This window comes from Biomphalaria glabrata, chromosome 10, assembly GCF_947242115.1.
Source record: "Biomphalaria glabrata chromosome 10, xgBioGlab47.1, whole genome shotgun sequence".
Lineage (NCBI taxonomy): Eukaryota > Metazoa > Mollusca > Gastropoda > Planorbidae > Biomphalaria > Biomphalaria glabrata.
The window spans coordinates 33080792-33141739 of NC_074720.1; the positions used below are offsets into that span (position 1 = coordinate 33080792).

At 37.6% G+C, this 60948-nt stretch overlaps 2 protein-coding genes across 4 annotated transcripts in view; both read right to left on the minus strand.

Annotated features, from left to right (window-relative positions):
- LOC106076475 (uncharacterized) overlaps positions 1-9929 on the minus strand; it is a 20635-nt gene extending 10706 nt beyond the window's left edge. Inside the window, exons 1-9 of the mRNA XM_013237317.2 lie at positions 9841-9929; positions 9540-9624; positions 8622-8781; positions 7431-7548; positions 4960-5142; positions 3780-4005; positions 2866-3039; positions 1498-1605; positions 610-723 (exon numbers count right to left, since the gene is read on the minus strand). Of these exons, the coding sequence (XP_013092771.2) occupies positions 610-723; positions 1498-1605; positions 2866-3039; positions 3780-4005; positions 4960-5142; positions 7431-7548; positions 8622-8781; positions 9540-9609 (1153 nt within the window). The 5' untranslated portion in view covers positions 9610-9624; positions 9841-9929. The remainder of the gene's footprint in view (positions 1-609; positions 724-1497; positions 1606-2865; positions 3040-3779; positions 4006-4959; positions 5143-7430; positions 7549-8621; positions 8782-9539; positions 9625-9840) is intronic.
- Positions 9930-42383: 32454 nt separating this feature from the next.
- LOC106070615 (uncharacterized) lies at positions 42384-60514 on the minus strand. Of its 3 annotated transcripts, none has more exons than XM_056045238.1 (16): positions 60325-60514; positions 59280-59355; positions 58495-58663; positions 55486-55594; positions 54730-54909; positions 53002-53257; positions 51992-52165; positions 49820-49927; positions 49604-49711; positions 48701-48770; positions 47804-47931; positions 45346-45584; positions 44004-44177; positions 43487-43619; positions 42692-42768; positions 42384-42562 (listed from the first exon to the last, which is right to left on the minus strand). In XM_056045238.1, the coding sequence occupies exons 2-16, from the start codon at positions 59335-59337 to the stop codon at positions 42512-42514; spliced, it is 2034 nt and encodes a 677-aa protein (XP_055901213.1). In that variant the 5' UTR covers positions 59338-59355; positions 60325-60514; the 3' UTR covers positions 42384-42511. The 3 variants fall into 3 exon arrangements, with proteins under 3 accessions (XP_055901213.1, XP_055901212.1, XP_055901214.1); XM_056045237.1 differs by having other exon boundaries at positions 60329-60513; XM_056045239.1 differs by having other exon boundaries at positions 49607-49711; positions 60329-60511.
- Between the last annotated feature and the right edge of the window lie 434 nt (positions 60515-60948).

Genomic DNA, 60948 nt, shown 5'->3' on the forward strand with positions numbered 1-60948 from the left:
ACAGTTAACGAGGGTGTCATGTGGCCATCACAACGACCAACCGCGTTAACTTTCCCCAACTGATGTCAGGTAATACAGTTGGGTGAGGCTCCCTATAAATCCCCTAATTAAAAATCACTGTCTTCACCGGAAATCGGTTTCAGGACCTCTCGGTTCGGAAGCCAAGAGCTCTACCACTCAGCCACAATGCCGCCCCCGTCATTTAAAAATACACACACATCCAAGTGATTTCCCCTTCCGCCCCCCCCCCCGTTCTTTTTTTTTAGTTGTACTCTTCATTTTCACTTTCGCTTTATTTATCTGACACATCACCGCAAGGGCTCCCTCAGGATCTATTGGGCTGCTGCGACTGGGCTAACATTTCTTTGGTCTGTATTACACTGGAAATAAACTTAATGATCACTTAAGGCTATTCCTAGAATTATGTCTGAGATGTATGTTATGTTAACACATTTATACGAAGTCTGGGGACTCAGCGGAGTGTCAGAAGTTTAATTTGAAAGCAATAAACCATCGATGGTGTTTAGGAACTATATACCCACACTTGTCATAAAAAAAAAGCAGTCTGGTAAAGGGAAACAAAATCGTCCCCAACGCTGAAGATTATACCTTTATCTCCAATTACCCCAGGCACTTCACACCTGAATCTGCCAGTATTCTCACACACAGCTACAGTGTTCAATGTAGATCTACAACTTCTGATGTTCTCATCAAAGTATTCATCTGGGCATAAAACAACAAAGATAGCAATTTTATACCGAAACATACATAAAACATATAGAACATACAAAATACATATTTTATATCTGCATAGAGCACATACACCAGTCAGACTAGAAACTTACATGAGCGAAATGAGCGACCACCCGTGCAGTCAAACGTAAACTATGCATGCTTGAGAGCTTTTGTTTTTTATTCCACTATTTACGAGAATGTCTCTCCAGAAAAAGGAACTACACTACAGTATCAAGAAAAAGTGCTGTACTAGATGAGTCGTTCTACGACTGAAAGAGGCCAACCTACTTACTAAAAAATGTTTTTTTTTTTAAGGCACCATGTCTTTCTTGAGATTGTTTCAAATCTAAGTGCACACATAATGTTCTACTCAGAGGCGGCCCCCTCCGAATCCGCCCATTGGCAAAGAATATTGAAGCCATGGTCTTGTTTTGATTGTTGAAAGTAATAACATTTCAATGAATCATTTAGCGTTTGTTTTACTCTTTAAAAAAACTGGACAAGGTATTATCAATAATGAGACTCTTAGACCTATAGGCAAGAAAACTAAATGTTACATAAGTCAGAAGAGCGACTTCAAAGTTTGACGATTTTAAACTGAAAACAAATTTAACATCTGAATACATCGCTGTGACAACATACTCCACCAACTGACATGCCAGCACTTCGCCAAATGACATACATAGACCATTAAAAAACGTATCCACATAAACATTTAATACTGCTATAATTATAGTTATAAATAGCTTATACAAGACTCACCAAAGCGACATGCTTTTTCTTGAAGTTTACCGTTCAGACATTCAAAATATTTATTGCAACACCTGCCACTGGGATACTTTGCGTTCTCTAATATAGCGTTACATTGGGCTGTACAAAAGAAATAGATTACAGCATGTAAAAAAATCCGATTTTAACTAGAATAAAGCCATGTTATGGGAAGAGAATAATTCGACATTACTTTTTTTACAGCTAAAATAGAATAGCTTAGTTTTATTGTTTATTCTAAAAAGACCGTAATGATGCATACATGGTACATCTATAATGGGAGCACCGATGAAAATATTCTTAATGAAAGAGATGAGTGATTTAGACATGGCGAAATAATGGAGAGTCCTTATAAGGTCATGAATCACGGACCTTCCGACTCATTCACCAAGCAGCAACTCAGATCTTGCAAACAGAGCACTCGACCATCCAGAGCCCCCCCCCCCCCCCCCCCTAAAAAAAAAAGAATCTTAAATGAGAGTTTTAACAAAGACGACCCAAACATCAAGCCTCTGGACTTTTATTAGACAAAGACCCTATTGAAATGTTTATTTCTCAAGAGAACAACATAAATACATATATATATATATATATATATATAGCAATGTGCTAGAAACGTTTTTCTCTCCTGCAAAGTTAATGTAAAACATTAAGACGGAGCCCCAGATATTCAACAGTGGACATTTGGTTATGAAAGTGCAATGGACAATGTCTCAATAATGTTGCTCGTGTGAAACAGTCTTGCACTTCCCAAGAACCATTAAATTACTTGTCTTGTGTGTTGTTTGGTAATGTAAGTATAAATAATTCCTGAATAAAGATATGCAAAAATTAGAATATATACCATAATACCATCAAAAATTTCAGTGAGTAGGTAACTGTTATAGTTAAACTGTTACAATAATAAACTAGAATTTAAAAAGTTCAAAGTTTCCCATTCAGACCGTGTGGTCTATAGGGCAGATGATGTAAAAGTCATCCGTTTCTGTGGTTAACGAGGGTGTCATATGGCAAGCACAACGACCAACTGCCTTTACTTTTCCCTAACTAATTTCAGGTACCCATTAGAACTAGGTGGACTCAGAGGCGCCCAAGGACCCCGAAATTAAAATCCCAATCTTCACCAGGATTCGAACCTGGAACCCCGGTTCGGAAGCCAAGCGCTTTACCGCTCAGCCGCTGCGCCTCCTAAACTAGAACTAATAACATATTAATGAAATGCATGTAACAAGACAATCATCTTCATTGGAAATCCGAATTACTGTCACACCACACTTCTTTATAATAGAATAGTGAATCAAAGGCTAAAACGAATAGAAGATTAACTCAAGAGAACATCTGACCATAAACATTTAGCTTTACCTTTGGGGCACTGGACCTGGCTGATAAAGTTGCATATGTTCCCGTCCCAGAATGTTCCGGAGGGACATTGTTTTGGTATGGGCTCTGAATCTTTTATACACTGATAGAATGTATCACAGTACTTGGGGTCGTCGACGAAACTGAAGCCTCCTATGTACATGCAGTCATTGCAGACTGAAACAGAAGGGAACAGCAATGGTAAACCTTATGGAAAGTCATCAGAACAAATACATGAGCTGGCAAAGACGTCTATGGAGAATACATTGTTGGGGTTCTGAATCTCGGGTTCACAATTGGTGAACATTTAGTGTTATTTTTGTTCCATGCTGTTTACTTTCCGAGAGTATTTGCAAAGCTTATATTAACTTACGCTGTCTGTCTGGCAGGATGTTTTTGTACACATTGTAATATATATTTCCTAGTTAGCAACATTCATTTTTCAGTGGCGACCATGACAATTTTGTATTTTATCATTCCTCTTTTCAGGTTGCATACTCTTTAGCGGGTCAAAAACAAAAGGGTGAAACTTTGGTGGACACGGTACTCGAAAACGGCTCTAATGATTGTCCTAGAAAATTGACAGTTGAAGTATATCTTTGGTAAAAGAATTACTAGCTAAATGGCCAAACTAGGAAAACTCTAATTTGACCGTTATAATTTTTCAAAATAAATTATAACATTTTTAGAAATATTTTAATTTTTTCTCCTTTTATTTACGTACGTTACTTTCGTTAGATTTCAACTATATCGCCATCTTCACATCGCTTCTTCTTCTTTTTCTATGCTACAGAATTTGATCGCATAAGGAAGGTCAACATGATATTCAAATTAATACACCAACAAGAGGGAGACTATTGTGATTCACTTTTGGTGTGAAAATGATAAAAATCTTATTTTCTAAAGTTTATACTAACTGCCTGGTTGTGTTGGACGAGGTGTTGTTGTAGTGGTTGTAGTTGTAGTTGTCGTTGTTGTTGTTGATGTGATCACCAAAGGAGGGCAGAGCTCGTCAATAATTTCCGTGACCTTTCTGGACAGAAGTCTGTAGCTCTTCGGGATGACCAGGCCGTCGTAGATAGTTCTGTTGACATTGTTGGAGTCTATGAACAATAACTCGTCGTAGTCGATTGGGTTGTTTCCCTGCACGAAAACAAGCAGACGTTGCTAAAAATACGCAAATATGTTTGGTTGGGTTGTCTAGGGCAGACTAGGCTGTATTGGTTGGGTTGTCTAGGGCAGACTAGGTTGTATTGGTTGGGTTGTCTAGGGCAGACTAGGCTGTATTGGTTGGGTTGTCTAGGGCAGACTAGGCTGTATTGGTTGGGTTGTCTAGGGCAGACTAGGCTGTATTGGTTGGGTTGTCTAGGGCAGACTAGGCTGAATTATTATGTTATAATTCAGGGAAAGACTATATAAAATTCATGGTTCCTTGATCAAGGCAAGACGATGTTAAATTCATGTAAATTCATAAAATAATTTGTGCCATTATTTTTTGGTACATTTTAAACTAGTATTATCTTGTTATTTTTGTTCTAATTATTTTTAGGTTTAGTTTGGAATTTCTTGGTGTATCTTGATATTTCTAGGTATTTCTAAGTATATTACCACAACTTCTATAACGAAGATTCTCCAGCCCAAGCCTCGCACTCTGATAGCCTCTTGTCTGCTCAGATTGGTTGGGTTGTCTAGGGCAGACTAGGCTGTATTGGTTGGGTTGTCTAGGGCAGACTAGGCTGTATTGATTGGGTTGTCTAGGGCAGACTAGGCTGTATTGGTTGGGTTGTCTAGGGCAGACTAGGTTGTATTGGTTGGGTTGTCTAGGGCAGACTAGGCTGTATTGGTTGGGTTGTCTAGGGCAGACTAGGCTGAATTATTATGTTATAATTCAGGGAAAGACTATATAAAATTCATGGTTCCTTGATCAAGGCAAGACGATGTTAAATTCATGTAAATTCATAAAATAATTTGTGCCATTATTATTTTGGTACATTTTAAACAAGCATTATCTTGTAATTTTTGTTCTAATTATTTTTAGGTTTAGTTTGGAATTTCTTGGTGTATCTTGGTATTTCTAGGTATTTCTAAGTATATTACCACAACTTCAATAACGAAGATTCTCCAGCCCAAGCCTCGCACTCTGATAGCCTCTTGTCTGCTCAGATTTCTTCTTGTCACAGAACTGGAACCTTGCGATGACACCAATATGACGACTCCAGCGTTGGGGGAGTAAGGTCGACGAACAATAGTCTTCAATCCATTGTACGTCCAAGAACCTGACTGCAGTGCAGAAAGATATAGAGTTGGATGTAAAGCTTAATGACACTACGATTTACACTAAAATTTGTTGTAAACAGAGGCGAACTGGCCAGGGCAGGCATGCAAATGTCCGTTGGGCCGGTACCTAAATGGGCAACTTTGAATGAATGTTAACGTGTTTGGATTACCTTTTATACAAGTTGACTGTACTACTAGTCACATTTTCCATTATAATGGACTATACTGTCCTTCTGGTGAGTTTCAATAGGCTACTTTAAACAAACTAATACATACATATACAACACAAGGCCCATTATCCGTACTGACGTCTCGGTGTGAACATACTCGGGGAAATATATAAAGAGACCCTGGGCGTTTAAATTAGTAACGATATATGAGCTAGTATAATATACAGCAATCTATAAGTCACCTGTTGACAGAATTGACACATAGCGGATCCAGTTAGATCCCAGGATTATAACGGTACGACGTTATTCACTAAACAAAAATATCAACTTAAATATGTTAACACTGACAGGACCAAAAGATGCACATTATGGCAAGCAATTTGTGGGCCGGATTGTTGGTAATACCAGGGCCATTTTTAACACTCAGTCCGCCCCTGGTTGAAACTAATGTAGTACACATAAGATTATTATCATGTATTTGAAATGTCGTGATAAATAATGTTATAGAAATATTCAAATGTTCACAGATTTAAAGAGAAAAAATATTTGATTTGTTTCATGTATGTCAGTCAAACAAGATTAGCAACTAGAACAAGCGGGATTTGTGGCTGAGAGACATAAACCACTTGGTCATATATCAATGGGGCTGGAGTTCGAAACCCGAATCGAGCAGAGCTGTGTTTGCTGAGCAGCTTAAGGCAGCACGGAAACTTTCTCCAGATATCCCCCACGCCCCACTGGTCCACAAAAGAGATTGCGCAGAGAGCACTGAGGATGTTATAACCATGAAAGATGCGCTGTAGTGAAGTAATAAAAATAATTACTCTGGCTCCAGTTAATATGGACGGTGAATTGGTGGTTGTGATAGTAAGTGTATATGTTTTGTTTGTTTTCAACAGTAATGAGTGAGTTCCATTCGTTACTTAGACTTTGAGAGCCAATACTGCCGATGAAAAATGTTTCCTCAACGGAGTCATCTCGACCTTCTGACTTTACTATACTTACATGCTTTGATCTGCACACTGACGAGAAATGACCTTTTTTATGACACTTGTGACAGGTTTCCCCATAAGCTGGGCACTGACGTGGTCTGTGTTCCTTGCCACAATAGCTACAACTCACATTTCCTTTTGTTCTTTTAAAGCTATTGGTAGCTGAATCCACAAATTGTACCCCGCTTTCTTCATTCATGAGCTTAAGCTGCCATTCAGTTGCCTCAGCTGCCCGACATATATTTTCTGCCTTGTTAAGGTCTAGATCTGGTTCTCTCAAAAGTCTTGCTCGGGTGTTCTCATTCCTTATGCCACCAACTATCCTATCCTTTATTAGGGACTCTTTAAGCAAATAAAACTCACATGTCTTTGCCTTGACTTTGATGTCAGTGACAAAGCTGTCAAATGACTCTCCATCATGTTGAGATCGCTGGAAAAAACATGTCTTTCAATGGTAACATTTTTTCCTGGTAGACAGTACTTCTCGAACTTATTAAGAATGCAGCTAATCTCACATTCATTACACTCATTATCCGCCCATTGGAAAGTGTTATAGACCTGCACTGCTTCTTGGCCGATCACATGCAATAATGTCATAGACTGTACTTCTCTGCTTTTTGTATCCAGTCCACTTGCTATCGAATATATCTAAAAGGATTGTTTGAACTTTTTCCAATATTCTGCTACGTTGCCATTTCATTCCAGCGGTTGTGGCGGGTGGAGTCGGTCCATCTGACACCATGTAATAGACACACTAAAACATGAGCTTCACTAAACACAAATGATTTTATTCGTCTCTATTTATGGCCTTTACTCCAGCCACTTGTTCTCTAAACTGACCTCCTTTTACACACAGTCCTGACACACTGCTGTTCACTCAACCATGTACACTCAAGGTCCACTGGTCATTTCATACACAGGCACACACACTGCACTACCAGCCACTCAAAACACATACACTTACTATCACAGTGGTGATTTGGAATGAGCAAGGCGATACATGGAATAAAGGAGGAACGATTGTATCAACAGGATTGTATCAACAGGATTGTATCAACAGGATTGTATCAACAGGACGAACTATCTCTACATTCCTGAGCTACCCCATCCATTGTCATCTTATACTTACATTAGTTAAACTGCGAAGTTTGCTCAAGTATATTGAATTGTAAGCAGCATCGGTGGCAGACGTCATTTCCGGAACTATTTCCTTAGAGTCGTACCCACTGTATCCGTACACTCCAACCCTGTCAATTGAAATGCGTGTTTAAAGTAAGCCCTTGTGCTCATAGAACTAGACGAGACCTTTTCTTCATCTTATTTCTTTCTTTGTTTTAGCTTATCATCAAATCCATTTCTCAATAGACCTTAAGGAAAATGCAGCTTTAATATAATATAATATGATACTATCATGGTAAAACAGACAAAGAAAAATAAGCCCATCAAAAGAACATGTACAAATGAAAAGAAAGGTCAAATGGGCATTTGGACAGATTGGTCACTTTTAGCTAATTAGATGCGTATATCAAACAGCTTCGCTGATAATAAGGTTCCTAAGATAACTATATATTGTAACAATACACAAAAATATTTTTATATTTGAAAAGTTATTTAAAACAACAACAATTAAACCAACAACAATATCAAAAAGTGTAATAATTATTCAAATTTTAATTACTATTTCATTAACGAAAAGTTTGGGATAGTCTCAATTTCAAATTTTAAATATTTCTCTGAACACAATGACCTACACTATTTTCAATGAATTTTATATTCCAATGATAAGCATTTAGATCTAGACTTAAAAGACAATGCACACAATGTTCCTGAACATTAATGAATTTAACTCTTGAATCAATAACACTAACATAAGAAAATTCCCGAACGCGATAGACCTTTCAAGAACGGGATAGTCCTTTTAAAACCGATGCAGGATTTAGACCTAGATTTAGTCTCCAGCCAAATTCACATTTATTTATTTTTACTTTGAAAAATGATAACGGTCTAACTAGAGTTGTCCCCCATGTGGCCAACGAGCCAGTAATTCTTTTCTCAGCGGCATACATCAACTGTTAAATTTCTAGGAAAGTCGATAGAGCTGTTTTTGAGATCAGCTGTCAGCCCACTCTCCGTAAAGGCGTAACTTGAATAGAGGTATTATATAAAAATTACTTATTTTTGCGTGTAACAGATGACACCTATAGATATCAAGGTCTGAAAGGGGTACTTTACTTTTTACTTTAAGAGATCATGTTTATGATATCCAAAAGAAAGAAGGCAGATATTTTTTAGTGTTCGCAGACCTGTATGTTCTACTTACTTCACTACTGGATTATTCAGAGGCTGATAGCTTAAGATGGTTCTCATTTGGTTTTCCAGTATGTCAAACTTCGAGTTTGGGTTCTGGGGATCTTCTGAGGCAGCGTAACGTGCGTTCTCTGATTGGTCCAGAATGAAGTTCAGTTCCATGGGTGGGCATGCTGGGAAGACATAAAACAAAACAAAGATTTTTTTATTTCTTCGTTGTAATTGTTCTCATTAGTTTGACTCACAAGTTTCGGGCATTATTTGGAAAATTAAAATGAATGCGTCTTAGCTCAAGCATTCTTCAGGAATGAACTTAAAACTTGGAAGCAAAAAATATATAAGTAGTAAAAGCAGTGGCATAACTAGGGTAGAGAGCGGGGGGACCAAATTTGAAAATCCCCCCGGGCCCCCACTTGAGGGGGGCACCCAAATGAATGTCCGAAATGTGTTTTAACATTAAATATTAAGCCATTATCTCATGTCATGATGTCGAATGTCAAAATGCATGGGCTCTTAACGAGTTCAAGCTCCCCGGGCTCCAAAATCCCTAGCTACGCCACTGAGTAAAAGTGAGTTTCGTTTTAAACCTTGCATTCAATGGGGGCAGATGTGTAAAGCTTATCTTTTCTATGGCCAACGGTTAATGAGGGCATCACGTGACTAGCAATTAAAAAAAAAACGCTTTTAATTTACCCATCAGAGTTGGCTGGACTGGGATTCCTAAAAATGTGAAAGCTCAATCCTAGTTTTCATTTCAACTCGAGACCCCTCTCAGGCACATTATCACTCGTACACCACACAACAACAAAAATTTGATTCTTCAGAGCAAAATATAAAACTAATTTAAAAAAATGTAGAAAATAACTGCAAGACATGGGATCACTGAAATGAAAAAAAAATGTTTTCATAATTTTATGAGCTATGTACTTACTGTTCTGGCATGATACGTCTGAACACAGGAGTGCAATACATGCACAGATAGCTAAATAAAACAATGTCATCTTGTGCAATTTATCCTGTTAATTAAATGAAATATGCATGAACATCACAACCATAATTAAAAACATTGCATGAATTCACACGGGTAATACTACCAAAGACATACGAGTTATCCACACAGCATAAAACCAATGCTACATTGAAATTCTTATAAAGTGTTATTGAAGTAGTACAAATGCCTGAAATTTAATACAAAAACAAAATTAAATAAAAAAAAAATTCTGCATTGTTACCGGTCAATTTTTTTCCTAAATTTTGTTTGATCTATAACGTTACGCTGCAAACTATGGTTGAGACTACGATTGTTTTGCGTAACTACATCAGTTTATATAACTTTGATCTTTGACCCACCCAGGGAAATTCCTTTCCAATGTTTTTTTTTACGCATAGCGCCCCCTAGCATTGATGTTTCAATGAGTAATTCCATGAAGAAAAAAATGTACCTACGGACTACTTCTACTTCATGATGACATTTTTTTTTTTTTTTTTTGGCTCTTGAGCCTAAACACGCGCTCACACACACACACACACACACACACACAAGCTCCGCTATCACGATCAGATGATCAAAGTGAGGGATTTTTTGTTAACAAAGCCTTGGCAACATGGCGTCACCTGTAAGAAAAGTAGAGTAATTTTTTTATGAATATATTTAATTATTAGAAAATAATAACTCTTTCAAGAGGCGTAGTCACAACTGTCATTAAAGAGCGGTTGCAGTCTCCCCGGGGCACAAAAGTAGTATAAGTTTTAGGTATGGGTCACATAGGGATGTAATGAAAAAAATCCTGGCTACGCCCATGGGTCATATAGGGATGTAATGAAAAAAAAATCCTGGCTACGCCCATGGGTCATATAGGGATGTAATGAAAAAAATCCTGGCTACGCCCATGGGTCATATAGGGATGTAATGAAAGAAGAAATCGTGGGAGTAAGGTCGACAAACAATATCCTTCAATCCATTGTACGTCCTAGAACCTGACTGCAGTGCAGAAAGATATAGAGTTGGATATAAAGTTTAATGTAATGAACATAAGGACTACAGATTAGACTCTCACGCAGGATTATAATTACAAATGCATTTACTTAGGACTCAATTCCACGCTGTTCGTAGCATCAGTCTAACGTTTGAACTTTCGAAATATAAATAAAAATAAATATAAATATATATAAAATACATGTAAATAAAAATTATGTTTGTCTTAGATTCAAATGAGCACACCCACCTCCCACTAACCCCTCGACGTTCAGACTGCTCGATAAAAAAAAGTAAAGTTCCCATTTTAGACCTTGCGATCTATGGGGAAGATGATGTTAAGGCCATCTGTTTCTTTGGCCAACGGTTAACGAGCAGGGTGTCATGTGGCCTGCACAACTACCAACCGCTCTTACTTTCCCCAACTTAAATCCGTAAGTCAGGTTCCCATTAGAGTAGGGTGGACACAGAGGAGCCATAAAAATAACAGAATTCAAAATCCCAGTCTTCACCGAGATTCGAACCCAGGACCCCAGGTTCGGAAACCAAGCGCTTAACCACTCAGCCACCGCACCCCCATGTGTATAATATTATTCAGAGATTATTCATTAAAACATTTTGTGCGTTTATTTGAACCTCTCTTTTGGCGAATTCTCTTTTCTTTTCTCTTTAAAAAATTATAATTAGAAAGATGTCCTCGTCTAAAATGGCATCGCACCTTCTTAGAAGATATAAAATCTGGGCATTAGCTGTGAAGACGCGGTGGAGGTCGCCCCAATGGCGATCTCTGTGGAGAGACCTTTCCGCCCTAGGCTCCGAGCGAAGTGGGAGTTTCTTCTAAGTGTAAGTCTAAGTCTAATTAATTGGTATTTAGTTTTAATAACAACAACAAATTGAACCATGAATTTAATTGAAGTTCATAATCGTAATAGTTCTATATACACATATTTCAGTGATGGTCAACCTTTTTTCTTCTATGCGCCAATTTTTTGTTTCACTTCTAATTCAGATGCGCCACACAAACTTTTAATTTGGCGCAGGAGATTTGACCAGAATTCCAGATATGCCAAAATTTCATAATTTTCCACTGCATGAAGAAGATTCTGTGCACTGCTGCTAGTGTTCATTCTTTCAGATGTTGATTCAGAAAGTTTCTCCAACAACTTGATGATTTTGTCGAGATGCAAGGAAACTGCCGACGTAGCTTCTTTTCTTGCGGACCGTCTTGTATTACTCTCCTTTTTTAAACTTCAGGTTCCAGCTTCTTTCAGTTTGGCCCATCTCTGGGGTGAATTTGAAAAAAAAAGTTGAACAATTCATGTACAGTTTAAAAAAAGGTGATGTCAGGTATTTGTTGAATGTAATTATTGATTATTATCAATGTATCTAGATATTAAAGTAATTGAATTACAAATGTGTGTTTTATATTATAATTACTTGTAATATTTTAGGCCCAAATTTAGCCCGATAGTCACACCATACACACTCAGTTGTGCATAATACAATAAACGAGGTGTATGATGATTTAATGTAAAATATGAGTTTAATTTCATGATATTTGTACAATGGACTGATATATGAATAAAGATAATGATATGAATACCAATAAATATATATTGTGATATAGTATAATATTGTTATAAATCTGGTGGTGGCACAGATGGGGGTAGTGGTGTGTGTGTAGTCAGCCGACACGGATCGCCCCAGGCCAGCGCTAGACGAGCGGTCAACCGTGACGAGTTACGACTGTCAGCCGAGACGAGTGTCAACACGGCGGTTCGGGAAGGATCGACGGCGGTCCGGGAAGGATCGACGTCGTGAACAGAGCTCAGGAGCGTCACGAGAGTTGTAGTCATCTGACCACCTAGAAACGTCGAGCGGCGTTCTGTCCGGTTCGAGAAGGCCAGTAGGGACCCTATATAAGAGCGGAGGTGTCGCAGTCAAGACGGTTCACGGCAGGGGTTGAGAGCCCGGTTCACTACAGTCCGGTCGACTACAGCACAATTCAGCGGTGTGGTTCTGTACGGAGCATTACGACGGTTCAGTGCGGAGTACTATCAAGTACAGTTGAGACGAACGGCATCTTGATCTTGGTCTGTGATCGAGTCCGACACAACGAGCCCAAGTGTGTGAAGTCAGTCCTGAAGTGTTGAACCCAGTGCAAGTCCTTTAAGTTGGTGGTGTATGGTGCAGTTTGCAGAGAGCCTGGATAGTGAGATTCGTAACAATATAGTTCAATTCAATTACTTATGTATAACTTAATAGTATTTATATTAAATATAATATGATCACCTTAACTTATAAGGTTCAGTAATATTGTCCACACAATCTTTCAAGACAACGACTGGCAATACGGGCAGATCTATCCTCCAGCCAAGATGCTGCTAACCAACAATTAACATCAGAGTTCAAATAGTACCAAAAAGTTTAGAAACTCCCACTGTATCACCAGGTCTGGACACAGCAACCCGCAGTCTGGAATCTGGAACTTCAGACTTGTGAATCAAAACATCAGACAGAAAACCTCAGTCCTGTAGCTTAAAACTGAGACTGAAACTTGACACTGAGACCCCTAAACAGGGTCAAGATAATCCTTCAAGAATATCTACCAAGGAAAACGATAAGGAGAGAAATTCAATAGCTGAACAAAATATAGTCTGCTTCAGTCTATCAACATGGCGTGAATGCACCAGACGAGCTAAGACAATATACGTCATAAAAGACGAAGCGACAAGGGAAGATCACGTACTTCACAAAAACTAAATATCGCGAATTACGTCATCAAGAGTTGATGAAAGCGGCGCTTTAGGAATATGAACATATTAATGAACAACTAATTCAATAGGTGCGACAGGTGACATATGCTGGATCTATCTCAGCAAAATGAAGAGCTGCCAGGTTGAGAGAGGGATGATCACAGTTCAGAAATGTTGCCTTTGGATTTATGTCTAAGAGACAGATGGCCGCCACTCATTGTGACTGAGTTATCATAGGTTTGACCTCTGCACAGATCAAAGTCCAGTCCAATGTCTTTAAGAGTTTTCACAACAAGTTCTTCATAATTTTGTCCTTCAGGTTTCAAAATTTCAAAGTATTCAATGAATGATTCTTTTATTTCAAAATTATCAACATCCAAGTAACGAACTATTACGGATACCTGTTCTTGATGAGAAACATCTGGGGTGGAAACAAGCATCAGAGAAAAGGGACAAACTTGCTTGACTTTACCAACAATTGATTCCCTAACTTTATTACCCAACAATTTTATGAACTCATTTTGAATTTCTGGTGACAAATAATGTGTCTTCCGATATTCGATTCTTTGTAACTGGTGTTTCGTAATTTCATCAAATTCTGCAAGAAATTTCAAAGATGCTTGGAAGTTCCTAGGATTGGGGGATTCAGTTTTTCGTTGTGACCACGTAAGCTTCAGTTTGTTTTTGCTTAGTACTTAATAGCTGCTGCTACACGCTTCAGAGTATCTCTCCAATACTGCTGATTTCTCTAAATTTCTCCTATTTGAAGCCATCTAGTGAACCATGATGTCAAACTTTGTGATTTAATTTGAGTAAACTCTACTGGAAACAAATACCGTTTATCTTTGTTTTGGAAAAATAAGCTACCCTTTAACACAATCTTTGCTCGCAGTTCCTCAGATAAAATTTTAGGCTGGATATATCCGAAGTCTTAATTACAGCTTCTTCCACTTATGGAGAAAGTGATTTTGGAAAACCATCACTCGACTCATCAACTGTATCACTTACTTCAGATGTTTTCTCTGACTGTGATAAAAGGTATTCCCCTGGAATCTCTTCAGTACTATGCCTACTTCTCTCATCAAGAGACATTTTCACTTCTTCGACTGATGTATCCAGGGCCGGCCCTAGCAATTGCGGGGCCCTATGCGAAACGGATAACGCGGGGCCTAGTCTGGGTAGGGATAAGCATAATATAATGTCAAAATTAAGATTTATTTTATTAGAAAATACTTTCGTCTTTGCAATAATTTTGTATTAAATGAAAGCTCACAAAGCTGTTTCTATTTATTGGCACCCCAAAAATGACAAACATGTCCATTTTTTCAGGAGATTTTAATAATTTCAGATTTCCAGGACTTTTTCGTACATTTTGCCTTTTCGGGAGATTTCCTGAAAATCAGAAGGCCGAGGAAACCCTGTTATTATAATTTAAGTTATAATGGCTTAATTTAATAATTTACACTTATAATTAGCTCGGGGCCTGTGAAAGCGCGGGGCCCACTGCGACCACATAGGTTGCAGTGGCCTAAGGCCGGCCCTGGATGTATCTTAGTATGAATCATCTGAATAGTGATACTTTTCTTCGACACGTTCATGGTCTCCTTTGTTTTCAGTGCTCTTATCAGGTGTCTTCTTAAATGATAAGGATGATGAAATAAACTACCCTATATACCAAGTTACTTCCTGAGAGTAACACGGCACTAGTCAGAGCTATGGAAGTTGCTCCTTGAAATTGAGAGTAATCCCGCACGGAAAGAGTTAATAATCTGTGAGGAATACATGCAACAGGGTCACTGACTTATATAACAACGTGAAAAGCGGGACTACATGACAGAGACGTAATATTTAATTTATTTAAAAGCAAATTTCGGACACCTATTTGGGGGCCCCCCTCAAGTGGTGGCCCGGGGGGATTTTCAAATTCTTCCCCCTTCTCCCCCCACCCTAGTTGCGCCACTGATAGGTTGGCCACCCCTGACATTTCAATCATTTTGGTTGGGCAACTGCCATTTCAAAATAAGATAATTCCTTTTGTTCTTTTAGATAAATCAGTTCCTCTTTATTTATGTTCTTAATTAAGTAACTTTTATACTAAATGACAATAGATCAATATTCTCTACCAATTTCCCTCAAAATAAGTCATTTTAAATTAATAAGACTAATAGTTTGTGATTTAAGGTATGTTATTAATTGAACCAAAACTATATCGTTCTAGCTTACGCAATAAATAAAGTGTTCAATTTTCATTGTTGACATATAGGCTTTTGACCTTTTCAAATCTGGTAATAGATTTCATGAATATAATTTTTAGAGTCTAAGTGCAATACAAAAGAAGCGTTCTTATTTTACCAGTAGGATAGAACCCTTATCTTTGACTGTTTTCATGGTTTGGACATTGAAGGAAGAAAAAGATTCGGTGAGAGTTAGAGATCTCTAGTTAACTGTTAAACTCCAAGATGATTCAATGTTTGTTCGATGATGTCCCTTGTGTATTTAGCAGTTCTTCTTTTTTCTAAGAAAGGCCAAAGCAGTGTACAAATTATAAAGAGACCTCATTTTTTTTCGTCTGTAAGGTCATCTATAAATAGGTCTAAGTAGTTTTAAATTAGATACACATCACTTCCTTCCTCGCCTACACAGAGAGCTGGTTTAAGTTGAATGCATCGGGACATACGTTTAAAAATTTTAGCATGATGGTAATCTATACAAATGACTATGGTTAGGCCAATAATAGAATATGCATCCTCCGTTTGGGACCCCTCAACTCAAGAAAACATTAAGAAACTGGAACATACACAAAATAGAACAGTGAGATTCATAACAAATGAATATTCACATTTGACTAGAGTAACACCTTTAGTAAAATCACTAAATTTAGAAAGCCTTCAGGACAGAAGGCTCAAAAGTAAAGTAGCAATCATACATAAAACACTGAACCATAATCTTCAAATACAAAAACAAAATTTAATAAAATACTCTGAAAGACACAAAGATAAAGGCACATTCCTCGTCCCATATGCTAGGACAAATTTGTACAAATACTCCTTCTTCCCTAGTGCTATTAGAGCATGGAATGGGTTGCCTGAGATAGCCAGGAAAACCAGTGACTTGGCAGAATTTAAGTCATTGGTTAATATGCATGACTAAATGCATGACGCGTAGGACGTAATCATCTTCTTTTTTGAAGTAACGTCTGTATTATATAAGATATATTACAAAAAAAATTGTCATGGACCACATAAGTGCAAAACATAGCGAAGTCCAACGGAAGTTACACTGTACTCAAAAGGGGCTGGATAAGGCCAGCTGCCCTATCTGACTAATCACCAATTCTACCCTTTAAGGGGGACGAAAAAAAAAACGACTATTTAATCTATTATTACTTATAATGTACGAAAAAACAACTAAACCTTTTTCACAAAATAAAATATAATTTTTCGCAGTTTCGTCCCATTATGTTTTCATTATGTTAGACTTACAAATGTTATATAGCAAAAACATAATACTTCCTTTTTGTTTTGTTAGGCAATCATAAAGGCTGGTGCGTAACTTTCGATTCAGTTTTCATGTCATTTTCTTCTTTGTCCCCCCCCCCCCAATCTAAAAAAATGGTTTGTCTGTCCGTCCATCACGTTGAAAATCTGTTAAGCTCTGGAGTAAGTGAAATCTGAAATGTTTTATAAAATACTCAATTTTATAACTTTGTACTATGAATAATAAAACATGAGGCTGTCGTAGGTAAGGGAGATGGCTATTAATAATAAATATATTTAAATTTGGTTTGTAGAACAAAATATGCATTTCCATGGGTGGACTCTTTGGGGGCCGCCTATAAGTTTGTGTGGAAACAAAAACTCACTTTGTAACTTGTTTTGTTTTGTGCATGTTTTGTTCTCAAAGACTGCACTGTGTTTGTTTAAGGGACTTTAAAATAAATTAATTTTATTATTATTTATACATAAAGAACTTCATAAAAAAACAAAACAACCACACTGTCCTAAAAATAAAAATAGTAGGTGTTTGGTCTATTTATAGCCGGATAATGTCACTGCTGACGTCACTATTAATGGGCTTGTACCAAGAATTAAGGTTAATTAGATTACTTTGCAAATTCTTGGATTGCCTGTTAGTTTTATTCAGAGTTGGGCGTATTTTAAGTGCACTTTCAATGGGCCCGATTTGAGGAACATTTACACGGCACTCCATAGAACATCTCATTACACTCAGTAATTACTGCAACTCAATGAACAGGATATGAGGAGGGCTGTACCAAACCTGACACGAAGAAATAGAAGATCAAAAAATTCAGGGTCTTTCCTTTTTTTTATTTCGTTAGCAGGTTTAGCAGGTTTTCCCACTTCGAAACGTTACAAAACACTTGTCAGAATCTTAGATGTGGGATGTATGGTTGAGTGGTATACACTTCTCGGCTAACCAACAAAGGTGCTTGAGTTCGAATCACAGGGAACTAGAATCTTTCTGAGTTGTGTATGCTGAGCGCCAAAAGGCAACACAGCACCCCCCCCCCTCTTCCCACCCAAAAGATATTGGACCAGTGCGAACACAGCATACCGTAGCACGAGAGACTCACTATGCACAATGTTAGGGTCCATTATATCACCACCACATATCTTCATATGGTTTCGTCCTATTGTTCTCACTTACAGTATTTCAATGCATTTAAAACTTAATCGGGATGTTTACAATCAAATTACTTTAATTAGCTTTTAGTGAGAAAATGTCCAATACAGAGAAACAACAATGGTGGCTTTCATAAACTATTTTGTTTAATTGAACTTTCTTGCCTTTTTAAAGAATGCGAGTTCCAGAACAAAAAAGAACAAAGAAGATAACTTTATTGAAGAAACAACACGAGTGTCCTGGTGATATTGCTTCTATGGCACTGCCGTTAAGAAAATGTGGCTTATTTATCTTATCTTATAAAATACAGACGTTACGCGTCATGCATTTAGTCATGCATATTAACCAATGACCTAAATTCTGTTCTTGGCTGGCTCAGGCAACCCATTCCATGCTCTAATAGCACTAGGGAGGAAGAAGCATTTGTACAAATTTGTCCTAGCATATGGAACGAGATATGTGCCTTTATCTTTGTGTCTTTCTGAGTATTTTATTAAATTTTGTTTTTGTATTTGAAGATTATGGTTCAGTGTTTTATGTATAATTGCTACTTTACTTTTGAGCCTTCTGTCCTGAAGGCTTTCTAAATTTAGTGATTTTACTAAAGGTGTTACTCAAGTCAAATGTGAATATTCGTTTGTTATGAATCTCACTGTTCTATTTTGTGTCTGTTCTAGTTTCTTAATGTTTTCTTGAGTTGAGGGGTCCCAAACAGAGAATGCATATTCTATTTTTGGGCTAACCAAGGTTAAAATTATACATTCATGAATACGTACTTGTATGTATCTATGTGTATTTATATGTTTAATAGTACATTTTCAGACATAGCGGAATTTCTATAAATAGCAAGCTCTTTGGTGTATCCGGTGTAGAAAATAAAGGAAGATCTGAATAGCTTTGTCGTATGTGAATATTTTAACCTGATTTTAACAATGCAGAATCCATTTTTTAAGCTTTTCCGTTTGTAATATTTTTTAGTTGGCAACTTGGAAGTTAAATTTAGCGTCCTTGACATTATTTGCTTTGTTGTGAAAATCTCCAAAACTGGCAAAAAAAAATAAATAAATTCGGGAATGATTAAGAGTTATCATTAATCAATAAACATTTTCAGTATTTATTTTAACGTCTTTTTGGTTACGTGTTTCCTAATAAGTTATTTTTTCTTGTAGTTCTTAGTTTATGGGCGTCGTAGATTCATTGCTTACACGAAGCTGATGTACTGTGTACTGTCTGTTTACCTATTTCTCTTTCAGTCTATATGCTGCAGATAGTTCGAACAATGTTCTAAATATAATGTAGAAATATGATGCTAAAAGTACGATGCTAAAAGTACGATGCTAAATTCCTAAGTTGACCAAGCATCTACCTTATGGCAAGATATGCGAGCGTAGGCTTTTATCTACATAGGGATTAGCGGCTAATAAAATCTTGTACTGTGTAAGCTGACAAAGCATTGGTGAACTCTGTTTGGGTGGTTCTGTAGATAGAGCCTGCCTTGTGTGTACTTGAGTGAAACAACAAACTGATGAGGCTGTGCGAAATCCATGTCTAACTACCAGACTCGGCTGTCGTCTGCTCGCTATGCTCCTGTATTTGTTCAAGGATTTCAACCTTTTAGTCCTCGTTCAATAATTGTTCCGCCCCACGGATGTTGAACCAAGTATCAACAGTGGATGTTTAACTTTTAGTCAAGCTCACATAGAAGCAATCCTCATGCTCCTCTTGTTGATAGTACATTCCAAAGATACTCTCGTAACGAATACAGTTATAGTGTATGACACACAAACGATTAAAGAAATAAAATATTACATGAATACTTTTTTAAACCCCCCTTAGAATGAGTGAAATTACATCAATTATGTTGAATCCATCATAGATATTCACATTTTTGTGTAAGTTGCTAACAATCCAATTCAACATTGCTTCTTTTTAACCCTTTTTACTTGGGCAGAACTCAACTGTCTCCTCTTTTTCTCATCTTAGCAGTCCGTTTGTAACAAGTGACGAATTGTGCAAAGGTTGCGCACTTTAAGAGCCTGTTCCCGGCAGATTAACAATATACAAACACTTTACAAAGACATGAACACAATTTACCAACTATTACGTGGACTCCAGACTGATAGACTTACTTAACATTTACATATACGCATTTATATATGTATACTATATTGGGCTATGGTTCCGAAATAGAATGTTTGGAATATAAAGATATAAACAACATTTCGGAATTTTCTTTATTGATATAGATACATTTGGAGGAGCGGTGGCTGAGCGGTAAAGCGCTTGATTTCAGAACAGGGGTCCGGGGTTCGAATCCTGGTGAATACTGGGATTTTTAATTTCGGGATCTTCGGGCGACTCTCCACCCAGCTCTAATCAGTACCTGACATCAGTTGTGGAAAAGAAAATGCGGTTGGCCGTTGTGCTGGCCACGTGACACCCTCGTTAACCGTAGGCCACAGAATCAGATGACCTTCAAATCATCTCCCTTTAGACCACAAGGTCTGAAAGGGGAACTTTACTTACTTACTATAGATACATTTAAGAAAATGTGCTTGTCAATTATGCTCAGCCTACGGCCCGCGGGGTATACCATGTAACATATTGCAATCAAACTTCTGTTCATAATGTGTAATGAAGTCACTGAGGCTGGGTTCCATTGAAGTCAACTATTTGTTTCTTGTTAATGAGGCCCGTGACATGCGTGTTGAAACTGTAAATGGCCCTCAGGTGGAAGGAAATTTTAGGCGGCACTGCGCTAGAGGATAGGTTGATTGTTCGATCCCACCCTGTTGGTACATTCTAGATCTATAGTAGTGTCAACAGCCTTTTACTTGGTGGCAAGTAGGTACAAGTGGCCCTTCGGTGTGAAAGCAGAGCAGAGACACTCTTAGATCCCACCCAGAGCCTTTTAGTACGCACATGTCATGATTCAGGTGAGGCCCCTATTCACCGTCCCGCTCAACGCTCGTCTTAGGGGCGCTAAGAAAATAATCTACATTACATCTTTGTGAAAATAATAGGGAAGGGAAGGAGTAGACGTTCAGAGCTAGACAGGACATTTGAATTAGTATGGCGAGATATGCGAGCGTAGGCTTTTATCTACATAGGGATCAGCGGCTCATAAAATCTTTGCAATGTAATATTGAACGGAGGATTTATAATTCAATGAAAAATATGACCGGAGAAACGTAATCAATTAGTTAAACTTAATAGCCTACAAGTGCTTGCAATAAATTTCTTGTAGTCAAATGTTTACAGCTGTTTCACTTTATACTTTCAATCAATCATTTCTTTTCATCACATCGTTCAATCATTTTTTTCGAATTTTTGTCATTTTATTCAATCATTTATTTCAATCATTTCACTTCACAATGTGTTCCATTGATTTTTTTTGGAGGCAATTGGCTGAGCGGTAAAGCGGTTGGCTTCCGAACCGTGGGTCCTGGGCTTGAATCCCGGTGAAGAATGGGATTTTTAATTTCAGGATCTTTGGGTGCTTCTTAGTCCAGCCAGCTCTAATGGATAACTGACATTAGTTTGGGAAAAAGTAAAGACCGCTGGTCGTTGTGCTGGCCACGTGACACCCTTTTTAACTGTAGGACACACATCATGTGCTCTGTACTTGACTTTTTGTTAATCAAATTTCTTTTTGTCCTTTCTTTTATCGTTTATTTTAGCCATTTCTTTCCATCAACTTGTAAACTGAACTTGTAAAAGAAGCAGTGAATGAAAATCACGAGCTGTGTATATGTTTCACTATTTTTTTAATGATTTTGTTTGCCAAAAGTCATTTTACAATCACTGTCTCGTCTGTCTTATGACGTAGAATGTCGGCGTAACAGGGGCGTAGCTTGGGATTCGCCATCATTAAGGGGCCCCGGGGGCTTGACCTCTGTTGCGTAATATTTAATATTAAATGTAAAAAATACTCATCTGGGGGCACCCTCAAGTGGGGGCCCGGGGGAGGATATTTTCAAATTCTCCCCCCTTCTCCCCCGCCCTAGCTTAACGAATTTTGGTTGCTATAATTCGTTTCTTGAAAATAATTTCCTTCAATCTTTTCCTGTCCATCCTTACCACCTGTTCTCACTACCTGGTCGCTAGCAGACGTCACTTGAAGATCTTGACCTTGCTATTGACACAGTGGTCGACTTGAATCCTGACATCAATTTAGGACGGTGAATAAAAAATGAAAGTTTCAAGAAACTGATTAAGAAACAAGGAAGCTAAAGGTGTCCCGCCTTCCAGGGAACGCTAATTGGAGGATGTGTCTGATAAGTTGACTTGACATGGGTTTAAATAGATGTTCAACCGTGCGCTCTTTCCTTTAGAACACTTGACTACTGGACCTGAGAAAACAAACACATTTTGTTTAATTGGGATGAACAAGTACCATGTTCACTTTTTGGGGCATCTTAAAACTGGGCTAAAATGAAGCTTATTTTAAATCTTGAGAAAATGTTGTGTGCCTTATTAACATTAGGAAGTGTATTTAGCACTATGTTCAAAGTCACCAGTTGGTCTACGCATGGCTTACCATCCCAAGGATGAAGAACTGTTTTCATCTTATATTTTTAGATTGGAGATAATCATCGCATTGAAAGAAAATAATCGACTTTACTGACTAATTTAGAGCTTCTTATTAGCGTTAATTAATAAGTCACACAAAAAGTCTTTTTTTTATATTGATAATCTTGTTCATCAAATCATCTTTAAAATTTCAGTGTTCATAAACACAAGAATGATTAGCATATTTAAACTTTCAGAGTCTCCATTGAGATGGGTCACAAGCGATTATATCGACGATGAAGATACGACGCCGATGTTATCCGATGTTAGCCCTGTTTTCGGAACTTTGGAGCCCATGTCTTTGTGGTCTTCAGGAGGCGTAATATATAAAAAACACGTCCTTGATTAAAGAAAGTATTTTTTTTTTTTCAGAAAAAAAAAAGAGTTTCGTTTTCTGTTAGTTTGAGGACCTCCATCAATACCGCTACGTTCATAGACCGCATTTTTGTCGCCTAACGGGTGATGGACTTTTTTCCATTATACGTGTATTCCTTTCTTGCATTTTAACATCAATATTGCATTCCACTAAGATCAGTGGCTCCTAAATTGTTTGAGTTGTGTGCACTAGACTTCTCTAAACTATAGTGAGTTTAAGAGGCGACGCAATTAAGTTCTGTAAAATGGTAGAGCCTTGGCAAATGGGCTCCAGGAAAAACCGGAAGTGATCGACAGAGAATCGAACTAAAAAAAAAAGTCGAATAAGAATTTGAAGTCCAAACTTCGGCCCATGGGCCATATCCGGCACTTGTCACTGTAGTACCTCAAAATTTCTGCTCATTTTCAACAGAAGCAAGACTCAAATGTTCAATTTCTCTTGACACTAGAAATAATGCAGTCAGCGACACGTGGGTCTGAAATTCACCTGTCCCATCGCCCCGGGCAGAAAATGTGTGGGTACTACTGATTTACGATTACAACAGCAGCAATAATAAAAATCAGTCATAATCTTCTCTTTGTTAAGCGATCCTTTGTTAACATTGCAATATTTTTCTTTTGGCAACCACTATATTGCGACATCTGTAACGGCCTACGGTTATAGAGAGTGTGTGTGTGTGTGTGTGTGTGTCATAGACTCCTAGGAGACGATGATTAGAGGCCTTCTATTGGTCGAAAGCTATGCATTTAGGATGATGAAATTGATATAGTAATGCAAATGTAAGACGGCAGACTATATAGAGACATGAAAGAGTAAAAACGTATTTTTATTGTGCTAGATTTTCATTTAAAATACCAATTTATATTATTACTACAAGATTAATTTCATTTTTATCTGGAGTCAACCCTGAGGAAAAATCAGGAGCTGGCAACCCTAAGGCAGTTTGTAGCACCCAGTTCTACACTCTGGCAGAACCTGCGACGCCGCTGACCCCAAACTGTATCGGTACTGCCGTTCCTTTGGATACATCAGCTGCGTGGAGAGGGGGGAACTGATGTGTGGGCGACATCGTTCCGACCACAGCTAATGCCCAGGCATTCATCTCACCGAGATGATCCATAGTCGCTTCGCGACAAAAGGAGACCATAGACTATCTGAAATTGAAATTGTCTATATTATAATCAAAGTTATATACATTTCTTTTAAAATAGAAGTTGGTTTCAACTAAATAACATAATACATCGGTTTAGTTGTAGGAGCGGGACCATGAACACTAACTCAGCCTATTCTTGAGTTATCTGTACACAAGGGGAAGCAACTTTTCTTTTAATATTTTGTACGACATCGTCTTATATTGGTTATTGGTGGGCCGCAAGAGAGACGGGAGAAAAGTATCTTTCTATGCCCCCGACTAGTCGAGAACTGTGCCCCCTAGACCACGGATGTTATATCAGGACATACAAACCACGTGATTCACGAGGTTTCACAGTCAAGTGAGAATCTTTCTCTCTTTCATCGTCTAGTTTGAGACACGCGAGAAGCAGACTAATGACGTCATCGTTTCTTTCCCCCCCCCCTCCCCCCCAGACGGTACCTCAAGCAATCAAGTTAGTGCTTGCGACAAACTAAAACAAACCTACTTATAAATTTAAGCTTCTTTAGCTTTCCTTTGACAAAGCTTTATAACTTATAAGAAAAAAAAAATCGGTGTGTGTACATTAGTGATTGGAAGATAGAATGAAGCATGTGTATGTGTTTTTACATTAGTGAAAGGAAGGTAGATGTAGGTATATTTGTGTTTGAAAAATAGTGAAACAAGTTAGGATAAAGATGTTGAAGGTAAACATTTTTTTTTTACCAAAGATTGAATGGAAAACGAAATGGTACACCCTGACTGAGGACACTAGTTACATCTCTTTATGACAGAAGTAGTAGTACCTCTAACCATAACACTTACTTATTACAAAGCTTATAATCTATCTGTCTGTTTGTCTGGTAAAAAAGAGTCTGACCAGTGAACACATAATTCTTCACACACTTATTATCGGGTCAAGATGAAACTTTGCACATTTATTTATGGCGAAGACAATGCATGAGTCAATAACATAAATCAACCAATACGTCAATTAATTACTTTAACATAATTATTTCATTTGATACCAACAAAGTAATTAACCCTTCAGTATTCAAAGATATAGCTAAATATATGGGGTTTTGTCCCCTTAGATAATTGTACACGTTATTTCTTCCACACCTATTCACGGATAAAGTTGAAACTTTTAAAATTGTTTTATTAAGCCTAACAAAACTTAAGATAGTTAAAAAATTAACCAATTAGTCAATTATTTTGTTTTATATCGAAAAAGGAAAATAACTTCTACATTTATGATATACTAGCCTGACATTACCCGCGGCCTGCGGGTCTAAGTTTGTGTTTACTAATCTAGTGGATTGGATTTAGATGTATGTTAAACTTAGCTAATGATCCTTTCAAGTTTTTTTCTCTTTCGCTACGAAAATAAAATTAGTTTTGCGAAAATGGGTTCATCCGAAGCCAATACATTCATATCTATTAAAAACGAAAAGAGCGATAGCGATTATAAAGTGAACAATTAAACGAAATAATTTTTAGTACGCGATTCTAGATATATAGATCTAGGCCTATCTCAACCCGGCTTCGCAGCTTTCGTAAACGAATGTAGTCTATTAAAAATGCTTTAGAAAACCAAATTTGAATGTTTATTTGATCAAAATAGGAAATGAATGGACTATAATTAGTAGTATAGTATAAAACTATCTGTGCTAAGAGAAGTTTTATCCTCTTAGAGTTGAATTAGAGTTTTAGATCTAGGGATGGGATTATAAAGTAAACAATTAAACGAATTAATTTTTAGTAAGCGATTCATTACGATATTGTCTAATGAAAGAATGTTTGTCAGGAAATCTGCAGTCACAGATATAACGAATTAATTCAAAAAATGATTTTGAAACACAAAATTGAAGATTAATTTTATTATATAATAAATATTGTTACGAATGAACAGTGACAGGTAGAGGTCACTATGTGTGACCCCGGTGAGATGACACAGCACCGAGTGTTATCTGGAATCTATGCATGTAAACAAAGACAGGATGGGACGTGCCTCACGTGTTGTTCCAGAGGACGAACAGATTTACGAAGGGGGGCATTGTGACAAATGAACAGTGACAGTTAGAGGTCACTACGTGTGACCTCGGCGAGATGACACTGCAGCAGGCATCCTCTGGGATCGACATGTATAAACAACAACAGGATGTGATGTTTCCTCCCATGTTGTTCCAGAGGGTACTAGCAGTGTTTTTGCAACAATAGACAAGCGATTAGGGACTCTTTATAAACCAGAGATGTTCATGTGAAAAGAGTCAGTACAGTCGTCGATACTGTTCTCTACTGTGCGAGACAGTAGAAGAGAGTGGACTTGAGCCGTTACAGTCGATACAGTTGATGTAAGACGTATACGCTACATGTTACAGTGACGAATTGTTATAGTTATAATTCAATAAAGTTATTTAAAGCTGAAAGTTGAGTCGTCAAGTTCTTTGCAGTGTTTCTTTTATTTGTGTGCCTAGTACATTTAGCCAGAAAATCAGAAATACGTAACAATTGGTGTCAGAAGTGGGATGTTTTCTGGCTGAAATGTCTTCGAGGAAACTACTTAACCAGCTGTTGGTCAAAGAATTAAGGCAAGAACTTCGTGAGAGAGGTCTGCAGCTCAATGGTAACAAAGAAACACTAATAGAACGCCTAAGACAGGCCCTTATTGAGGAAGATCAAGATCCAGATGAATACATATTTGAACTAAACCCAGATATGACAGAGATCCTGAGTAACATGCAGGGCCAGATGGACTTAATGAAGGAGAGCCTCAAGAAAATAAACGCCATGAATGAAAAAGTAAATGAACAGATGAGCTCTATGAACGAGAAGATTGACCAGAGAGTCAACACTGTGGAAAAAGAAATGGAAGAGATAAGGACTCATGTCCAAGAACAACTGAGTAAGGAACGGGGTACTAGAACAAAAACATTAGTGCCCGAAATCTCTGGGAAGATAAAGCCGCCTGTGTTTGATGGATCCATCTCATGGACTGTTTACAAAAGACAGTTTGAGGCAGCGGCCAAGGTTAATAACTGGAACACTGAAGAAGAGAAAGCGACTGCTCTGGTGTTAGCTTTAAGAGGGAAGGCAGCAGAACTGCTTCAGTCAATAACAAATCAACAAGATTACGCTGCCATTGTTAAGGCTATGGAGCTCCGTTACGGAGACGAACATTTACAAGAAGTTTATAGAGTTCAGTTGAAAACCCGACAACAACGCTCCGGTGAAACCTTGCAAGAGCTAGAGGCGGACATAGAACGTCTTGCTCATTTGGCATATCCAACAGCAGCACAAGACTTTCTGGACGTCATTATCACTGATGCATTCATTGATGCTATTCGAGATCCAGAACTGAAGAAGGCAATAAGAATCAGTGGTAAGCGCAAATCCAGCGAAGCTCTGGTCTACGCCCTCTCCTATGAAGCCGCCAAAGACGCCTCTAAGAATATCCATCATGGGCGTATGCTGGAAGTCCAAGAAGAAGATCTTACACAACTTCTCAGAAGGGTAACTGAAGTGCTAGAAGAACGCAGACCAAATAAGAAGCAAGAAGGACAGAATAGAACCAGTGTACGTTGTTGGAATTGTGGAGAACCTGGCCATCTACAAAGGAACTGCACGAGAAGATTTCCCCGACAAACAGAGTATCAGCACAGACCGGAGACAGATGCAAGGTCAGGTGCTCATGTCTACCAGGGAAACTAACTTTCGCCGGTTTTATGGGGCAAAAATCGGCGATCAAGAACATGACAGCCCCTGCAACTATAATTCCAGTCGCTGTGTTAGGGAAGAATAAAAGTCTGTACATCAATGGTAGAATTGGATCTCGAAATTACCGTTTTCTTCTAGATACTGGTGCCTCACGTTCAGTCATTCGTCCAGACATTGTCAAAAAGAACGAAATCAAGAGAGTGAACTCTTACTCCTTGAAGACGGCCAGTGGAGAGATGATGCCTATACATGGACTGACAAATATAAACTTTGAGCTCGGGCATCAGTCATTTATACATGAATTTCTGATCGCTAACATTACGGATGACTGTATTATTGGGCTCGATTTTATGCAGAAATGTGAATTCTCTCTGAACATCGGAGGTGGTACTTTGAAATGTGGTGATGTTGAGATTCCCTTGCTCGGGGATGAAGATGAAGAGAATGGTCAAATAAGAAGAATCCTTTTAACAGAAGATACAAGTTTGCCAGCTCAGTCTGAAGCAATTATCTGGGGAAAGTTAGAGCATGGTCAAACTGCAACGATGACGGCGATAGTGGAAGGCATTGAAAATGACAACAGCGGAATGGCAGTAGGAAAAACATTGGTCCTTGTCGGAAAAGATCAAAAGGTGCCCGTCAGAATCATGAACCTCGGCCTACAGGAGAGACATCTAGAGAAAGACAGCCCCATCGCAATATGTAATACTCTTGACCTGATAAGAAACTGTAATAATGATATCACGATCGTTAATTCCACCAAACCTGTCAATCCACAAATTACCAAGCTCCTGACAGAAATGAAAGTGAATTTATCAGATGAGCAGTTCAGCAAAGCGGAACAGTTGATCATTGAGTTTGAAGATATTCTGCCATCTGATGAAACAGACTGCGGACGGACAAACATGGTACAACATCGAATAGACACTGGAAACACCAGACCGATTCGACAGCCACCACGTCGCTTGCCGCTAGCAAAGCAACAAGAAGCTATGGACATGATAGAGGGCATGACGCAGCAAGGAATCATTGAGCCCTCAAATAGTCCTTGGTGTTCGCCTATTGTCTTAGTAAAGAAGAAGGATGGATCTATGCGATTTTGTGTAGATTACAGAGCTCTGAATGAAGTCACACATAAAGATAGTTATCCACTTCCTAGAATCGACGATACTTTGGACACGCTTGCAGGGTCCCAGGTATTTTCTACTCTCGACCTAAAGAGTGGGTATTGGCAAGTTGAAATGCATCCCAATGATAGAGAGAAAACCGCCTTCTCTGCTGGCAATGGCCTCTGGCAATTTACTGTGATGCCATTCGGTCTCTGCAACGCACCAGCCACCTTTGAACGATTGATGGAGAGGGTTTTACGAGGACTTCATTGGACTACATGCCTTGTTTACCTTGATGACATTATTGTCATTGGCAAAACGTTTGAAGAGCACCTTGCAAATCTGAAGGAAGTATTTCAACGGATAAGAAGTGCGGGAATGAGACTCAGCCCAAAGAAGTGTTCCTTATTCAGGAAAAACGTTAAGTACCTTGGTCACATTGTGTCAAATGACGGAGTCAGCACTGACCCTGACAAAGTTGAGGCAGTGAAACGATGGCCTACGCCAAGTAATATCCATGAGCTGAGAAGTTTCTTGGGACTCTGTACATACTACCGACGTTTCGTGCCAAATTTCTCAAACATCTGTAAGGTCCTTCATCAACTGACAGAGCAAAAGAGGCCATTTATTTGGACATCTGAATGTCAAGAAGCTTTCGAGAGGCTGAAAAACACACTATCCTCATCACCAGTATTGGCCTACCCCATTCCAGGGAAGACATTCATACTCGACACAGATGCAAGCAACACTGGAATAGGCGCAGTCTTGTCCCAAAAGGTGGATGAAACTGAACGAGTCATCGCATACTTCAGTCGAAGCCTATCGAGAGCTGAAAGGAACTACTGTGTGACGAGACGTGAATTGCTGGCTGCTGTGGATGCAATAAAACATTTCCACAAGTACCTATACGGGCAGAAATTTATCTTAAGGTCAGATCACGCAGCTCTGCAATGGTTGCTTTCGTTTAAGAGCCCTGAAGGTCAGGTGGCAAGGTGGATCGAACGTCTTCAAACCTATGAATTTGAAACTAAGCACCGAAAAGGGCAAATTCACCAAAATGCTGATGCACTGTCTCGACGACCCTGCAAAGCAGAATGTAAGCACTGCAAGAGGGCTGAAGAAAAGGAGGTAGCTGTCAATTGTCTTCGGCTCGGAGTAGATGTTTCCGGACCCTGGTGTGATAAAAGGATTCGAGAGGACCAAATGCAAGATGAAGATCTGGCTCCCATTCTTCTATGGAAAGAAGATGGACAACGGCCAGATTGGAAAGACATCTCTGAGAAGGGGGTAGCCACCAAGGCGTACTGGGCTCAGTGGGACTCGCTGACGGTGGTCAATGGTGTCATCAAAAGAGTTTGGGAATCTGCTGATGGAACATCCAATCGCCTTCAGCTGATGTTACCGAAGGTGAGAGTTGCTGAAGTACTGAAAGAGATGCATAATGGCGCTAGCGGATCTCATCTTGGTGTCAATAAGACTCTGGAAAAGGTTCGTCAGCGGTTCTACTGGTTCAGATATAGAGAGGATGTAGAGGAATGGTGTCGAAGGTGCGACATATGTGCGGCAGCAAAAGGCCCTCGACGCAAAACTAGGGGTCTTTTGCAACAGTATAATGTTGGTGTTCCATTCGAGAGGATCGCAATAGATGTAGCAGGCCCATTTCCTGAAACCAAGAAAGGAAACAAATACATCTTGGTAGTCATGGACTATTTCAGCAAATGGCCAGAAGCTTATGCCATACCAAATCAAGAAGCTATCACAGTGGCCGAAACACTCGTGGATAACTGGATCAGTCGCTTTGGTGTACCTAATGAGTTGCACTCTGACCAGGGCAGGAACTTCGAGTCCAAAGTTTTCCAGGAGATGTGCAAGACACTTGGCATCGAAAAGACTCACACGACAGCTCTCCATCCGCAATCTGATGGGATGGTGGAGCGATTCAACAGAACCCTAGAACAACATCTGTCTAAGGTTACTGATGACCGACAAGACGACTGGGACAGCCATATCCCCATGTTCCTCATGTCATACAGAGGATCCGTTCATAGCACCACAGGATATACCCCAGCGAAGATGTTATTTGGTCGTGAGCTTCGTCTACCATGTGACCTGTTATTTGGGATTCCGAGAGATACGCCAGTGTCTTCAACTGAATATGTCACCAATCTCCGAAGACGATTGGAGAATGCTCATGTATTGGCCCGCAGAAACATCAAGACCAACAGTGACCTGATGAAAACGAGGTATGACAAACGGGCCAATACGTCGGGGTTCCATGAGAATGATCTAGTGTGGCTCTATAACCCACAGAGACGAAAAGGCAGATCCCCGAAACTCCAAAGAGACTGGGAAGGTCCATACCGTGTCGTAAAAAGAATAAACGACGTGGTCTACCGGATACAGAAAAGTCCACGGTCCAAGCTGAAGGTTGTCCACGTTGACCGACTCCATCAGTACCGTGGTGAAATAGAATCTGTTCGGGACGAACAGATCTAAGAAGGGGGCAGTGTTACGAATGAACAGTGACAGGTAGAGGTCACTATGTGTGACCCCGGTGAGATGACACAGCACCGAGTGTTATCTGGAATCTATGCATGTAAACAAAGACAGGATGGGACGTGCCTCACGTGTTGTTCCAGAGGACGAACAGATTTACGAAGGGGGGCATTGTGACAAATGAACAGTGACAGTTAGAGGTCACTACGTGTGACCTCGGCGAGATGACACTGCAGCAGGCATCCTCTGGGATCGACATGTATAAACAACAACAGGATGTGATGTTTCCTCCCATGTTGTTCCAGAGGGTACTAGCAGTGTTTTTGCAACAATAGACAAGCGATTAGGGACTCTTTATAAACCAGAGATGTTCATGTGAAAAGAGTCAGTACAGTCGTCGATACTGTTCTCTACTGTGCGAGACAGTAGAAGAGAGTGGACTTGAGCCGTTACAGTCGATACAGTTGATGTAAGACGTATACGCTACATGTTACAGTGACGAATTGTTATAGTTATAATTCAATAAAGTTATTTAAAGCTGAAAGTTGAGTCGTCAAGTTCTTTGCAGTGTTTCTTTTATTTGTGTGCCTAGTACATTTAGCCAGAAAATCAGAAATACGTAACAATATAATAAAATCAATGGATCTTCTTTTGTATTTTCATGTGTCAAAGTAAAAAACTATCTGCGCAAAGTGTATTTCTAAAAGTTAGATCTAGGTCTAAATCCTTTCGATCTTTTCTATGTCAACATTGTAGACATGGCCTAGATCCATAAAATACTATAGCTGTAATAGAATTGGACAACTTTTTTTTTTTTAGGGTCTTAAGTTTGTTTTAGGGCTACAATACATACACTAAGGTCTAAGTTGGTACCTAAGAAACATTCCTGCCAAGTTTTATCAAGATTGGTCAAGCGGTTTTGATGTCTATAAGTAACATACATACATACACCTCACATTCTACTTTATAGTATAGATAGTTGTAAATGAGGATTTATTCCCCTTGGATAAGCCTTTTTAAACGTAATTTTGTATTTTGTTGGTTTATTTCTTTCCCCCGATCCGTTTGGCACAAAGCAGGGGCGGACTGGCTATATGGGCATTCGGGCAAATGCCCGGTGGGTCGTTACCCTAAAGGGTCAGTAGGGCCACCTAAAGGGCCTAATGAATGCCACTATAGAAAGTATTAAATTGTTAAAGGTTTTATGGTATTCTGTTGTAAAAGGGGCCTCTGAGCGTCGTGTTAAAGAAACAAATAACCTTTAACAGACTCTACAGTGTAATGCTAATTTAATCTATCTCATTTTACGAAGTAATGTAATAGCCTACACCTGTAGACAGTGCTACTAGTAGGCTTCATCCTTTAAGGGACTACACACTTAGCGATTAAAAAGCAGCATGAGGCCTGTATTTCTTATTAAGCTATAGAGTTCACTGTATGCATGCGTAAAGTTATTATACACACTTAGCGATTAAAAAGCAGCATGAGGCCTGTATTTCTTATTAAGCTATAGAATTCACTGTATGCATGCGTAAAGTTATTGATACATTATCAAATCAAACATCGATACATTATCAAATCAAACATCGATACATTATCAAATCAAACATTGATACATTATCAAATCAAACATCGATACATTATCAAATCAAACATTGATACATTATCAAATCAAACATCGATACATTATCAAATCAAACATCGATATATTATCAAATTTAACAAAATGATTTTTAGGACAGGTAGAACTAGAATTGGATGCCCATCATATGATATAGAAGTTATGGGCCGAATGGTATAAAAGCTTGGGCCGATTTTGACACCCAGACAAAGGGCAACAAGTCTTCACAGTGATCGTTCCCCGATGATGTTTATAGCCTTATCCCAACTGGTGCCTCTACTTTGAGCCTCTCTCTATAATGGTGCGAGGACGGCCCTGTTTGCGTTTTGTTTCGGTCTCAGCCTCCACGTTATTGCTGTCTCAGGCGAACGTGTTGCACTGTGTCTTAAGTTGTGCAAAGTCATTCGACTTTCGGTCAACACTGACAGGATTTCTCTGCTGGTAACATGGTCTCTTTGACCGTATTTTAAACATTTGTACTTTAGTTCAGTACACTGCTTCACAAAATTGTGTATACGCAGGTTATTAATAAATACTAAGTGAACCTAATAGAACCTAATAGTTTTCATTTCTGAGGGAATGTCCCAAAATTGTAATAAAAAAATTAAATACATAAATAAAAAAATATGTATAAAAAAATGTCCGGTGGAAAAGTAGATCTTTCTTGTTTTTTTCTAAGCAAGGGAAGATATTCTTTGAAAACAAACTATTTAACGTTTAAGTCTTATTCCCTCCCTTATATCTTCACAACCCTCCGAGACTAGCGGAAGGGACACAATGTTGAGTGCTACCAAAGACGACGACATTCCGAACAAAACAGGACTAAATAATGCAGGTACTCTTTGTTTTTCATGGTGCAAACCGTGATTAATTCAAAGATATATCAGAAAATTTTGTAGTAAATTATCTCCCAGATTCTGTCACGGTGACCTCTGTTGTACATCTCTCTATATATGTACTCTCCATGCAATATTAACTGTAGACATTCGTAGGTCAGGGGAAATAATAGGATGACATGTCATCGTGTTGGTTATGACTTTAACTTCCTCAGCAGATTTTGTGCCCGTTTTCAAATTATTTTTTTATAAAGTTTCTCAGCCCTCATTTCCAAAGCGCCCTTAACACCATTGATTAAGAGGTCTCTCTTATTAATGTATCAAATTTCTGTATGCTGTTAAAATTATGGAAGTGGCTATATTTTTTTTTAAATTGATGCCAGTGCTTCCTATATATATGGACATATATTTAAATAAAAAAACGCGAGACTATTTTCTTCATCATTTATTTTGAAATCCCTGTGATGTAGCCCTACCGCGAAAGTTGGATCTGCGAAAGTCAAGGGACAACTGTAGCTTCTATCGCACATCTTGTTCTTAATGAAAATCAGTTTGGCTTCGGCATTCGGACCGCGCATCGGGAGAGAAGACACATAAGATTAGAGTTAGTGCGAAGCGACACGCCAGGAAATTTCCATGGTTGAACCCATCTGTGGCCTTCTAAACAATTATTTGGTTATTGCAAGTGTTCCAGTTCTCCGCCGTAATTGCAAGTTACTTTCCGACTCCAGCGTGCTTAGCAAAAAAATGGTATAATCTAGTTAATTGATTTTTCATGCAAAATGTTTCTGAATCATTAGTTACTTTTATTAACCTTAAAAGGTGAAATTTTTCATGCAGAATAATTACAACACAGTATGTAATTAGTGAAAGGCCAATAGTACAGTACCTACGTGAGGTACTTTGTTTAGTAGTAAAATAAAGCCTACAGTGTTAGAGGCGGACCAGCGCGTTAGCATGATATAGGCTCAGGGTCCTGCATATGACACTCGCCCAGGGCCCCGCGTTTTGCTAAAACCGCCTCTGTATGTGTGTGTTTTTCTGTTTGTGTGTGCGTGCTTTTGTTTACATGTATGAGTGTGTTTGCACTAGAAGTAAATTGTTTCATAAATATATTACAAACTAGCGCTGCTGAGAAAGTCTTGTGGTCAGAACTAGTTTTAGACTTACGACGACTTTATTGCTGAAGTTGACTGTATCTTATCCTTGAGATAATGTCTTTGCGTTGTGCGCTATACACACCAATACAGAGCACAAATTATAAAGAGTACTCTAAATCCATTCAGGTTTTAGTGTAAAGAGAAATGAAACTATTAGTAATTTAAATATTTTTCTACATAATTTTAAGAAATTCTGTGACACCAAAAAATTGTGGATCTCGCAAAGTGAGACACCGGTGTATCCAGTACATACAAATATATATATTTTTTTAAAATCATTTAGATGAAATAGTAATCGTTCAAAATAGCGTCCCCGACATTTTTTATGTTAAAATCTCCCCTCAACTTCTTCTTTTCATTTTCTTACGCTTTTCATAGATTCCATTACATCGCCCCAATATGTCTCCATATTGCTTGCTCTTGATTCTGTCTCTTACTGTTGTTTTTATTACTTTAGGAACGTCAATCAGAATAAATCAGAACATTTATAATTAGAACAGGCTAAGTCTGCTGTTATTAGCTTTAGCATGAATATCCTTTAAACCTGTAGTATTAAAACTGACATAGAATAATAATAATAATAATAATAATAATAATAATAATAATAATCTTTATTATCCGTAAGGAAATTTGTCTTACAATTTGTGCATTACCCCAAACAAAAAACATTATAACTATAAGAAACCAAAGTGTACATTCACACCAGACTCACTCATAATTTACATGTGACAAAGTTTATACCAGATTGTTCTTATTTAATGATTTCATTGCCAGGGGAACAAAAGAGTATGTGTCTGTTTGTCTTTGCTATCGATGTCTTGTATCTCTTTTGTGATGGTAAAATCACAAAATCCTGACACAAAGGGAGATTCTTTATTTCGAGGATCTTGTTAGCTTTTTTAGAGATGTTTGTCTCAAACAACTGCCCAAATGGGGTTTGTTTTTTGCCAATGATTTTGCCAGCAGCATTCAGGATTCTATAAAGTTTATTTTTATTTTTAATGCTCAGATTGCCATACCAGGCAGTGATATTGAAACTTAAAATATTGCAGATGTGAGCGTGATAAAACATAGCCAAGGCCTTTTCGCTAACATTAAACGAGGACAGTTTTCTTAGTAATCGTAATCTTTGCTGCCCTTTTTTGCTGATATAATCAGTATTTGCAGTAAAATTTAGTTTATTGTCTAGGATAGTACCAAGGTATTTAAAGGTTTCAATAGTCTCTCCAGCTACAGAAACAATATCATTTTCCTTCTTGTCCCTACGAAAATCGATTATCATTTCTTTGTTGTTTTTTTTACATTTAATAATAAAAAATTATCTTGACAGTATTTTTCAATATGTTCTATTTCTTTGAAATACTCATTTACGTCTGAGCTCTCTGAGAGCAGGGCAAGAAGGAGCAACAAGAACTATTGGATTGAAAATCATTGGTGTACATAATGAACCACAATGGCGATGTCACAGCCGCCTGGGGCGCCCCTGTGTTAACTATGCGTTCATTAGATATAACATTGTTTACCCTAACCCTCTGAGCTCTCTGGGTCAAAAATTCATTAGCCCCTAGTATTATGTATGTGTGGTGGAATAAGTCCGCCGATCGGTTCGTTTGCACTTCCCGATGGGGACGATGGCCTGCGACTCCTAGGGGTAAAGTCTTAGTGCCACAACGTGGTAAATATTTGGTTGATGTTATATAGGCACATAGACAGGCACAAGCAAAACACAAAGCTTATTGGTTTTGTGGAAGAACAAGTATTTAATAAAGATAAATTAAGAAGAAATACAATCAGTGAGTGAGGGGGGATGTACAGGAAGATTTAGGATTTTATGATAACGTTTAAGATAATATCATCACTGGGATATTGCTCATAAAGATTCGTGTATGGTTTGCTTATTCGGCTGTCTCTCACTTATCTGTTATGCAAGGTTCTCCTTCGGGGTGGGGTAAGCTGAAGCTCTGTTGTGCTGTAGCCAATTATTGGTGCCCTGCAGGTAGGCAGGCACTAGTGTGATGAATATGAGGATGCCACGCGGTGGGCTTACTCCTGTGGTAGTTGCAGACCGGTCCTGGGACGTCAGCCTGGAATGCCTTCGGTTCGGGTCGAGGGTGATGAGTGACTCACCCTCAACGGAAATGTGTGGAGAGCTGCTGAGGTCTGCCTTCAGGCAACAAAACACGCCAGACCTGGTGTAGGAGGCCGCTTTGCCTTACACGAGTTCCCAAATGAATCATTGACTTGAGAGTCTTCTGACTTCTCAGTGATTCTGATCTAGAATGGCATTAACCTGAAACTTTCGTCTCCGGCTTTTATAGGTTCCCGAACGGTATGTTAAGAGTAGTGACGATCCAATGGCCAGCGAGTCTTTTGAGTTTAGAATTGTTAAATTGGACCAATCTTTTCATTTGGAGCTCATTCACCTGACTTCTTTAACCCGCAACCCGGGGGGGGGGGGGACGAAGGAGGATGAAAGCGGAAACATACCATAATTATCAGGCTGGACCATCGCTCGACGGTACAGCGGACGGAAACGATTTGAATAGCCCTTGGCGTTAGGAGTGTCGACTCAAAGGGATGTACGTGGACACCAAATTTTAATGTCCCTGGACTTTACGGTTGCGTGCTTTTGTTTCGGCGTTTGGGGCGTAACATTCAATTTTAATGTTCCTGAACTTAACGGCTGCGTACGTTTGTTTCGACGTCTGGGTGTAACTTGGGATGTGTGTTTATGGCCTATAATTTGGGGGTTGGATCTAACCTTGGTGTAGTAGATTGTTTGTGTTCTACCCTGGTCAGTTTAGTGTAAAAGGGGCTATACAATGCCAACTAGTGGTTAAGAGGGGGGGGGTTAGTTCCGCACTGGTCAGTTCTGTATTGAGAAGGGACGCGTTTCGTCACAGTATGGACTAATCTGCAACGCTTTCATCTTTTCAATGAGTAAATGAAGTTGTATAGTGTTAAAAGCTGACGAGAAATCAATAAAGAACAATCTTACATAAGTGTTCGGTAAGTCCAGATGTTTGTAGACACAGTTTAAAATATTTAGGATGGCATCGTCTACAGTCGTCTAACTTATTACAAAGATCATTCAGAAGAAACATTTTAACCACTTTTTCTAAACATTTAGACACAATGGAAGTAAGTATATGTATTAAAGATCTATTTCTGAAAAAAAATAAAAGAAGACATTTTTAGTAATACAACTTAAAAGTGACTGAAATAAAAACTTCGAAGTTTCTTTATCAAATATTTGACCAAGGAAACCTTATCAAACGAATGCTCAGGAGTCTTCAGTTTCTGATTTGGCTTTGGGTATCCAGACGGTTTCAAAGTGACCCCAGTGTTGAAAAGCTCGCAGGGTACATTGATGAAGGAAGCCTCCTGCAGGTTAGCTGTGTGTACACAAGATCATTTTGAGCTTATTCAACGGGAGGAGGGGGGGCATCTGTCACATATTTGTTGTATTTAGATAGAGACGACCAAGATATGGAAGCAGGACTCGTATTGACACAATCATTATCACAGCCCACTTTTAGTTACCGAGTTTCAGCCAAAAGGGGGGAGCATGAAATCCTGTAAAACAAGTTTGTAGCGTCTCAATGACAAATCTGCAGCACTTAGGAGGAATGTTCCACATTTTATGACTTTTATTCGGCGCATCTCTTTCATGTTATAAGTCATGATCTATTTACTTGTATTTCTGCTCACATGTGAACTCGTGTCTGTGTATCAGTAAAAAGACATTTTGTTTGTCAACTAATTTCTTTTTATGAACTCCACTCTCCTAAAAAAAATGCTATCATCAAAATTTTCGCAAGCTACCGCTTCTTCCACACAATTCTCTTAGTGCTGGATTTGCTACTGTCACAGAGGAATGCAAATGTTCTCTTTGTGCTGCCTGGTATGTTTTGTGCAGTCCATTGAGTTGTCAGGTTTAAATATCGAAAAGTCAAATCGCTATTGAAAACAAATCTGATTTCACTACCGCTTAAAATAGTTGTGACATCTCCTTTTGGTCTTCCGAAAGTGAAATGCTTTGTCTTTAAAATGACTTATTATAAGCCGTTATTTCATTCACGTTCAACATCACAAAGAATAATAATTCTTATATAGTAATTACAACCGTGTAGCAGTTGACCCGTAACGGAAGACGAAATGAACTGTAAAATATTTGGCATTCATCACGTGAATATCATTAGTATGTTTAAGATAGGCTACAGAGTTTTCCATCTGTCTGATAATACCTTTGTCTGATAATACCTCTGTCTGATAATACCTCTGTCTGATAATACCTCTGTCTGATAATATCTCTGTCTGATAATACATATCAGTTTTCACCTTCTCTTTATTTGGTCGTTTCTTTAAACACGTAGTGAAAATACAACTTGATACAGACATGTGCATACCGGAACAAGAACATCAAACCCATAGCATAGAGAACAAAAAAAAACAACAACAACATTAGAAAGAACTTTTATGTAATAAGAATATATCTCCTTTATAAATTTTACAGAGTGATTATTTTGCTCTTCATAACTGGTATCTAATGAATGTTAGATTTAAAAACAAAAGGGGGCATTTTTTACCCCGCCTTAATATCCCTACCATCCTGAGAAAAATCCTGGTTAAAGCTTATGTATAAATCTACTCAACTTTATACTTATGTTCCTGAACATTGACGTATTAAACTCTCCAATGACTAGGCCCTACATACCCGCAGACGTATAGCCTGTTCTAGATAAGCAGTTTCTAGTCCCCTTACTAATGTAAATGTTTTTTTTAATACTTTGAACAATTAAAATGGTGAAACCAGACTTTTCCCAGTGTGGCCAACGAGCTAGTAATTCTTTTACCAACGATATTCAGCAACTGTCAATTTTCTAGGAAAATCGTTTGAGCCGTTTTCGAAAAACGTGCCCACACACACACTGGTTTCGCCCACCCAATGTCTGCCCACCCATTCGAAATGTTCGCCTTGAATATAGGTTTTGTAAAGAGAGAGAGAGAGAAAACAAACATAACAAGAGAAAAAGAGAGAGAAAGCAGGAGAATGAGAGAAAAAAATTTTAGCGTGAGATACAACAAGAACAAGAGAGAGAGAGATACAGACAAATAGACATATAGACTGGCGGACAGTGAGAGAGAGAGAGAGAGAGAGAGAGAGAGAGAGAGAAGATCTTCAGAAAGAGATTTAATATTTAAATGAAATTCCCAGTACTTTGATAGCAAATTTAGATAACGAAAGACGCTATGTCTACTATTTGGACGAGTTAGAGATGTGGTTGAAGAAATAAGAACATCTCTAAGTGCCCAATAAGAACTTCCAGATTGAACTACAAATAAACAGGAGAAAAAACGACTACATTAGTAGCATGAGTGCACAAGATTTTTGGCACCGCAGTTGGTAGCAAGAGACTGAAACAGTAGTTTTAAAATAAAGTAGACATTTCTAGTTTACATTTAAGTCCCTCCTTATTTGATTCAATTTATAAAATTATTTCAAAATAGAAAGATGGTTAATGGCTGTAATGCTCATTTGAAGATTACCCTCGTTACTGTTGAGCAGTCTACTACCTTCACATTCACATTGCTAAATGTTTTACATTCGATGTCATTTAATTTTTTGTTTAACAAGTATTTGACCATAACTCAAATGTAAATCAAACAGAGAACCAGCTCCCTAGTTATTAAATTATGTTTGACTAAATTTGTATAATTTTATATTGATTTAGGACAACGCCCTCAACATATTAGAGATGGGGAGGGGGGCTTATCTGCTGAGAATATAATACAGATGACAGGGCCTATTCATTAAAATATAATACAGATGACAGGGCCTATTCATTCAAATGTCTGCTTACAAAAGTGTCCATGCAGAGATCATTAAATATTTGCACTCTCTCAGAAGTCCCTTACAACTCAAGACTCGCTGTCAGGGTAATAGGGTTAAAGTAGAAAGAAGTGGGTTAAGGATAGGGGGAATTGGAAGAACTGGTGAAAAAAAAAACCACTTCTAGATACAATTCCCAATGTAAGGTAGAATATATGTCTATGGTTGATGGAAAAGTAACGAGACATTTTATTGTTTTATTTCTACTTTCTTTTGATTACAAAAGATACTTTTATTCAATCTATCAATGAATAATGATAGATATTGTCACGTCCCCAGGGACACCTCATTGTTTACAAAATGAGGACATTGTATCTATCTCAAATCAGGTCAGCGTACCCACGCTTAAATGCCAGAAAGATGCCGATTAAAACTTAGCTCAAGACTACAGCAGGGAAGCAAAATTAGCATAGCTTAAATTACAAAAACAGTTCCTAGTGACACCTCATTGTTCACAAAATGAGGACATTGTACCTATCTCAAATCAGGTCAGCTCATTCACGCTTTAATGCCAGAAAGACGCCGATTAAAGCTTAGTTCAAGGCTACAGCAGGGAAACATAATTAACCTAGGTTAAATTACAAAAACAATTAAAAGGAAAATTAAATGTAAACGGGTCAAGGAGTCAAGGATGGGTATTGAGATGTCACGGTTCTTTATCCTAAAGAAAGATATAACAGGCGGAGTGTTAGCTTGAGACGAGAGAGAGCTAGAAAGTTAGACTTAGAAGTCGCTAGTTTTTAAAGTAAATATTTACTCATTTTATTGATCATTTTCACTGAATCCTGTATCTGTTTTATATATCTTTGTACATACATTTATTGTTTTAAGTTCAAGTTTTAAATAATTAAAACTCAAGAAAACATATCATCACTTTGTTACTTAATTGATTATAAAAGTGTTTGAACTATTATCAAGGCACCTCCGAATCCACATATGTCACAAGTTTACAACATCAAGATCTTCAAGTCAAATAAACATAATACACACGTGACATAAATTGACACCTCCGACGGCTGTATGTACAACGAATTTATTCATCAACGTGATACCACAGGATCAATACTTTCATCTGGCAACCTTTGACGTCTGCCACGATAACCAACCTGCAACCATCGAAACAACTCTTTGACAGTTGTGTTGCAACAAACTAGAACTACAGACGATAGTTCTACGTCACTACTCAGCCTCTCACTACGAAGAAAACTTCACGTTTAAGTCAAGGGGACTCAAGGTTCGACACCCGCCTTGAGCAGAATTGTGTTTGATGAGCACCTAAAGGCATCACGCAAGCCCTTCTCCTAGATACTCCCTCCCCCAATTGTCCATAAATAAGATTGGACCAAAGCGCTCTGAGCATGATATAATATTAATTAAATTGTGCTATATAAAACAGGCTATTAAAAATATAGTCAAATGTGAATCATTCGCAGTAGGCATTAAGAGCGCTATATAGAAACTATTTCAAAATAAAGTCAAGACTATATAACAGGTTTTATAGAGACTGAATATTTATTTTATATAGTTGCTGACATTATATTTCCCCCTTTACTTTCAGTCTTCATCGTCACTAGAACATTTGATGTTTCAATTTTTGATGAATTATTTAGTTCCGTTTAAATCCTGAAGGCTTCATCAATGTTTTTACACTGCTCATACACTGCAAACTGGGGAAAGACAAGACAAGAAGAACAAAGAATAGAGTAAATGTAAAAACAATAGGGAGACGAGTCGTTAGTGGAAACACTAAGTGTAGCTCGTTGTAGAACTATTTAAAACATTTAAAACTAACTTACTTCATCTATTAGTCCAACGAAATGGTAAGAGGGACCCCTTCCAAGCTGAAGACCACATTTATTGGTAGCAATGCGAACTAGAGGAATATTGCAAACACAATAGAAATGATCGTTCATATATAAGATGATTTTGTTGGTCCAAATAAATGGGAATTTAGTTTGACTACAATTATCCGTCTTAGCAATACTACTATAACGATAACAAAATAGATGCAAACACTGAACAGCATTCACTTATGCCGCATACGCACACACACACACACACAAAACACACACACACACAAAACATACACACACAAACACTCACACACGCACACACATATACACACTAAACACACACAAACACACACACAACAGCAGCTTTATGAATTAGGCTTCCTTATAGGTCTGGTAGACGAAATCAAACATTTCATATAACTTTACACACAGTGGCGTAGTGAGAGGGGGGCAAGGTGGCACGATGCCCCGGGCGCCCACCTTTAGGGGGGGGGCTCCACAAACAGCCTTTATTTTTATGTGATGATTATGGAAAATAGGAGGTTGGGGGGGGGAGCGCCCATAGTGTACCTTACCCCATGGGGCACGTTTTGCTCACTACGCCTCTGTCTACATATAAGTTAAAAATTAAATCTCTCTGTCTGTCTCTACATTTTTATAACTCTTTATTTACCTCTACCTATAACATTACATATAACATATAACATAACCCTATAAATACGTTTACGTACAAAACTACAAGTGGCTCTCTCAACAACTCTACATAAATGTTAACATAAATTCTGCATATAACATTACCTCCAGCTGTTTTGGACACTGTGGCAAAGTTGACAGTTCTTACGACTACAAGGCTGCTGTTGAGCTCGTAGAGCCGACCATAGACAGATCTATCTCCATATACTACGGTCACCTCAAGAAAGTTGTTAGGACTCTGATTTATAAATACAAAATTTAATTAAAGGAAAAAAATGTTTAAAAAGGATTAGAATGAATGATATGATTGAGTTTTGATTATATGCCAGTAAAGCATGCAAAAGTTTGCCTGAATCAGACATGAAAACGAACGACTTAGCAAAGTTTAAGCCCCTAATTAACATAGATACATTTAAGACGTATTTATATTTTAAAGGACCGTCTGTAATGTATAAGAAAGATAGGATAAGACTGTCCAATCATATGGTGATGTAGTTAGTATATATAAATATATATATATTTAGACACGGATTATTTTTTTCTTGCTTTGTTTTGTAGATGGAAGAACGCGCATTAAAGTAAACTCATTTAAAAACACACAAACAACAAACATTGCACCTACCACGTTGGCTATCACTGCACTTGTTTGCACTGCCAGTCCCTCTGTGGTCACGAAGGAGGCCGAGACGACGAAGCTGGTAGTGGTCAGCTGGGTCACTGTGAATCTGATTGTGTCTGGACACACGGAGCAGTAGCTGTTGGACAGGAGGTCATATGTGGTACCGTTGACACCATTCTGAGGAGCAATGAGCAAGATCAAGATTTTATTACAGTGCTATAGGGGAATTGGAAGAACTGGTGAAAATAAATTGCACACTTTCTGTTAAAAACGAGTTATTAATTTAATAACTGGTCGTTGGTTTGCAGGTCAAAATAACAATCATTCTGTCATTAGGGCTTCAAATCTATTTTTCTGTATTTCTTTCATCTATAAATCTTAAATAGAGCGCAGAAATGGAAAGAATATAATAGCCAAAACTGGTCTACTTTTGCTTTGCATTTCGTGGATAGCAGTTCGGCATCATTGGGCGCCTCTGAGTCCACCAAGGTACTTAGTTTGGGAAAAGTAAAGGCGGTTGGTCGGTGTGCTGCCCACATGACACCCTCGTTAACCGTATGCCACAGAAAAAGATGACCTTTACATTATCTGCCCTATAGACCACAAGGTCTGAAATTGAAATATTACTTTTTTTTTATTGAATAACTGACCCCCCCCCCCCCCCGAAAAACAACAACAACAACAAACAAACAAGCAATAAAAAAAGAACATTAAAAAAACAACAAAGCTTATCTAAGGTAAAGAACCGCTAATTGCTGCCATTATGATATTAATTTTATTTGATATATTTCAATTACAGTCTGTTTTTCAGTAGTTTTTTTTTTCCTAAAGTACTTTTGGGCCTCTAATGCTCATAATCTTGCTAGCAGTGATGCGATTCGGTAAAATGAAAGACTTGATTCCTAAATTGCTTTGTTTAAGACGCTAGTACTCGTCTCTTTTCATAGAAGGTCTGAATTTAGCATGACCTGATCCATCTTCTTCGAGGCGTAGTTAATCATTAAAACTAACGTATCAGCAAGCTAAGTTGAACTATAACCTTTATCTCCATTCTTCTTAATCCCTGGCCCTTATAAATCTTACTACTGAACTGCAGTCTTAATAGCACTTGTGGTGCCTACAGAATACTCACCTACAGTCTAAATAGCCCTTGTGGTGATATACAGACTACTCACCTGCAGTCTAAATAGCCCTTGTGGTGATATACAGACTACTCACCTGCAGTCTAAATAGCCCTTGTGGTGATATACAGACTACTCACCTGCAGTCTAAATAGCCCTTCTGGTGCCTACAGACTACTCACCTGCAGTCTAAATAACCCTTCTGGTGCTTACAAACTACTCACCTGTACTCTAAATCTGACCCTGAACGCTGAGTTCAGAACGAAGTCCCTATTGGCAAAGAAGTAGTAGTAGAAATATGGGCTGACCATTGAGGCGTCATAGGTCAGGGCGTTGTTGGCGAGGAGCACCTCTTGCAGTGTGGCGTAAATGTTCATGTAGCTGTTGGCCCTCTCGCTGAACACAGCTTTAGAACCGTCGTTGTAGGTAGCCAAAAAGTTGGCATTACACGTAGAGTTGGTAGCTGAAATTGTAAACCCATAAGAAATTTGTATTATCAAATGTACTATGACGATATATATTCCATTTCCAGATGACTACAATGTCTTGATATCAAAATGTGATTGTGTTAATCACACAATGCGTTTCTAATGTTAAAATTTCGCAGAGACATCGCCTTTAGACCAATTCTTAATTCTCAAGCGATATTGTGATGCCGGAGATACTACACGAAACTGAAATCTTCTTTTAAATAGATACAAAGCTTTAGTCCTAGAGCTAGGCCTCACTTTAATAATATACACACTACACAAATGTACACTACAATTCAATTTAAATTATTTTACTCTAGTCGTCGCTCTTCTTCGAAACTGAATCTGCATGTCTTTAAATACTACCCTTTACCCCCTTTCTAGCAACATCAAAACTACTTTTAGAGCCTATGGAAAAAAACGTCATCCTTTTAAATAAACTTGTCATTACAACATATAACTTTAACATTGCGCTGCAAATAATCTAAAAATAAACTTAATGAATTGGCTGCTGCACGTTACGTAACATGTACAGTAATTATAACATGTGACAGTAACACAAGTAATTGTGAATGCGAGTGTGAAAAGAAAGGGGACGGCTTTTAGCCAGATTGTGTAACCAGGTGACCCTGGATGGCAACAGAAGTCAAGATAACTGTCCTAACTTAGAAGGCTTTATTTTTAAAAAGAAAATGACGGTTAAGTCACGTGAGCTTAGTGATTGTTTCGCTTCTCGGAAATGCTACTAAGTACAAATTCCGTGGTTCGTGACCCCCTCTCTGTTTATGTACGTTCAATAATAAATTGTACAGCTTCTGTTAAAAACAAGTTCTTATTACTTTAATACCTGGTCGTTGGTTTGCATGTCAAAATAATTGGTACAATTAAACCGATGGAGGCGTCTTCAATTCTTAATGTAGAGCTTAAACGACAAATGAAATGATCACTTCAACAAGATACAAGTCAATAAAAATACACACCATTTCTGACTCACGTCTCTCCTTCCACCTCTCGCACTTCTGTTACGACAGACCCACTGAACTCCCTTTAGTAACAATCTACGTGCTGAGATTATTTCCTAAGTCGTTTAAGTCCGCGTGAAAGAAAGTGTGTTTTTAATTGTTCATGTCCCCGCAAAAGAGTGGCCCGATCCCGAGCATGTACTAGATCTCTCAAATATTTTTGGCCACCATCGTGCAAAACGTGACGTTTACGAGAATGCGATCTCCTGTTTTGTGGTTCTGCCTACAGTCCAAGCACGGTGTAGTCTTTTATGCCAGTTTGGATTGTGGTTGATAATATAATTAAAGAGGTCTTGATATTACTTGAGTTCTTGTACTACTTTTAATCTCCTAAGTTATCTACTAATAGCACAGCACCACAGATATTTAAATTGTGCACAAAGTCTCTGAATAGCAGACGTTTCTTTTATGACCCATAAGATAAGATACACATAAGACTGGCAAATCCCTCCATGTAGAAATACATTTCATGTCACATACATCCAATGAAATAGTCTAAGTACACAACTGATACTGTATTAATAAATCAACTACATACAACGTCAATCCAGCTCAAAGACATGTCTATTACTGCCTCTTTCCCATGTGGTCAGCTCTAATCATGTGACCAATATCCCATAATTCAATTGTCAACTCTTGTTGTTCTCGTACTGCACCATTATTTGTTTTACTCAGTGTTTCTCAATAGTTCCCAACCCATACGTCACAGTATCAAATGGTGGTCTGACACATCGTGAAACATAATTCCCTTGAGTTCGTCCAACCTACGCACCTATTCGGCAATGAAAGATTCTCAACTGGGCTAGGGTGGACTGTTCTTAACGTTTGAGAGAATCCACCACGTATCTTTTGGTTCATTTTTTTACCTGCTTCATACCTCTCTGCCCTTGTCTGACCTGACCCAGCTATCAAGTACTTTCGAAGAAGAGCCTTTCTTCACATAAAAGTTCCATAAGCTAAACGGAATTCGTTTTACGATCGGCTCGTTCGTTGCAGGCCAAACCGTCTTGGGCCGGTATCCAAAAAAAAAAAATACATCTACCTAAACATAATACGTGGGTACTATGCGCACGCCAGTAAAATTTCTAGATGTTTAGGCCATGCTTCCTGCCTTTTGCAGGCCTCATAAGTTACTTGTGCACATTTAAGCATATTTTACGTTTGGCGGCATACAATCGAAGTGTGATTACCTTCAAAAGCTCTGGAGTTGATGGCAGATGTGCTGCAGGAGTTGAGACTATCCATCACTAAAGAACAAGCACTTTGGCTCCAGACTGTTCCTGGCGCAGTTCTAAATGTATAGCCACCATACGTGTAACTGAATATATGATATAAAAATCAACCATATAAAGACCAGACTAACGTATGAAGTAAACTGTTACTTCTTATTGGTGATAGATGGTAATATTAACAAAAATATTTGTATATCAAAAACTACAACTGAAATTAATAAGTTTATGAGAAGGACCCACAAGGCTCAGAATGATATGTTCTAATTCAATACAAAATGATTTATAGCAAATAATTATACACGGTACTCATACCAAATAATATATTAGTATTTAGAGTATTGTAGTTAACCCATTCGGGGCTTGCAAAGACCATCCTTCGGGGAACAGCACCAGAAAAAAGAAGAAGAAGCAGACAGAGAAAGCAATGTGAAGACAACATAAAAGAATGTACTGGTACGCTGTTAAAAGAGGCTCTATCCAAGGCAAAAGACAGAAAATAATGGAGTAAGACGGTCGACAATTCTTGTGTGATGCCCCCAACGGTCTAACAGACTAGGAATAGGTGAATGTGAAGAGTAACCCATTTGCTATTGAAAGGCTTACACAAATAATCTGACGTGAAAAACTCTTCTGCAAATGACAGTTGTATCTGGAAGATCAGTTAGACTTACTATTTACATGTAGTATTCAGCAGACATTTCTTTCGCATTTTGTTTTTCCCATAAGACAAAGTTGGATAGAAACTTAATGAATGAGGCGGTGCTTATAGCCTGTCAAACTAAGACGACTTTAAGGAAGTCCAATAAAGCAAGAATGATTTAGTATAATTAAAAAACAAAAAACTTGTTGACTAACCTGCATGGGTTACCTGTAGGATCTGCAGAGTAGCCGTAACATCTTGGTAGGCTTGGTGCAACAGTCGTAGCTAGTTAAAATTTAAAAAATCGATTCTTTAGCATTTAATTTTTGTAAAAATATTGGAATAAAATTAAAACATTTAGAAAATCAGAAATTTTTAATGTATTTGTGGTCACAGTCTCAGTTAATGTATACCCTCTTGTTAGTTTTGCAACAAATCATCATTCAGTTTTATTAGGATCCAAGTTAAAACAACAACATTTTTTACACGTAATTGTCAACAAGGAATTTTCTCAAGACCTTAGTTAAAGTCTCAGGCGAGGTGGTAAAGCGCTTAGCTTCCGAAATAGAGGTCCCGGGGTTCGAATCTCGGTGAGAACTGGTATTTTTACTTTCGAGATTTTAGGGCGCCTCTGAGTCCACCCAGCTTTAATGGGTACCTGACAGTTGGGGAAAAGTAAAGGAGGTGGGTCGTTGTGCTGGCAACATGACACCTTCGTTAACCGTGGGCCACAGAGATGAACTTTACATCATCTGCCCCAAAGATCACATGGTTTGAAAGGGGGAACTTTACTTAGTAAGGTCAGCTCGTATATTTTACTCCAAAGGAATGTATTCCTTCAGTTTTATTGTCTCTTACAGATACACGTTGATTGACGGTTAAAATATAAATGAACTCATTGTTTCTGTCCGTCTTACAACACTCTAGTAAACCCTAACCTATACAACCAGGTACATCTTCACTTCAGTCCTCGCCGACTTTTATTTGAATATGAGTTTCACTTGTAAAATCTAAAGTCACGAAGCTCACTTGAATAGAATGCAAGAAAAGTGTCACTATGATGGTCCAACATCAAAAGAACGTTTCAAAACTGATAAAATCGTATATATCAATACAACTACCTGGTGTTCTGACAACATCACATTCAAATCTACCAACAGCCTCACATATTTCAAATTTGTTGCTTGATCTCTGACAGTTTCTCGTTGCCGAGTCGTAAAAGAAATCTGACGGGAAAAAAAATAATGCAAAATATATTTGAAATTCTTTTTGTTTTTAGGCATTGTACTTGTATCAGTAGTGCAATGGTATGAATATTGGCAACTACTTCTTACCAATGGGGCACATCCTTTCATACAATCTGCCATTGTAACATTGGTAATACTTGTTACAACACCTTCCGCTGGGGTAAGTTGCATTCTGGGTGGTACCATCACATGCAGCTGGAAAGAATGATATAAGTTACGTATGTATAGGACCTAAGGAAATGTAATTAACTTTGAGGATCAGAGATGTTTTGTGTACTCGATACAAATTGAATCAACCTTTTAAAAGCTTTCTTACAAGGCACAGTACCAGGCTGATGACGAAAGGAGGTTGAATGACATTAAGGTCGATATTTGTTAGCTAAAGAGGCGAGAAATCAGCGATGAAGTTATGAAAGCTTGACATGAGTGTCCCAATGACTCTCCCAGTTAAACGGAGAAATAGATTCAGACTGGAAAAAGTCGTGTAGTATAGTTGGACTTATGTGGTGTGGTTGGACTTTTTTTGGTGTGGTTGGACTTTCTGTGGTGTGCAAACCACATGCACGTGTACCCATTGTGTTTTTAACTTTAAGGTATGAAATGCTATTTTTTGTTTCCAAAATACTTTTTTCTGTGTGGTCTTTGTAAGGAGTTACTAGAGTAAAAAAAGTGATGATTGATTTTGATGAAAATTTTAATATTTCAGTATATATATATATATATATATATATATATATATATATATATATATATATATATATATATATATATATATATATATATATATATATATATATATATATATATATATATATATATATATATATATATATATATATATATAAATATATATATATATATTTGTAATTACTTACTAATTACACAGACTAATAATTTTTTTTATACATTGGCCAAACAGCTTTTTTTTTTTGCTTGGTAGTTATTCTTGTCATAGAGGCCAATACGAGGAAAGCGCAAACAGGGACGTCATCTTATAACTTGGCGCCACACTTTCATGGAGGACCTCAGAACCGTGAACACCAGGTGGGGGGGGGGAGGCTTCAGACATTGCCAGTGACAGATCTTAGTGGAGAAAGCTTGCCGCCCAATGCGCCAACTGGCGAGGCAGGACCTCAGCAACTAAAGTAAGTTATTATTGACAATGGAAAATGGGAACTGGTTTAAAACCACAGAGTGAAACAAGGCAGCCTGCTTTCATCAACACTTGTCTGCATCTTCATTGGGAAAATAATAAAGATGCTCTTGAAGGTTACGAATGTATTGTAAGCGATGTTAAAAGAAGAATTACAAGCTTTCGCTTTGCGGGTGACATAGTCTGGCAGAGGCAGGCGAAGAGTTAACTGACTTGGTGATGTCCAGACGCTATGACAATCCATTCCGAAAAAACAACAACACATTTATGACTAATACCAACACATAGACATCAGTTTTGAAGCGCAAAAACTGGCAAGTGCCAGTAGTTTTTAATAACTCGGAGCTATTGTTTCAGACGAAGAAACCAAACCTGAACTTCAAGTCTATAGCAGCAAAGTTAAAAACAATATGGAAAGACAAAGGCATGGCTCTAAGCACAAATTTCAGACTGATTCACATCATTCACTCATTGGCCATGGTCACATTCCTGTACGCTTACAAGTTTTGGACTGCAGCACTATAGAAGGATCCTAACAATGGAATTAAGATGATCTAGAAGGTTATTGGTTATCATTTATTTACAAAGCTCGAATCACAAATAAGGAGAGTCTAAACAGAATCTCAATGGCCAATGGGCTCCACGATGACCACTGAAAAAAATAAGCAAATAATTTTTTTGGCATATCAAAAGATCCTTAGGGTTCGTTAAGACATCCCAACATGGAACAGTACCAGGGAAAAGAAGAAGAGTCAGACAGTGAAAACGATGGAAGACAATATCCAAGAATGGACAGGGCCCTCACTCAGAGAGCTTCTATTCAAGGCCAAAGACAGAGGAATAGAGAAAGGCGATCGACAGATCGACAGATAGGGATAGGAGAAGGTAAAAGAACATTTTACAGATTTTTAAAAATGTTCGAAATATTATTTTTTTTAAATCAATCTCACAGTTATTTCTCGTCTATTGTTGTAAAAGTCATATAAAGAAAAAATAAAATGCTGGATAATTGTTTTGATAGATTGTAAATGTTTCTATCAGAGTACAAGTCCTAACCACATTATTCACAAAAACATTACTTTTACTTTCGCAATGATTTTACTTACCTTTAGAGCACCTAGCCATATCTATGTGGTTACACTGTGAGCCGTCCCAGAAGGTACCAGCTGGGCAGAGCTTTCTGATTGGTTGGCTATTTGGTACACATTGGTAGAACGTGTCACAGTATTGAGGGTCACTGTCGTAGTTGTAACCAATCTCATACAGGCATTGACTGCACACTGGGGACACATTGTCAGTAGTTAGATGTGACTGTGTCTCTGCTGTCTGGTAATGCTGTCGTGTCTATTTGGCCAGTCTATTCTAAATTGTTTTCTTCGTTCTAATATATTCTTTTTTACTATTCCTCTAATTAGCTTGCAAACTTTTATTGAGTGGGTGGACAAGAATTTCGAAAACAGCTCTAACGAATAGCCTAGAAATTTAAAAGTTTATGTATATCTTTGGGGAAAAAAACTTCTAGACAATTGGCCACACGGTGAAAATTCTAGTTCAACCGTTATAATTTTTCATAATATAAGCATCATTGGCTATAATAAACAGTAGAAAACCTGGGAACAGATCAACGGGCGTAGCCGATGTGTTTGTAAAATGTTTTACATGTTTCGGATGTTCCTTCAGAGTTGAAGATAGTTTACTTCCTAGTCCAAACCTCCCGCAGGACGATGGGGGATGGGAGCGGGCAGGATTTGAACCCTCGACCATCGATAAATCTGAACGACAGTCCAGCGAGCAAACCTCACGACCAGGCAGCCATGCTGGTGTGTAATGCTAGTACTCTTATATTAAAAAAAAAAAGTATAAACTATTTATAAAGCTTAATAAACAACGGAGATTTAAAAAAACGACACTACAGTTGTGTAACAATGAATGAATTGAGTCCATTAGCTCACCGTACTACAGGTCAATAAAAGATAAGTCTAATGATAGTTATTTTTTTGTGGGGGGAGGAGGAGCTCATTGGGGTGACACCCTGAGCCAACCTCTTCGGGTGACACCACCCTAGTGACGCCACTGCTTGTAAGTCTAGCTATTATCAGCATAAATTTCTAATTACATCCAGTACTCTTGGTTGTGGTCGATGTCGTGGTTGTCCTGGTGGTCGGCGTGGTAGTCGTGGTTGTTGTGGTTGTAGTGGTTGTCGTTGTAGTGGTTGAGGCACTGGGGCTATCCGGCAAGTTGCACGTGCTGTTGATTATTCGAATGACCTCCCTCGCCAGACCGTAATAGCTTGTAGGCTGGTCAGCAATGACAGAATAATTTTGAGGGTTGCTGATGTACGCTAGCTCAGTCAAATCGAATGGATTATCACTCTAGAAAAGACAAACAAACCAAATATGAAAAATTATTTAAAAAACAACAACAACAAAGCTTATACAGGGGAAAACACCCAATTACTGCCATATATCTAAATACTGCTCGATTTTCACCCCTTTTTCTAAATAAAGCAAAATTAAATAATTGCCACTAATTATTTAACTAACTGGTTAATTTTTTTTAAATTGATTAATGTGTTACAATTATGCAAAGTTTCAACTTGATTCGATACTTGTTAGTGGGTGAAATAAAGTGTTGAAGATTTATACCAGCCAGACTTATATACAAAGTATATATGTCTTTGTCTTGTAAAAGTAAGAAATACCGTTGAATAAAATAAAATTCATTATCAAATAAATAGGCTTACATTTTCTGAATACTGTTTCATTTATAATTATTAAATCTACAATACATATAAAACCTAAAAAGCTCAAGACTCTGGTTCTCAGAGAAATAGAACTATACTGATAAACGAAGGCTTACATTTGCTAAAATTTGCGTATCGCTTCGGTGCATAACTTGGTATTTAATGCAGCATAATGTAATAATTAAAGACTAAGAGTGTGCCTGAATCTATGATATCTTCTCTGTTGGTTAGCTTTTTGATGGGCTGAGAAAAGCAGATGAACGCCCTAGATACGACCGGTAATTATATTTCCAATTGTAATAAATAAATTGGTAATAAATTATGGTTCCTAACCGAAATGTATACTTTGTACAATGTGGGCCCGTACTTGGCTTGGAGCCAGAAAAAGGCTTGAATGGTTTCTTGTCATTCATTTTTGTCTTATACTAAGAGAGTGAAACAATAGAAAGAATAAATAGGGTTTCTATAGGCAGTTTTGTACTGGACCCTAAAAGACTCAGCAGTCAAAGGTCTAGAAAAGTTCAAGCAACTAATACAATATTAAAGAAATGCACAAATGGATGGCTGCCTTGTCAGGAGGCTGTCTGGTCGTGCGGTGTGCGCGCTGGACTGTCGTTCAGTCGTCTCGATTGTCCCGGTTCGCTGCCATCCCCCTTGGATCTAGGAAGTAGATTGCCCTCAACTCTAAAGCAACACCCTAAACATGTCAAACATTTTACAAATATTATACACACATTTTACAAACACTATAATTGAGTTGTGAAAATCTTTCAAAAATAAAACATAAACCAAATAGTATGTAAGAGTGCAGGATTCTAGGTTATCTGTTAACTACTTATTGAGTCTTGCTCGGCATGACAGAAGTTGAGACATTGCCAGTGTCTGGCAGGGATGTTTTCTTTTAGACTTGCATGCACATCTTCGTGTAGTAATGAGGCTCATATGTACCGATAAATCTATAAGCCACTGTTCTCGTAAGAGGTATTCATCTTTCTACTTCCAAAGTAAGTTGCTACAAATGATTTTCTTTGTATCAGAAACAGCTTGCTGACGTTCGTAATTGTTTTTCTGTAGAAAAGAAAGCCAATAACTACATCATACCTGCATTACTAAAAGTGTTATAGTCCAACCCAAGCGCTTGAGTCTATCGACTTCATTATAGGTCGACAATCTTCTTGAATTCGAACCAGACCCTTGGGAAGTCACCAAGAAGAGGAAGCTGTTGGCGTACCTTGGCCCTAGCACAACATTCCTTAAGCCAGCGTAAGTCCAGGAACCAGACTTAACAGAAATAAGAGAAAGTTCTAAATTACTATACTATACTATATACATATATACGCATACTTATTGAACTTTGTTATGCTAAATTAAAGGTCAATGTCGCCAACTAAAAATAACTGATTTTAAATTCAAAGTGTAGTTTCGGTATAAAATACATAAGAATATAATTTTAAAAAAAATCACAATTATGTCCTGGTTTTAAGCCAATGTGATTGAGTGAAAGTCTAACAATTCCTTCATATTGAAGATTGTGAAAGGAATAAGTATTTCTATTAGATAAGATGTACAACAGACTGCACAATCTTTACTAACTTTGGAATCTATAAACACAGTTTTTGTTAACAATACGTTTTATATTAATCCATTGAACATCAATATAACTTCCTGGAATCGCAATATCTTATCGTATTTAAATACGTTTTTAAGAACCTTACAAATAGCTACTTCTATAAACATTCAAATAAAAAAATTACATATTTTGCATTTACAAACTTTAATTGTCTTCTACACAAATACGTAGAACGACAAATACAATTATATATTTAAAGCAATACCATGTCTTTATAATGTTCTTACAGGGGGAAGGAGACGTAGAGTCCTCAAAAAAATGCCCGCCTTGTCAGGAGATGTCCAGTATGGAATAATTTCTTGAGAATCATTGGCACTGTAACCGTAGGCTCCGATACTAGGCAAAACAAAAAAAAAAGTTAAAACATTTTAGAAATCTTTTAAAAAGATATTTTGATCTTAATCTATTAAAACCTTTTTAATACCGACTAATGCGTTTGGTGGTCATGGCCACATCCTTAAAAGCTTAGGAGTCTCTGATGCTGACTGGAGAACTACAGATGGGAACCCTAGCAATTGAATTGAGATGCTACAGAAAGACCCTAGAAATCGCATTAAAAAAAACACCACAAACAAAGAGTTTGAGCTGATAACTACTGTCAAAATACGCGAACTAAAACATTATCAGGTCCTCGGGGAGCGCAAAGACTTACCTTCATGGAACAGTACCAGGAAAAAAGAAGAAAATGCAGACAGAGAAAGCGATGAAAAGACAACATTAAAAAATGGACGGGCCTGTCATTAAAAGAAATTCTATCCAAGGCAAAAGACAGAGTGGAACGAAGAAAGACGGTCAACAAAATTTTGTCTGGTGCCCCAACGATCCAACAGTCTAAGTGATATGTAAGGGTGAATGCATAGCAGTTGTGGTCAAGCGGCAGATCACGAGGCGCATGTGCTCTTAAGGTAAATTAATTACTAATAAAAACACATAGTAGTGTAAAATGTAGTAATAGAATTTTAAGTTAAAATATGACCATTGTCAAAGGTTATTTTTAGCTGCCCCCGAAAGAAATAGACGCTATTAGTTTTGTGTGGTCTTTCTTTTCACCCATCCGTCCGCCACGTTTAGATCTGATAGACCAGAAAAAATATTGAAAATCTGACATCATGATATTTTAGACCATTTAAATTTCTGATGCAACGGCTACTTTTTTCTTTTTTTGAAAGCGAAGAATCTAATTTTAAAATCATCTATGCAAGCAGTTTTTTTTTTCATTAATATGCACCATGTATACAACTATTCACTATTCTTCATTGTGAACTCGGAAAGATACATCGTAATGGAGAAGATGGCATACAAGTTCTGTAACACATTTAAGCTAACGGTTTTAGGTTTTTTGTATACCTTTGAATTGCTAAGTTTAATACGTTCTGTCACACTAACTATTACATGTACAGAAAAATATTTCCTTTATTTTTTAAAGAGAAAAAAAACTATTTAGTATGCATATAAGTGGAACAAATTAAAAAGAACAATTAATGAGCAATTTTTGTTACTTTCACGTGAATTGCAATGCGGTATCGTAATATAAAACACTTAAATAAGGGAATTTTTTTTCTTGAGGATTTGAATAAGAGATTGTGGGGTGCGTGGTCGAGAGGCTAAGTGCGCTTGAACTTGGCTTGTCTTGGCTACCTAGAAGGGGGCTCGAGGTTCGACACCCGACACCCGACTCGGGCAGAGTTGCAGCACGGAAAACCAACTTCTAGATACCCCCTCCCCCCACTGGTCCACAAAAGAGATTGGACCAAAGCGCTCTGAGCATGCTATAAGCATGAAAGTAGCGCTATATAAAAGCCATAATTATTATTGACCTTTACAAAACAATTAGATCACTTAGATAATCATTATATGACATCAGGCCAGGTTCACATCTAACTTCACATTCACTTCACCTATCCCTTAGTCTAATGGACCGTTGGGGCACCATTCACCATTCTGATATTCTTGATGAAAATATTGAAACCTGCCTTTTTACCTGCATGGGTGGACCCCTATAAGGGCCGATTTTGAGTTTATGTTTCCACACAAAATGTCTTTGTAACCTTGTTATTTATTTGCTTTAGATGCTCTTTGGTTAATTTAATAGCATCTCTACCAATGCTAACACTATTGGCGTTAAGATGTACTTTTTTTTTCTATTTTGATAATATAAAAAAAATATCAAAGAAAAAGACAGATCATGCCTGGTGCCCCAAAGGTCCCAAAGTTTTAAAGAATAGACAAAAGTGATAATATTAGGGGGAAAAGTTTTTAAAAAGTCTAGAAATTTTAATTGTGACCTCGTAAGAATTGTATCTCTGAACCATTTATCCTCACGTCTTATCAGACTATTTACCTGTTACACTTTAATCTTTAGTTATAAATTCATGCCAAGTTTTCAACATAGCATCAATTCATTTAGTATGCTATGAAAGCACAAACCTTTTTTTGGTACTTAAAACAATTTTTGGTGTTTGAATATATTAATGAGACATCAACTATATTGCCGATTGTTATCATCAGCTCCTGTTGTGTGTGCGTGGGGGGTGGTGGTGGCCAAGTAGTAAATCGCTTGACTGCTGAAATAATAGGTCTTAGGTTCAAATCATGGTGAGGGATGGGATTTCGAACTATCCAGCTGTAATGGATACCTGGCAGTAAGTTGGCAAAGCATGACACACTAGTTAACAGTCGGCTTTAGAGACAGGTGGGCTTTGCATCTATCAGAACATTTTAAACCAAATTATAGACATACAAAATAGAGGTTCTCTAAACACTTCTGTTTCGCTTTAAGACCTCGATGATTAATAAAAAAAATGCGGATGCTTCATTAACGTTTTATACCAAAGGTTTCTACTTTGGGCCATACCATGGTAAGACTATAATTAACGATCATCTAGTAACTGACGGTGAAGATACTTTAGAGTGACTACACATTGATTGACAGATTCTTCACTTAGGATATCTCTTGTATAGGAGACGAGCGACTGTAAGCCTTTTTAGGCAAACTTAACAAACAACGTTGGGAAAGGGATATTCCATCCCTCCCCAAAGACTAGCTTCCCCTTACCCCCTCCCCAAACGCTTTTAGGTTAGCTCACCCCCCCCAAAAAAAAACGCTATTAATAGTATTCCCCCCCCCCCCATTCTTTTAAGACTATCTAAGGGATCAGCTTGCTGTTACTTGTATATGTGAAATACTAATGTACTCAATAATCTTGTTTATTAATTGTGTGTAATTGTTCTATTACCCTACGATTGAGTTGATGTTGCTCGTAACTAGTTGGTGGCTGAAAATCGCATAGAGTTGACTCTCCAGTATATCAAAGTTTTTAGAAATGTCTGTTTTATTTGAAGAGGCTGCCGCCCGAGCATTTTCAGACTGGTCAAGAATGAAGGTCAAATCCATCATTGGACATCCTGTGAATAATTTCAAATGTAAGTTACTATATGAATTTGATACTCTAGTCGCGTTAGACTGAACTCTTTTGCAGAGGAGGTGATGTAAGATAATCAAAGGTATGGCTTCAGAAACTAAACTTGATGGTTAGATCTTGAATCATTTCATCGCTAGAAAATTTAGAAAGAAGATGACACTAATATTATCATAAACACTTACAAAATATTATTTTACATTAGTCGACAATGATCAATATTAGATAAATTAATTCACATTTAAGAGGTAACTAGTAGATCAATACCACAACAGTTATAGCATATTTCTAAATATTTCAATGAGAAATTTTAATTTTTGAACCTTCTCTACCATTAAGCTCATTTTAGTGATACACTCATTTACTGTTGAGTGTTTGAAGGCTAAAAAAGTGCCACTTTTCGATTTAAAAAAATACCCCAAACATGGCTACGAAAAAGTATTACACTATTAATACAGTAGATATTAATAAAAGGTATTTGTATTGGGAATTAAATCAGAAATTTCAAAAAAAAAATAAATATTTTCATGTCTAATGTCAAAGCGTTGAAATGATTCAATAGATAAATCTTAGACAAAAAGTATAACGTGGCGTAAACTTACTCAAAGCGGAAGTTGCTAAAATTGTAGACGTCAAGACCAAAAGTTGTAGAAGCGCCATGTTGCTTTACTTGTCAATCTATTGAAGAGAACAGTTTGAGATAAACCATAGACTTCTATATATATATAAATATCTAGACTGGAAACCGGAAACTAATTCTTACTCGTGATTAATTGATTCACAAACCTATATATATATATATTTTTATGTACGTAATTCTTTTGGAAGTCACCACAATCAATCTTGACTGTTTTAGAAAAGTAATGATCTTTAGTTTTCAAGTTTTAGAAATAATGCAAAATCATTTCTCGGATTTTCTTTAGATCGGGCTATTAATCACAGAACTATATATTCACGCTAATATTTGAAACAAAGCTATTTACTGTTAGTTTCCATTGGGATAATGTTTCCAAAATCCTAGATCGAAATAATTCATGTCTGTTGATTTTAATCATCTCATGTAGCCTACATTTAAATTGATTGATTAAATAGATCTTTCTAGATTATGTATCTAAAAATAACAAAATAATAATTATGAGACGAGAGTACTCTTATTTTTGATATTCAATTACTACGTCTAGATCTAAAAATTAAATTATATGTTACATAGGTTAGGGTTGAAAAAAAATTACTTCTTATATCTACTTTACAAAACAATGCCTTGTTTCAACTTTAAAAAAAAATTCAACGACATTTTTTGTAGTGTTAAAAAATCTCCATGTCCAGTCTAGATATAGTATATGTCTATAATATCAATTTAACGTCTTTTTTTTAAAAAAAAAAGCGAAACCCTAATCATTTACCTTCACATTTTTGCTCACTTTATAATTAAAAGAAACATAAACTTTCCACACTAAACGAAAAACAACAACACTAGAAAACGATTGAAAAATTTAAACTTTCTGGTTCATTGTATATTTCTTTATTATGTAGTTTGAAATATATCTTCATCATTTACTTCTATAATAATGATCTATCTATCTATCTATCTATCTATCTATCTATCTATCTATCTATCTATCTATCTATAAAATAAATACCGAATACCTACGTTAAGCAGAATTTGTGTCTGTGACTAAAACTGTTTAAAGCCAGCTTCTTGTTCTTCTTATTCCAATATAGTGGAAGTGTCTCAGCTTTTATATCACTCTCCTATTTCCTATTAGTTTAGATATGATTGAATTCGTTTTCATTTTATTTAATCTTACTAATAGTAATTTTTTTTTAAAATCTCTACCACACCTTTATTGGAATACTGAAAATATGTCTTTAGAAATATTAAGAGAGAAATCGAGGAGTGTGGGAGAGAGAAAGGCGTGTCTTTAAAGGGGAGACTAATACTTCCTATGTCATGAATACAAAAATTTACTCCCTCGTAAAAGAAAAATCAACATTCTGCTCTTAAAGTGGTACAAGCTCTACCAGACTCAAAGCAAACGTCATTTGCTCAAATGATAAATGAATACAATACAATCTTTAGATCACTTCAGCGCAATAGCTGTCACGTCTGCTTGTTTCCAGGGGTACATTGTAATCAATGTCTCTCTACCCTGATGAAAAGACCTAAGTAAATATGTGTTCATCTTTTGTATCTATGTACTAAATGTCATCCCTGGAGCTTGTATCATGCATCTTCCTAGCTAGTATTATTCAGAATTCTACAGTTACTAA

Coding starts and splice junctions, on each gene's coding strand:
- LOC106070615 (XM_056045238.1), bottom strand. CDS start 59,337: ATGGCGCTTCTACAACTTTTGGTCTTGACGTCTACAATTTTAGCAACT. Junction 54,910..55,485: donor CTCTACGTCTCCTTCCCCCT/GTAAGAACATTA, acceptor ATTTCTGTTAAG/TCTGGTTCCTGGACTTACGC. Junction 49,928..51,991: donor TATGGCTAGGTGCTCTAAAG/GTAAGTAAAATC, acceptor CATTCTTTCCAG/CTGCATGTGATGGTACCACC.